This window comes from Athene noctua, chromosome 38 (assembly GCF_965140245.1).
Source record: "Athene noctua chromosome 38, bAthNoc1.hap1.1, whole genome shotgun sequence".
NCBI classification, from domain to species: domain Eukaryota; kingdom Metazoa; phylum Chordata; class Aves; order Strigiformes; family Strigidae; genus Athene; species Athene noctua.
Genome location: NC_134074.1, coordinates 157,919 through 227,625, shown reverse-complemented (window position 1 = coordinate 227,625; position 69,707 = coordinate 157,919). Strand labels below are relative to the sequence as shown.

At 53.5% G+C, this 69,707-nt stretch overlaps 4 protein-coding genes across 4 annotated transcripts; 1 reads left to right on the top strand and 3 right to left on the bottom strand.

Annotated features, from left to right (window-relative positions):
• Window positions 1–26,123: 26,123 nt before the first annotated feature.
• LOC141972969 (olfactory receptor 14J1-like) lies at window positions 26,124–27,059 on the bottom strand. Its single transcript, XM_074931037.1, has one exon. The coding sequence runs from the start codon at window positions 27,057–27,059 to the stop codon at window positions 26,124–26,126; it is 936 nt and encodes a 311-aa protein (XP_074787138.1).
• An 18,851-nt stretch (window positions 27,060–45,910) lies between these two features.
• On the bottom strand, window positions 45,911–46,846 carry LOC141972968 (olfactory receptor 14J1-like). Its single transcript, XM_074931035.1, has one exon. It carries the CDS (start codon window positions 46,844–46,846, stop codon window positions 45,911–45,913), a length of 936 nt encoding a protein of 311 aa, XP_074787136.1.
• A 10,071-nt stretch (window positions 46,847–56,917) lies between these two features.
• On the top strand, window positions 56,918–60,789 carry LOC141972967 (olfactory receptor 14J1-like). The gene is made up of 3 exons (XM_074931034.1): window positions 56,918–57,004; window positions 57,322–57,562; window positions 59,903–60,789. Exons 1-3 carry the CDS (start codon window positions 56,918–56,920, stop codon window positions 60,787–60,789), a joined length of 1,215 nt encoding a protein of 404 aa, XP_074787135.1.
• Window positions 60,790–66,621: 5,832 nt separating this feature from the next.
• LOC141972965 (olfactory receptor 14A16-like) lies at window positions 66,622–67,599 on the bottom strand. Its single transcript, XM_074931033.1, has one exon. It carries the CDS (start codon window positions 67,597–67,599, stop codon window positions 66,622–66,624), a length of 978 nt encoding a protein of 325 aa, XP_074787134.1.
• Window positions 67,600–69,707: the final 2,108 nt, after the last annotated feature.

Sequence of the window (69,707 nt, the reverse complement as noted above, 5' to 3'; positions counted from 1 at the left end):
ATACCCGCCTTGCCCAGCCCAGCAGATTAGTTACAATAGTTTTTATTACAACACCCACCCTGCTTAACTTAGCAAATTAGTTACAATAAATTATTACAATGCCGAGGCAGGACAGCGGCCGGATCCCCCCAGGCTCTGTGGAGGGTGGGGAGGAGGCAGCAAAGTGCTGTGCCTGTAGGAACTGGTGTCCTCTCAGGGTCCTCAGGGGAAGCGACAGCAGCCATAGTCGAGAGGACAAGGATTTCAGTTCTGTTGGGGGGTGCCAGCCTCAGCCAAGGGCCCATCCCCACCACAGGCTGTCCCACACTTTCCTCTGCCTCGGCCTGTTTCTCTGCAGATTTTCACCCCACCCCTGCTGCCCCACCTCACTCTGACCCCAGGCTGTCCCAGCACTTACTGATGACTCTCTGTCCTCACTGTCTTCAAACACAAACTGTCATTGTCTGTGCTCTGACAAGGGCTGTGAGATCCCCAGAACCTGTGCAGCAGGTGATGAACTGATCACACACCCCATCCCCTGCCCCCCTGCGCCGCTGCGAGGGAGGAGGGAGAGAAATCAGGAGCAAAGCTGAGCCTGGGAAGAAAGCAGGGGAGGGGGAAGGGGCTTTTACATGTGGTAAAACCTCTCAGTGTCCCAGTCTGGGGTTTAACTTTTGTTGTTAGTGTTTGAATTAAATGAAGGGTTTTTTGTTCCCCTAACCTGTCTGTCTTTTGCTCATGGCCATAAGGGGTGAATCATCCCTCCCTGTCCCGATCTTGATGTCTGAGCTCTTTGTTGTGTTTTTTCCTTCCCACTCCGGAGAGGGGAGGGGTCACTGAAAGGCCGAGCTGGCCAGGGCTGTGAAGACTGGCTGCCATGACCCTGAAATAGCAGGGCCCCAGTTCAGGAGGGGAGGGAGGAAGCAGATTGGAAGACACCAGACGCCAGAATTCAGAGGAGCAGCCTTTGGCCTGTTCTGGGCAGTTTCCGTGGGGATCTCATGGTCAGCAGCGCTGAAGGGAAGCCCAGCTCACTGCAACTGGTCTGCAAGAGCATCTTCCCAGCTTGGCAATGGTCTGTAGCAAAACTCAGTGGAAACTGGAAAGTGAGGTCAAGGGCATCAGAACAAAGGTGTTGTCTGCTTCAGGAAGAGTTAACAAAGTAGCAGAGAGCATGTGGGAGCTCTGCTCCATGTAGTAAGGGTCTGTGGAGAAAGGTCTGAGACACTCTGTCCTCTTCTCCTCAGCCTTCCCCAGCAAGGTCTGCCCGGCCTTTGTGCCTCGAGGCAGGACTCTGGAGCAGAACAGTCAGGGGGCGGTGAAAACTAGATCAGAGGCTACTTGATGAACCTCAACCCTTCCAGTCCACAAGCGCAGAGGGGCTGCATCCCAGGGTGCTGAGAGAGCAGGATGATGTCACAGAGTGGCCACTCCCCATCATCTCTGAAAGGTTTTGGAGACTGGGGAAATAACGGGAGTTTATTGGTATCACATGATCTGTAACCAGAACAGAAGGGAAATGGAAAAAGAATAAATGATTTCTTACTGTTCCTGAGAACTGAAACTTGTTCACGTTGACTGTGCTCCTGAAACCTCTGAGATGAAGCACCTAAGAAGAGAGGAGTTAAGGGAAGTGCTGCCCACTGCCTTGGCTTGTCAGGGCATTTTGTCTGTTCCTGAGCCCTCTAGTGCCAAATTCCTGAACTGCAGATCCTGAAAGAAGAAAGTGTGGGTGCGTATGCCAGGTCGCGAACTGTCAGCATCATTGACAATGTAACAGTGTCATCAGCATTCAAGTTAAATGATTAACGATATCTAAATTAATGACGCACTTGTGATAGGAGACTAACGGCGTCTAGATTAACGACGGCTAAAACCAAAAGTATTTGTGGTCATTAGGGAAGAAACAGATAAGAAAGGAATCTGTAGAATAACAAAGCAGAAATTTATCTACCGGTTGTGCACGCTTGGTAGCGCTTGTTGAAAGTGCTGAGAGGAACGAGTTTCTGAAATGAGCATGCGCCAGAGCAACACGCGGATTTGCTGTCACAGGAATATATAAGGACTTGTTTTTCTAATAAAGATCGGAGCTTGACTGTTAACCATATTGGTGTGTGTCTTGTCTCACAGCCTCGTCCTGCAAACAAGGGGGTTCCGGCTACAACTGGTGCCCCAACAGGGACCTCTTTTTTATTGCTTAAATGCAGAAACTCGCTTAAATGCGGAACCTCGCTTAAATGCGGAAGACTCCGAAGCATCACCGAAGGTGATACTGGGGGAAACAGCAGGGCACAGGACGAAACGCCAGAGCGTGGAGATCCTGCAGGTATGGAAAAAGACGCGGCCCTAAAACTGCTGTTAAGTATCCTTTCTATGAGAGGCGAAGAAAAAGCTATTAGAAATCTTAAACAGCTCACTGAGTGAGCGCATGGAGAACTTTTTTTGAGATAAGAAAAAGACAAATAATGAACGCGGTTAGACTGTTAACACAGAGAAGGAGAACACAGAGGGAGAGGATGCCTATTTTGAACCTCGGGAGCAAGATTGATATGCTGGTCTTTCGACTGCGATAATCTTTTAGACCCTGACGCTATAAATCCTGAAAAAGAATCTGGCCTGTGTCCTCGCTTAGCTGGGGATGATCCGTGGGTAAAAGTGAGGCGAGAAACCTTGGCGCAAGGGGATATGGACATGGCGAGAAATATTCTTACTCCTGTAAGCTATGAGCCGGGACATCAGGCACGTTGGGAAGGATGGCATTTTTCTGTTGTTAAAGATCTACAGAAAAGCATTAATGAAGACGGGTTGCAAAACTCATTTACAACAGCTGTACTGGAGGGAATCACTCAGGGATGTCGATTGGCCCCATAAAAATTGGCTAGCATTCTTAAGAAAAAACTGGCATTCACGCCGGCACAGTACTCTATCTGGAAAACCGAGCGTGTGGATCTCTGTGCTCAGTATTCTTGCCCTCCCCACCCCCCCCCCAAACCTGCACGCGTGGAGCTGGCAGCAGCTGCCCGGGGCCTCCCCGGGCCCCCCCCCGCGGAGCGGCCGCCTGGGGCTGAGCCCGGCACTGCGCTCTCGGCACCCCCCGGCAAAAGCGGCAGGTTTTTCACAGAGAAGGTGCTGACGCTGTCATGCAGCAATGGCTTTGTATGTTCTTAATGGTGTTTTTGTATTTGTAATATTTGTCATTTCATGTTGTGAGTAATAAGTGTACGGGGCTCCTCTGTGTGGGGTGTGATTGGTTTGCGTGTGGGAGACGCGGCCCAGCTGAAGCTGCGGAGTTCTGCGGCCGCCAGGGAAGCGGCCAGGGAGGAACGCAGGAACGACAGGGTCCTAGTGCCTGCCCGCTGTGTCGTCAGTGCTGCGGTTTGTTTGGGCTCAGGGTTTTAAGTCTCTCAAGTGAAATATCTCCTCTAGCAGGAGGCGGTAATTCTGTGTTAATTGTTGTCTTGAATTTAGGTGCATACACTGCGGGGAGAGTGCACCTCTGAACCATCTGCCTAATGAAAATATTGTTAAAAAATTATCTACAACCTTACATGGCTTGTTTGTTTTACCAGGGGTCGTAGATGCCGGTTATGAAGAGAAAAATCAAAATTATGGTCTGTACCCCTGTGTACAGTAACAAAAAAGTCAAAAATAGTTCAGCTTGTTAATCTTACTGCGGCTCCCCCTAACAGTATACCAAGAAGATTCAATGACTCAGGATTTGGATCAGCAGGTACCCCTTAAATATTTTTGGACTCAGTAACACAAGGTTGACTTCTGGTAAAATGTACTCTCGTTAAAGCTAAAAAATCTGTTGAGCTGACAGGCATCTTAGATACTGGTGCAGATGTGACCATAATATCTGTGAGCAGACTGGCTGTTGGCTCTGGTACCTCAAATGCTGTTCAGGGTTGGTGTCATGCTGTAACAATTCAAAGCGAGGATCTCATTCATGTAAGGGGATCAAAAAACTGGTAGCAAATATTCATCCATTTCTATTGGAAACCCCTATTGCATTTTGGGGTCATGACTGTATGACTCGATGGGGAACTCAAACTGGATCAAATTTGTCTTAATCACCACTGTAGCACAACCCCCCCTGAAACCCACCCTGACACTCACCTTGTGAACCGAATCACCTGTGTGACTCAGTCAGTGGCCCTTCCCAAGGAAAAAGTCGTGCCACCATAATGATTTACTTCAAGGACAATTAAGTTTATAATTTTAAAGAAAAGTGGTAAATAGTGACTTTTACATGATCTCCGACATATCAATGATACCATGGAGGATAAAAATATTTTGCAACCATGAATGCCCTCCCCAACAATGATTACCTGAAACTGGCATCTTGTAGTAATTGATCTAAAGGATTGATTTCTTTATCATTCCCTTGCATCCAAATGATGCACCTAAAACTACTTTTTCTATTCCCACTATTAATATTAGTGAACCTGCAAAACAATACCACTGCGTTATTTTACCATAAGACATAAAAACCCCACGAGGTCCCCCAAGCTGTTATGTATCACTATATGTATGACATCCTTATAGCGACAAAAACGCAGATCACGGAAAAGGCTCTTGCTTTAACCACTCACTCACTATCTTAAATGGGGTTGCAATACCACTTCAGAAGGTACACATATCATCACCAGGCACTGCCTGGGCTGAAGAATTTGTGACCAGATTATTGTCCTGCAACAACTTAAAACTGCTATTAAGACATTAAAAGATTTACAGAAACTGTTAGGAGCCATAAATGGCTTACAGACGTTGTGGGCCTAACTCATGATGATCTGCATAGCTTGTTTGATATTTTATGAAAAGATCCTTCACTGACATCACCCAAAGTACTTGCAGAGAAAGCAAAACAAGATCTTCACCGCATAGCTAACACCATCTCAGACAGACAAGCATCGCAATATACTGCATTCCCCCACGGGTCAAGCCATCGTAGAAAGAGCGCACCAGACCTTGAAAGCGCTTTTGCAAAAACAGAAGGCGGGAGAGGTCTTGGCTCCAGGTCAACCATATGCTCTGCATTTCCTACACTGGAATGCCAGGGCAATACAAAAACAATTTTCTTTACCAACTTGCCCTGAATACCAGAAAGACTCCATCTCTTCAAACCTTTTAAACAATTTCAACAGGGAAGAGGTGTCGACCCTTGGGGACTCACCTCCTCAGAATTATATCAATCTGTTGTCACTCAGCTGCATTTCAAATGTTAAAATATGTACATGTGTCTGTTAATACCTTTTCTGGAGCAGTGTTTGCATCCTGCCATACAGTGGGGAGTCAAGCATCTGACCGGCATTCCCCATTCACCGGCCACTCAGGCCACTGTGAAGCATTCATCTAGCAAGATAAAGCGTCTATTACAACAACAACAACAACAAAGGGGCAAGACGCAAAATATCAATCTACACCTCACCAAAGGCTAAATAAGGCGTTATATGTCATGAACTTTTAAACATTCCCGTCTCACAGGTGCCACCAATAGTGTGTCATTTCTCATCACAGATACCAGATCGACAAGAAGTCCAGAGCAAAGCTCAAGCGTTAACAAAACCCTAGACAGGGGTAACTGGGAAGGACGAGTTCCTTTAATAACCCGGGGAAGAGGTGATGCTGGTGTCTGCACAGGTCACAGTCCCTGGTGGTTACCGGCAGGGTGTGTGCAACCCCACCTGAGGGTGAGAGGCAGCCAGCACTCAGGATCCAGCTGTGGGTGCTGTGGGTGCCCCTGTGCCGACAGTTTGTGATCTCTTTGATCATTTCAGCAGAATGTCTGGGTAATGTTTGCTGCTGCAACAGGACAAACTACACTACAGTCGCCAATTCTTTTAAGAGAAAATGCTAACAGTAATTGTAACTCCTTAATGAGATATCTAGGCTTACTGGTCACTTGTGCAAAATGTAGTTTAGATAAAATATAGTTATTAATAAGGATAAGATGCTGTAGGAATGTGTGTATTCAACTTCCTTTGTTTAGGAATATTAAGAATTAAGAGCTCAAGTGTTTAACCTTATTTAGAAACTCCCTTGGTTTTCCCCCTGGAGTGCTGGCCAGGCTCCAGGTGGAACCCAACAGGAGGATGAAATCAGATGTTTCCGCTCAAAGAAAGTTGCCAGTTATTTTGGCCTGTTGATTTAGAGGCCGGACCTGCTTGCAGCGACGTTGGATGCCTCACCTACGGATGGACGCATCGCGTAGGATCTCCAGTTTGTGAGGAAGGGCGCTCTGAATTCTCGCTGCATCCAGGGTTCCCCAGCAATTGCGGATCTGAATGTTAGTACCGTATTTTCCTTACTGTTAATTTTTGTACTATTTAGTCATATCCCTTAAATATGGATAGTGAAATTAGTCTACTCTTTTTAATTAGAACTATTCTAAGTATGCTGTGTTTTGAAGTTTGTCTAACCCTTAACTGATACAGCTCTCAAGCTTCCTACCCCTACCATGTTGCCTGCCATAAACCGCGAAGCCCCAAGCCAAAGATATGAATGGACAGTGCTTCCTCAAGGAATGAAAAATTCACCAACTTTGTGTCAGTTACATGTAGCATGGGCGTTGACACCGTTGCGTCAACAGTTCCCTGAGATGCTTATATATCATTACATGGATGATATTCTTTTTGCACACCCACATGAGATTTCTGATGAACTTGTTCAAAGTATAATCCAATCATTGGCCACAGAGAAATTGATTGTAGCACCAGAAAAGATTCAACGCTCGGCACCATGGAAATATCTTGGATGGATCATCACAGATACGCAGATACGGCCACAAAAGATCCATCTGCGCACCACTATTAGAACCTTGAATGATGCTCAAAAATTACTAGGTGATATCCAATGGGTTCGAAATATTGTTGGAATCACTAACGATGATATTGCTCCACTTTTGTCATGGTTACAAGGTACCGATGCAGCAGAACCCCGTATATGTACAACAAAACAACAAGAGGCCTTGGATAACATAGCACAAAAAATTTCTTCTCATTGGAGCTCTCGCCGTCTGGAAGACACTGCAATTTCTGTTTATGTTGTCAATGTTGCAAACCAGCCTTTCAGTGTTTTATGTCGATGGATTAAAAAGAAAAAAGGGGAGTTGAGGGGGGAAGGTTTGCAAGATGGAGAGATGGTGATTTTAGAATGGGTTTTCTTACAGACGCAACCAAAAATCTCAGTATTGACACGGTCAGAAGCTCTTGGGCTTTTCAAAATTGGCCACAGGAACCTTTAAATGTTGTATCTGATTCTCTTTATGTTGTAGGAATTGTGCAGAGAATAGCTGATGCGCTTTTAAAAAGAACGAAAAATGTCAGGTTAAACCAACTATTTCAGAGCTGCGACACATTCTGAATCAGAGAAATCAGCCTTACTGTATCATTCATATCCGTAGCCGTTTATGGGATGTAGGTTTAGGAGAAGAGCCGCCCGTTGTTATCCATCATGCTACTATAAAATCTGGGAGACCACAATCTTTTCCTCAGTTTTTTGTAAATTATAAACATCCTCGAACAGGACAATGGGAAGGACCATCCCCTGTTTTATTTCATGGCAGAGGTTACATGTGTGTTTCCACAGGGGAAGGACCTCTCTGGGTGCCGAGTCGGTTCACTCGCCCTGCACATCATCAGGAGGCGAACGAATCACCCGTAAACGAACAGAAGGAGGCAGACGAGGAAAATCAAGACCCAGGTGTCACCTGAAATACGGGTGGTAAAACAGACAGCAGTGACCTTTTGAGGATTCCAACAAATGGACTTGTGCAGTGAGATATAAATGAACTCAATAACTTGCTGTGTTTGCCAAACGTGCAAACCGTGGGCTTTGGTATATTGTAAATCTGTGACGAAAAATTTTGGGTAAGATCTGGGTTTTGTAATCAAGGATGTCAAAGCTGTAGGTCTGCAGCACCTCGCACTGCACAAGATCTTTTGTATATATTGTCCATTACTCATGAAAATAGAGTAGAAAAATTAGCTACAGCTTGTTTGGACTTGATTGATCAGCTTCAACAGCAGGCGTCAGATGTCGAATTAATCAGCACTGAATGTGCTAGAGACTTGTTAGTGCCTTATATTTGGACAGTTTCTGATTCAGAATGGGAAAAAACTAAAGCAAATTGTGCAAAAAAGATTTGCATGGAAGCGTAAAACTAAAAGGAGAAAACGCCGTTAGGCTGTCATGATGTGGTTAACATTAATGTGGATTTTAGTAAATGTGTCAACATTGGTAATATCAGATTTGACAAAAATTGATGTCAGAACAAATATGTGGGTTACATGGGCGAATCAAACTGGCCAAGATTCATTTTGTTTGAGCCTTGCTTCTGCTACTGACCCTTTTAGGACATGTTGAATTGGATATCCCTATTTTGACCTTAAGGATTTTGATGGTACGATTCTCAACTTTGCTCAGGCTCAGAATGTTTTTCATGATGTCATAGGGAATTGCATGACCCTCTATAACCGTACACAAACATGTCATGGTCTGTCTTGGCCTTTATTTCAAGGACGAATAATCAATAGTCTCAACATCAATGCCCTGAATCCAATACAGGAATTAGAATTAAAAGGATCCCTTATGGCTCATGAAAGTGAAAACACAGGAGGAATGCCATGGGGATGTTTTTACTTTGCAACATTTGATACTCATTTACGCTCCTTAAACATCAGTCCGGACAGACTTCAGCCAGGCTCGACATACAGTCGTTTACCCTGCGCTACTGGTGTTTCTTCTCCCTGGCCTGGTTTACATCTCTTCGGTAATTATTGTGGAAGCATGGAGGCTTCTGTATTTTTAGGTTCACGATTACCAGAAAAAGGGATATGGAATAACGGTAGTGCTAAAATGTTGCCCAAGGGGTATTTTTTGATTTGTGGAGATCGAGCCTGGGGAGGCATCCCAGGATAGGCCTTTGGAGGACCTTGTTACACAGGGAAACTTACATTGTTTGCACCCAGTCAGCATGATCTCACACAAGGTAGAAGGAAAGCACGATCTCTAGGAATCCTGACTGAACACTGCAAGGACAGTGTGGAGCTAATGAGCAGAACTCAGTTATTTTTTGCCTCTTTGTTAGCGCCAGGTATTGCTTCCACAAAGGCTTTAGTTAGCTTAGAAAAATTGGCTTGTTGGAGTGTAAAGCAATTTAATCTAACCTCAGAGATCATTTCAGCTTTACTAACCGATGTAGATAGTGTCAGGCATGCCGTGCTACAAAATAGAGCAGCAGTTGATTTCTTACTGTTGGCACAAGGACATGGTTGTGAAGATTTTGATGGAATGTGTTGTATGAATCTGTCTGATAATTCCGAATCCATTCACAAGGCACTTGGCCTGATGAAACAGAAGATACAGCACATCCAGCAGCATCGCTCCGGATTGGATAGTTGGCTTCAGACTCTTTTCGGAAAAGGGAATCTTCCCCTTTGGTTAGGTACCTTGTTGCAGGATTTGATTCGATTTTGCCTTTATATTGTGATTGCAATGTTTATAATAGGTATTAGCATCTCGTGTATCAAGCGATTCATCACTAAGGTGACAAGCCAAGTCCTGATTGTTCAAAAAGAAAAAGGGGGAGTTGTGGAGATGTTTTTGGAAGATAACGGCCACCTGGTCCTTGATACCGACATGAGTAACTCTCTGCTAGCTGCCCCTGTGTAAAGAACTCACTGTTCCATGTTCCTCTCTGGCTGCCACTGCACAGAGAGCTATTGTTTAGCAAATTCCTTACCTAGAGATATGGAGTGAAGTTGAAACATTGAGTAGGAGTCCATAGGCTCGTGCTTCTTGCGTGTGCTTCTCGCGTTGTACCAATGAAATATGAGTTATATTGTGTGGACAGTAGCTTAGAACCAATCACAGCTTGTTTAGCTGTATGCGATCACGCCCTAATAGTATATAAGATGCTCTGTGCTTAATAAAATTGGATCAAGCTGGCAAACCATATTGGTGTTATTCTGGATACCCGGGCTGTTTCCGTCGACATGACCCTGTCGGGGTAGGCAGCGGGTCTGCTGAACGCCTGGCAGAGCAGAAGGAATTTGACCTCGGCCAGATCATCCCGTACCCGTGAGAAGTCTGCATGCGGGGGAGCATACCACAGATAAGGAGCAAGGATAGTGAACATCTGCAACAAGAAACGTGAAACTGTTGAACATAGATAAGGAACTGCGTGAATCATGTTCAGAAGTAAAAACTTTAAGAAAGCTATCTAATAATGTACCGTTGCTATGGGCTTAGCCAATTATGTTAGAGCTTGCAGTAGTTGTAGAAGATATAAAAAAGGATGTAAAAGAGCAATAAACGATTCCACTTCTTTTGCTTCTTAATTAATTGTCAATTGTCGCATGACCGTCTCGACCGCGACAGCCTGTCCCTCTGCAGCGCAGCAGGAAAGCCCTGCTCGGGAGCACGGCCTCCTCCTCCAGACACCAGGGACATTCCTGGGGCTGTGCCGGCCTCACCACATCCCTCCGCACCTGCAGCTGCCCTGCCCCGCACCCACAGACTGACGGTGTCACAGGCTGGGAAGATTTCTCCTGCAGTGAGCTCTCAGCACCCTGCCAGTGCCGTCTGCCTCTGCCCTCTCTGTGCCCGGCTCCTCTGCCCTCGGTGCCTGCAGGCAGTGCCCTCAGCCCTGCTGCGCTTTGCAGAGGAGCTGCTCCTGGGCAGAGCTGGCTCTCTGCAGCGCTGACCACTTGCCCTCAGCTCCCTCCAGCCCAGCAGCCCGGCCCAGCATCACAGCAGAATGCAAGCCCAAGGCATTTTAATGACTCCTTGAGGAGGGTTGGTCTGAGTCCATGGACCTCAGACAGTGATTGGATGATGAAGGTGCCAGTCAGGAAGTCAAAGCCAGAGGCCAACTGCAAAGTTTCTTGGAGTGTTAATGGCTCCCAGTGAGGACCGTTACTGACAAACCTCCTGCGGGGCTGGTTACAGCAGAAAACTCCCGGCAGAGATGACAGGGAAACAAAGGCCCTGTCAGTGTGGAACAGATTCTGAGCAAACCTGGGTGTGTCACATGGAGCAAAGGGCCACGCCCTGACCCCCAGCCCCTGGGAAGTCAGATGCTGTTCCTCAGGGCTCTTCCTGGGGCAGGGTGATGTGGGGATGGGCAATGCCAAGGGCAGGACTATGGTCCAACCCCTGCCAGGCTCTCGGCTGGGGAAGGGGAGGCCATGAGACCCAGTGCTGGAAGGGGAAGGGGCTTCCTCATGGCCACCAGTGGCAGAGACACCAGCCAGAGCCAAGGGCAGAGAGAGCTCAGCTCTGCTGGGGGATGCTCAGACTTTGCTCACGCCTCTGTCGTCTCCACCACAGGCTGTCCCACCATGTCCCACACCTGCACCTCTTTCTCTGCCGGCTGGAGACGTCCACCCAGCTCCCACACCCTGCTCTCCCCTGAGCATCTCCCTTCCTTTCCTGAGATCTCTGCGTCCTCCCTGCCTGCTCCTTGACACACAAAGCCTGGGGCTGCTCCAGTCTCCCTCGGGGTGACCTGTTCCACCACAGCACTGCCCTTCCAGGGACATTGCTCTCTGCCCAGCCTGGGCCTCCTCAGCTGCACTTGGTGGCGTTAGTCCTTTCTCACGCTGTATCTTACTACAAAGGAAAATTCTTGTCCTGATGCCCCCACCTCCACCCCTTTTATCCCTCCCTATCCCATTGGTTTGCTCCCTTCAGACATCTCATCCCTGGCATCTCTTTCATGTCCTCTCTGGGGTCCCCAAATCCCCTCCCTTGAATCCCTCCCGAGGCCTTTCCTTCCCTCTCTCCCCTCACTCCTTCACTGTCCATCCTGTCCCCTGCAGGAGTGTCCCCGGATCCCCTGCCTTGATCCCCCACTCCCAAACACTCTCCAATCCCATTGGGTTTGTCCTCTGCACTCCTCTTCCTTCTGTCCCCAACAGCCACTCTGCTTGCACTCTCCGTGTCCCTCCACTTGAATTCCTTTCATCCTCACTTGCACTCGACACAGTCCTGTCCCGGCAACCCCTCCAGCCCCGTACCCTGATGTCCACTAATTCCCCCCAGTGCCCTGTCTTTGGGTCTCCCCCACCTCCACCCCTCCCCTTTGGAGGACATGAATTCCTCACTCTCTCCGTGTCTCCGTCCCCACCCCTGGCCCTTGCATGGACAGGTATCCCCGGGGACACTTGGAGGAATGGGGCTGGGCAGGGCAGAAGGGATTTTCCTGCTCAGACCAGGGGGAAGCCATGGGCCTGTGGGGACTGGGGAAAGCTGTGCCCACCCCCAGCCCACCAAGATCCAGTCCAGAGCACCCCTTTGCTCTTCTTCCCGAGGCATTCCTCAAAGCGAGAGCAGGTTATGGCGTGGTGTTAATTAGTGGGGTGGACTTGGAGGGCCTCCAGTCTGGGGAACTGGAGGGCACTTTGGTTCTCCCATCCTTTGCTGGTACTGGGGACATCCCAGCAACCATTGAGGTCTTTTGCCATCAGACCCTCCCCTCCCATGGCCATGACACTCCAGGGCATCCCAGTGTGCCCCAGTAACAGCCTGGGTTTTACCACCTAAGCCTCGGAAGCCCTTGTTCCCACACTCTGACCCCGTCCCCCTGAGTCCCTATCCTAACCCTGACTTGGTCTGTCTGGCCCTTGGGGGCAGCACAGGCACTGCAGGGTTCTAGAGCAGCCGTAAGGCCTTGGAAGCGGAACGTGAGGTGACCTGTATCTGATCCCCTCGTGGGCCACGAGGAGGAGCTGGTGTGGAGCGCTGGGATGAGCTCAGCTGTGCCTCAGGATCTCGTGGGCCAGCAGCAGGTGCATGGCTGTGAAGGCAGCTGTGAGGTCACACCTGCCGCAATCCCTGGCAGGCCAGCAGCAGGCTTGGGTGCTGGTTTGCACAAGGACATGGTTTTGATCCCGGTGCGGGAAGCTGTGCAGATCCCACCCCTGGAACTGTTCTCTCATCGTGCCCCTGCGAGCTCTTTCCGTGTTACCAGTTACAGTGCTGCTCTCACAAGGGTTTTCTTGCTCCTGCTGCCCCCAACAGAGGATGTTCCCACGGGCGTGTGCTGCTGCTTTTGTATAAAGGTCAGGACATGCCGATGGTGGGATGGCCAGGGGCAGGTGGGACCTTCCTGCACTCTTCTCTCTTACAATCAAGTTGAACTGACGCCCAAGGGATACACTCAGCCCAACAGGGCCTGAAGGCCCAGCTGTACATGGAGCACAGCCCGGCACAGCCCAGGCCTGGCTCTGCTCAGGTTTGCTGTGCTGAGCATCACGGACTCTTCAGGGCACAGGGGTCTTCTGCTCAGGATCAGCCAACCTCCTGATGAAGGACAGCAGGAGGATGAAGTCTCCTCTGGACAGCTGGAGGAAGGACACAGGTTTAGGCCCTGGTACTCCGCGGGGACTTGGAAGTCCATGGACCTCTGCTAGCCAGCCTGGGTTGAAGGGAAGGTGGACAGTGATCCCTGACTGCACCTGGGGGAATGCTCTCCTCTACCTGCACATTCCCAGCTGGCCCTGGAGCCAGCTGCATTGCTGGGGGACCCTGAAACTCTCTGGGCTTCAGTCAGTAGAAACCTCCTGAAGCTTTACAAGGGCAAGTGGCCAGTCCTGCATTTGGGGACAGAACAACCCCAGAGCTGGGGGCACGCTGGGACCTGACCGGCGGAGCAGTGACCCCGAGGAGAAGGGCCTGGGCATCCCTCGGGATGCCATCCAAGGCAGAGGGGCGTGTCCCCGTGAGGAAGGCCAGCTGCCCATCGGGCTGCGTTAGGGGCATGTGGCCAGCTCAGACAAGGCAATTCCCATCAGCACTGTGGTGGCCACATCATGACTGGGGTGTCTGGGGTGGGGCTCCCTGTGCTGAAGGAATGGGGAGGAACTGGAGAGGCTCCAGAGCAGAGCTGCCAGGACGGGGTGTGGGGACTTGGTGGAGAGGCTGAGAAACCTGGGCTGCTTGAGCCTGGTGAGGTGCAGCCTCAGGGCACTGTACAAAAGGCCTGCAGCTGCTTGAAGGGGGGTTTCCGAGTGATGGAGCATTTCTCGGTAGTCGGAAGAGAAGGAAATCTCAACAAAGTGCATCTTGGAAGGCTCAGACTGCATTTGAAGGAGAGGCAATGTCACTCAGATGGTAGCAGTGTGGTGCAAGAGATCCCGCCGAGGGAGTCAGGATCAGCCCATGGTTTGTGTCTCAAGGAACAGCCGGTGAGGGTGGAGAGACATCAGTGAAGGTGTGGAAATACTGAGGCAGGAGCTAGGTGGGAAAGCAAGATGGGTGTCTGCAGCCTGGAGGGAAAGAGGTGCCGGCACGGGCCAGTGTAGGACAGCCGGCAGGCGAGATGGCCAAGGGCTCTGGCACGGCGAAAAGGCCCAACAGGACCAAGGTCTTTCTCCCCTGGGCTATGGCAGTTGCCTCTGCCACTGAGGCCTCACAGGAGAAACTTGATTGGGAGGCTCTGCACTTCATTTCTTCTTCGCCATTGCTTGGGGAAGGCGGGAGGGGTTGTGCAGTTTCCTACACTTGGCATTGCTCCCCCTCACAGCCCCTGCCCCCAGGAAGAGCCCTGAGCCACACACGAGGGGCAGCATCTCCTTCCCAGGGCCTGAGGGTCAGGGCTTGGCCTTTGTGCTCCATCACCAACCCAAGGGTTTCACAGCAGGACAGCCCTGCACGGGGCCTTTGCCTGCCTGCAATCACAGCCTCCAATTCTCTGCTCTAACGAGTCCCTGCAGAGGCTTTGTCAGTCCTGGCCCTCCGTGGGGCCAATCAGGGCTTCAGGGCACGGGGAGCTTTGCTGCTGACTTGGACTTGTTGAGTCCTTTGCTCAGTCTCCTCTCAGGGCCTGAGCATCATGGACATGGGGCCAAATACACCACGGGGCTCATTAAAATGCACAAAGCCCTAACGAGCTCGTTCTCTTCCTTTAGATTTCTTCAAGTCTTCAGGACTTGTGCAGCTAATTGGAGTCATTTCCTGGTGTAGTTAAGGAGGAAGATTTCAAAGTGCCCCTAATACAAATCCATCTGTATTTTAAAGAGCACATTATTTAATTTACACTTTAGAGAAGAGGCGATAGCAGCACTCTCTGACTGACATCGATGCAGAGCATCTCCTCGGGAGAGCACCTGGACAGTCCCTTGGGGTCCAACACAGTCCGGACAACCTTTGTCCTCACCCCCAGTCCCAGCATTTCTCTCCTCAGCCGCCTGGGACTCGCAGCATCTCTCCTTACATCAGATTTCTCCTCTGATCTCTGCAGCGGGAGGTTACAGCTCCTTTGCACAATCTCCCCCCTGCTGTCCTTGGAGAACCGCCTGCACACGGGCGCAGAAGGAGTTCTGCTGTTTGCAGGCAAGGAAAAGTCAAACATCATCAAGGTTCATCCAAAATAAAATACATTTCTCTCCTATAAGTTAAGTATAATCTCCAATGAGTTTGCCTTTCTACAAGGGGTAATTTTATGAGAAATATTTTCGGTTGGTGGAAAGAAAAAGGTAGAGATAAACATACTGGAGGAGTTGGCCAAGGAGACAATTAGTCTGCTGAGAGAGAGGCAGGATTTTAACCACCTGAATTTCAAAGCTGCAGCTCGCGAGCTGAGAGGAATCCGAACGAACCGAAAGGATGAGAAAGCATACAACAGAATTTTGGGGAAAGTCCTTTTATTTTATTTTTTTTTGTCTTTATTTCATTCGCATTGGAAAAACGTGTCTTCGGGAATGTTTCGTTCTATTGGGACAGGTGAAAAGAAATGAAAACTTAATTTGAGACAGCGTTGTCCAATAGTGACAATGAAGTTACTGGGAAAGAGTAATTTATTTTTTTTTAATATTCTCTTTTAAAAATCACGGGGTTGGGGAGGTCTCTGGTGGGTGAGTACAAGCCAATGTCGCACCCACATTTGAAAGAGGCCAGAATTGCCCCCCCAGCACCCACTGGGTGCACGAGGTGAGGAGTGGCCCTTCCAATGAGCCCTCTCGGGTGACATTCCCGGGCACCCAGAAGAACAGACAGTGCCCAAACAGACCCCCCAAGGGGACATCATGGCTCCCCAACCTGATTGCCTTCATGGGGAAGTGGCCGCCTTGGTAGGTGGGAGGAGAACGGTGGGGGTCACCTGACTCCAAGTCAACCAGACCATTGGACACGGTCTCCCTCAATATTCTCGTACCTAAATTAGGCCGTTACAGCCGGGCTGGGGTGGCAACGAGATGGGTAAAACACCCGTTGGAGGCTGAGAGAGCTGTGGTGGAGGGAATACCTGGAGGTCACTGGGACATACTGGGGCGTTGTGGCAGCACAGGGGACCCTTCTGGGTGCACCCATGACCCAGAGGGGGCAGCTGTGGCCGTGCTTGTCACTGACACTAGAGACGACAGTTCCTGAGCCCTGGGGGCGCCGTTCAGATGAACCCTGCCAGGCAACGGGACCGTCCTGTGAGGAACCTCATGAGACAGAAGAAGGACAAAGGTGACGTCTTGCACCTGGGACAGACGGACACCCTGCTGTGGCGGGAGAAGGGCGCTGCCTGGCTGGGGAGCAGCTCTGGGGACAAGGCCTTGGCCGTGCCGGGGGACGCTAAGAAAACATGATCCAGTAATGGGCCACGTGATCCAGCACGGATTTGTTGGACTTCGTTGGCCACTGCTGGTCTTTCTTGGCTTTTGTTGAATTTTGTTGGCCATCGTTGGTCATTGCTGGCATTTGTTGGCCTTTGTTTTCTTTTGTTGGCCATTGTTGGCCATTGTTGGCATCATTGGTCTTTTTTTGCCTTTGTTGGCAATTGTTGGCCTTTGTTGGCCATCCTTGGACATTGCTGGCCTTTGTTGGCATTGTTGGTCTTTGTTGAGCTTTGTTGGACATTGTTGGCCATTGCTTGCCTCTCTTAGCCTTCGTTGGCCATCGTTAGACTTTGTTGGCAATCATTTGCCTTTGTTGGCCGTTCCTGACCTTTGTTAGACTTTGTTGGCAATCATTAGCCATTGCTGCCCTTTGTTGGCCATCACTGGTCGTTATTGGACATCTTTGGCCTTTATTGGCCATTGTTGGGGTTTTTTGGCCATCCTTGTCCTTTGTTGGCCATCGTTGGCCATCGTTGGCCTTTGTTGGCCATTGTTGCCCTTTGCTGCTGACCCCAACTGACCAAAGGGATATTCTAGACCACGTGACATCTGCTCAGTATAAAGCTGGGAGAAAGGAGGAAGGGGGTGGGGTCACCCTTCCTCCCCTGAGGCAACCCCTCCACATGTGGTAGCCCTGCTCCCTGAGAAGTCACGACAGCGCCTCTCCGTGGCAAGTAGAGAATAAATCTGTTTTCTGTGTTGTTTGGGTGTTTGGTTTTTTTTTTTCTTCCACGTGTGGACTTTTGCTTTGCTTCGTTTCAAACTCCTTTTTTTTTACCCCCAAGGGTTGGTTTATCTTATTTTCTTTCCCGTTTTTGCCCTGTTGAGAAAAACAAGGGGGAAAGGGCGGGGGGGGGGTGTGTGGAACAAGTGATAAAGCACCTTTGTGGCTACCTGTCATTTAGCCATGGGGTCACAAGCAGGGATGCGCTGCCCCTTTAAGAGCCCAACGGGGACAAAGTCTGATGGAGAGTCGGGATTGACAGTGGATGATGGTGGCCTGGAGTGTCAAGGTGGACGTTGTCGTGGTTTAATAAATTATCAGCGACTACAGACAGGAGACACGGGATTTTTGGGGGTGATGTGGGTTTCCGGAAGCCTGCACGTTCCAAATTCCAATCAGGTATCGTTCCCTCGGTCTCTGCTCCGCCCTTCCACAATGTTTGCTGAGGTCATTTAGTCCGTAACTTCGGGTTCCATCTGCCCGTAACCTGAGGAATGAGGCGGAGTCGGCTCAGTCGGTGCGAGCAGGAGGCTTTGGCTGTGGCCCGGGGATGCTGCAAGGCACTGTGGGCAATACCAGGGGTATGTGACACTGCGGTTCTTTGGCTGTTCTCACCTAAAACCAGCTCCCATCGAGGCACACATCGGCCCTCTCCATCCTTCTGGCTCCCCCACCAAGTGCACCCAGGGCCTTGGGCAAAAGTAAGCCCACGCACGGGTTTAACTTTACCCCATGGAGGAGTAACCCTGACGGTCTTCCCCAACATAATCCCAGGGAGCACTACGGGGGCTTTGTCGTGCCGAGTTTGTGGGAGTGGGATATAATCCACCTGCCAGGCCTCCCCATATTTATATTTTAACCATCATCCTCTGTACCAAAGGGGCTTTAACCGATTGGTTGCTTGATCGTAGCACATTCATGGTGTCCACCCCTCAGTCACGAGCCCGTCTCGATGTTCCATCTCAGCCCTGCTGACCTGAGGAGTCAAGGGCCCAGCGAGCCAGAAATTCACCTTTATGCTGCCAGTCCAGATCCACTCGATCCAGTTTAACAACTTTATTGATGCTCTGGACGAGGGGATCGAGTGCCCCCTCAGTCAGTTTGCAGATGACACCCAGTTGGGTGGGGGTGTTGATCGCTCGAGGGTGGGGAGGCTCTGCAGAGAGACCTGGCCAGGCTGGAGCCATGGGCTGAGCCCAACTCGGGGAGTTTCACTGAGTGGTGAGGCCGCCCCTTGATTCTTGGGTTCCATTTTTCGCCCCTCACCCCAAAAGCCATTGAGTGACTCGAGCGTGGCCAGAGAAGGGTAACGGAGCTGGGGCAGGGTCTGGAGCACAGGTCTGCTGGGGAGCGGCTGGGGGAACTGGGGGGTTTCAGTCTGTAGAAGAGGAGGCTGAGGGATAGACCTCCTGGCCCTCTACAGCAACCTGAAAGGAGGGTGCAGAGACCTGGGTTTGAGCCTCTTTAACCTGGTAGTAAGCGACAGGACAAGAGGAAATGGCCTCAAGTTGCGCCAGGGAAGGGTTAGACACGATATTAGTAAGGATTTCTTTGCAGAAGGGGCTGTTGGGCGTTGGAATGGGCTGCCCAGGGCAGGGGGGAGTCCCCATCCCTGGAGGGGTTGCAGAGTCTCGTTGACATAACTCTTAGGTATATGGTGCAGCGGGGAACTGTCAGCGTGAGGTTAATGGTTGTCTAGACCATCTTCAATGTCTTTCCCAACCTCGATGATTCCGTGATTCTCAGTAGTTCCTTTGCCCACATCCATCAGCTGTTGCTCTCTGACATGCCCTGGGGGAGCTGAAGTACCCACAGGGTGCTTGGAAGGGTGACCCAGGACCTATGGGAGCCCTTCTGGAGCATTCCCTGGCCACCAGGAAAAGGATCTCCAGACACCTCAGTGGAGACAACTCCTTTGTCTCCTTTGGCTAAGAAGGGAAGCCCAGACAACTTGATTTGACACGGACATCGGCCCGGAGGTGTCTGATGTTGGGGAGAACAGTCTCCTCCCTTTCTTCACCTAAAAAGCACTCCCTCTTCATTCACCCCGAAGGCACTAAAAAGGGAGTGTTCCTGGATGATGCAGAGACCCCTTTGAGCAGACACCGTCACACAGATGTGTTGAGACAAGTGCAAATCTGGCCACCCCAACCCAGGGGGTTTCGCTGCAGGTGCTCACCCAGCTTCCCCGTAGCAGGGGAGAGAGCTGCCGCCTCAGTGGGGACTCTCTTGGGGCAAGGGGTGAGGGGTGGCAAGGGTGCTGCTGGGTGGGGAGGGCTTTAGTGTGCTGGGACCTCTGCAAGGCATGGAAATATCTGTCTCTGTGCTGCAGGCCTCAGTATCATAGAAATGCTTAGAAATTATCAATAAATAATGAAATTAAGATGAGAAAAGACGTAAATCAAATATTTTTTGTAATATATTTGTAAGCTCACTATCAAATTTTTTGCATTAATATTCTTTTAGTTTAGCTTTGCTTTGTTTTGATGTACAAGTCTTTGCGGTATTTCGTGAACGTATTATTTGTTTTTAGTTATGATTTTGAAAGACACAAATATTTCAGGACCAGACTGGGATGTAGCTACAGCCCTTCCCTGTGACTTTAGGGCAGGAGATGCGGGGCTCTGAGGGAAGCCAGCGGGAGCTGGTGCAGAGGAGCTGTAACCTCCAGCTGCAGCGGGGCTGGAGAAGTCTGATGTCAGGAGAAGCTCCCGGTGCCTTGAGGCTGAGGTGTGTCCGGGGGGGCCTCAGCTGCAGAGGCAGCAACCACAGGCAGAGGGGAAAAGTCCTTGGCCCTGCTGGGGGCTCTCCGCCATGCCAGAGCCTCCAACCGCCTTTCCCACAGGCTGTGCTCAGTGTCCCACACCCGCAGCTCTTTCCCTGCAGGCTCTCAGCATCGTCCTTGCTTCCCCACCTCGCGCTCACCTCAGCGTGTCCCTGCCCTTCCTGATACGGGAGAGGAACGAATCGAGGAGACTGTTGCAGCTGGAAGGGACCTACAGTGCTCATCGACTCGCCCACCTGACCAGGTGAGGGCTGACCAAGTTCAAGCTGTTGTTAAGGGCATTGTCCAAATGCCCCTCAAACACTGACCGGCCTGGGACACCGACCCCCTCTCTAGGAAGCCTCTGCCAGGTTTTCTCCTCCATCTCGGTAAAACAAATCCTTCCCCATGTCCAGTCTAAACCTCCCCTGCCACAGCTTTGAGCCGTTCCTACACCTCCTGTCACTGATCCCGGGGAGAAGAGAGCAGCACCTCCCACTCCATGTCCCCTCCTCAGGAAGCTGCAGAGAGCAATGGGGTCACCCCTCAGCCTCCTCTTCTCAAGACCAGACAAACCCCGACACCTCAGCTCGGCCCCAGGTGACATTCCCTCCAGCCCTGTCACCAGCTCTCTCACCCTCCTCTGGGCGCATTCCAGGACCTTCCCATCCTTCTCCAGTTGGGGGCCCAGCACCGCACACAGGACTCAGGGCGAGGCCGCACCAGCACTGAATATCTCTCCATCCTCCCTGGCTCTTCCTTGAAACACAAAGCTATGGGCTGGCCCAGAATCCCTCTCGGTGTCTGGGTGCTGCACAACACTGCCCTTGGGGTGACACTTCTGTAACTTCATGCCCGTTCTGAACCTCTCCAGCTTCCCTTGGGTCACTTATGTCTTTCTCATGCTGTTTCCCACCACACAGAAATGCTCCATCGCCTCTGAACACCCTTCAAGCACTCTCAGGCTCATCCTTTACTGCCCGGAACCTCCCTGCCATTGGCCCCAAGATGCCCACGTCCCTCCGCCTCTGCACACAGGCCATGTGTTGAGACCCCGAACCCCATCTTTGCAGACCTCCCCTCAGCACTCTCCACCTCCTCCCAACCCCTACAAGACAGGAGCTGCACAGCGGGACACACCTGTGTGTGTGGAGCCACACCAGTGCTGAGTTGAAGGAGAAGCTAACTCGGGGTTTGTGGGTGCCACCTCCTTCCTGATGCAGCCTCCCAGGCAGCTGGCCTTGTTCCTGGGGAGCGTGCCCCCCCGGCTCGTGTGCCGTCCCTCCCAGTGCCCAGGCCCTTCCCTCAGGGTCCGTGCTCACCTGGGCAAGGCCTCGCGGGCCCTGATGCACGGGGTTATTCTTCCTCCCAGTGCGGGACTGGCCGCGTCTCCTTGGAAACATCCAGAGGGTTTTTATTGGTCAAACCCCTGAGTTTCTCAAGGTCCGCCGGGACTAGAAGCGCCACTTGGTCCGCTGTTAATGTCTGGGTGCCGATGGCTCACCCTGCCTGAGGTGTGTCTCACACAGTAACAACAGGAGGACTCTCAGCATGCTGCAGGAGATAAAAGGAGGTGCTAGTTCAGTTTCTGGCCCAGAGAACAATGACTGTGACAAGCACCCCTAAAGCACCAGAGGAGGGTTCAAAGGAAGCAAACCAAGAGCAGTATAGGAAGGGCAACAAAGAGCTGATGTGCTGGGCCGGGTTAGTGGCCGATATGTATATGTATATAGAATTTCAGACAATACGTATCTCTCCAGGACTTGGGCTGAGACTCTCCGTTTACCCCGGAGCTGGCCCACATTGTCCCGCCCTCTCCTGGCTCAGGCACTAAAGGAAGCATAAGGAAGGGGGAAATAAGGTGGATAACCTGGGAGAAATAACCAACCACTGTCCAAGCCTGCAGGGATGAGGGGAGGAAAGCTAAAGCCCAAAGGGAATGGAATCTGACCATGGATGTCAAAGCCAACTGAAGGGCTTCCTGAAATAAATGCGTGACAAAGGGAAAACGATGGAAAACGTGGGCCCGTGGCTCAGTGGGACTGGGGACCTTCTTACACACACGCGGGACAGGCTGAGGTACCGAATGGCTCCTTTGCCTCGGGCTTTACCAGCAGGATGGGCCTTCAGGAATCCCAGGGCCCCGAGAACAGGGGGAAAGTTGGAGCAAGGAAGATGCCCCTGGATGGAAGAGTATCAGGTCAGGGAACACGGACCTGATGGTGAAGCAGGCAGAGTGGCCATGGACTGGTGATGCAGAAGTCCTTGGGCCGTGACGGGATGCAGCAATGAGTGCTGAGGGAGCTGGCAGATGGCATTTCAAGGCCACCCTCAATGATCTCTGATTACGCATTGTGACTGGGAGAAGAGCCTGGAGAGTGGAAGAAATCCAATGTCACTCCTGTCCTCAAGAAGGGCCACAAGTAGGCACCAGGGAATAAAAGGCCGGTCAGCCTCACCTTGATCGCTCAGAAGGTGACGGAGCAGCTAATCCTGGAAACCATTTCCAGGCATTTGGAGGAGAAGAGAATAATCAGGAGATGTCAGCACGACGACAGGTGATCCAAGGTGATGAACTTCTCCGACGCAGTGTCTGGCCTGGCAGCTGGAGGCAGAGCAGTGGATCTTGTCTGCCTGGACTGCGGGAAGGCTTTCAACACTCTCTGCCACAGGAACCTCACCGAGAAGCTGTCGATGTGTGGGCAGGATGAGCAGGCTGGGTGCTGGGTGGAAAAGGGGCGGAGGGCAGGACCCAGAGGGTGGTGAGCAGCAGGGCCAAGCCGAGCTGGAGCCAGCTAGTGTTGTTTAAATGTTGGTCATTTCCCACCATCGCCTCAGTTCATAATTAAATCTCTGTTTTAACTGACAGTAAATGGAGTCACTTTCCCCCAAGTCAGGTCTTGCCTGCAATGGGAACTGGGAACTGATCTCCCTGTCCTTGTCCCCACCCAGCAGCTTTCTCACCCCCATTCTTCCTATTTTCTCCCCCATCCCGCTGGGGTGGGAGAGGCCGTGAGCGAGCAGCTGGGTGGCAGTTGGGTGATCAGCCACGGGTAACCCACCACAGCAAGAAGATGCCTCGGCTGGTGGGTGAGGGGAGAGCAGGGAAGGGGTTTCACCTCCGCAGTAACAATTCTTGTCACGCTGCATCCCGTCACAGCCCGATAGGCGTGAGGGAGGGGGGCTGGAAACAGGGTGAATGGCCGGATCCAGAAGGCCGTGGCCAAGAGCACAAAGTGCCCGTGGGAGCAGGGCACCAGTGGTGACCCCCAGGGGCCAGTCCTGAGTCCAGTCCTGTTTAACTGGTGGGTTTGCCGATGGCAATGGGAAGGGATGGGATGCAGATGGGAAGCTCGAGGGAGCTCGTGACTTCAGGCTGTGACTCTGGGAGTGACTATGGACAGAGTCTGGGGCAGGGGGGGCTGTGGGGGTTCTTGGGGTCTCTGCTTGACAAAAAATGTCTCTTCCTTTGACCTAAGACCATCTACACAGTGGAAAGTGTACATCAGAAGTGGTAAAATGGACTTAATAGGCAGCAGAGGAGTGTATTTTATTTTTGATTGAAGCATGCCTTCTGCTGATTTAGCTTTCTGGCAATTAAACATCCTTCTGTGTCTGCGTGCAGCTGTGTGCAAGTACCAAGTACAGCAGGTGGGAGTTGGTGGGAAAGGTCTGAAAGATGCAGCTTCAGACTGTCATGGAGAAAGCTCAGGTGTGAACAGAGGTGCTGGAAGTCCCCGGGGGCTGATGAGAGAAATGTGGGGTTGGAGGCAGGGACAAAGATTGCCCCCAGAGTGTCTGACATGGAGGGTCTTGGCTTCCCTCCATGTTCAGCCTCTATCAGCAGATGCTCAGGACCAATATCCAGTGGAGTTTGCTGATGTCACTTCATGGGTGAGCAGAAATACAAGGAGCAGTGGAAAGAGAAGAAATTGTTTCTTATTGCCATGTAGGACTGAAAGCTTTTCCCTTTGCCTGCACGGCTGAAACCTCTCACATTCCCCCGTCAGAAGGGAGGAATGAAGTTCTGCCCGAGACTTGGCTTGTCAGGGGGATTTGCGTGTTCATGAGCCCTCTGGTGCCAAGTTCCTGAACTGCAGGTGCAGCAGAGGGGTTGGAGTGGCCTCTAGAGAAGGGCAAGTCAGCAGCAAAGCTCCAAGGCTGTGAGGGTGTCAGTGATGCCCAGCGAGGGCCATCACTGGAGAGGCCGGGCAGGGAATGAGGAGACAAGGTTCCTGTCCCTGGGGCTGGGGAAGCAGGAAGGCAGAGGCTCTGCTCACAGGCTGCCAATCCAATGTTGAGGGGCCCTGAAAGGCCTTGATGGGTTTCATCCCCAGGAGGGTCCAGCCCTGAGCCCATCCCCTGGGAACGGGGATCCTTTCCCTCCTGGGATGCTCAGGGCTCTTCCTGGGGCAGGGAGAGGCAGGGGGTGATGCCGAGGCAGGACAGCGGTCGGATCCCCCCAGGCTCTGTGGAGGGTGGGCAGGAGGCAGCAAAGTGCTGTGCCTGTAGGAACTGGTGTCCTCTCAGGGTCCTCAGGGGAAGCGACAGCAGCCATAGTCGAGAGGACAAGGATTTCAGTTCTGTTGGGGGGTGCCAGCCTCAGCCAAGGGCCCATCCCCACCACAGGCTGTCCCACACTTTCCTCTGCCTCGGCCTGTTTCTCTGCAGATTTTCACCACACCCCTGCTGCCCCACCTCACTCTGACCCCAGGCTGTCCCAGCACTTACTGATGACTCTCTGTCCTCACTGTCTTCAAACACAAAGCTGTCATTGTCTGTGCTCTGACAAGGGCTGTGAGATCCCCAGAACCTGTGCAGCTCCTTCCATAGGCCTGATAATGCTCCTCAGGAGCCTAAAGATGTCCCAGCCCCCAGCCTCCCTTGGATCCTCTATTTATCCCCATGTCCCAGCACTGAATTGCACAGCCTCCTGCTTCTGCTGCCTCCAGATCAAAACTCAACCTATTTCACCCCAACGTGAGGCACTCCCACCCCCTGCTAATTCCCATCTTCTTCCTATCTTTTACACACACACACCTCTCTCTCACTGCACTCTCACGTGACCCACAAACACTTCCACCCCTCCAGTGATGGGACATCATCTCAGAGCCTTGTGCATCCTCCAGGCTCATGGATGTTTCCTGAGTTCTGTTCAAGTGTGGGAGTGAAGGAAGAAATGAGAGGTGTCTCAGCCTCCTCATCAGCCCCAGGGAGATGAAGGCCAGTGTCTCCCTGTGTCCCTGCTCCTGTCTCCAAGGCATCCTTATTGTCACTCCCAGCAAGCCCCTCTGTGCCAGCCCCTCCCAGGAAAAGGTCCTGTCCCAGAGACTCCATAGGCCTCTCCAGTTTCCCCAGCAATCAAGAAACTTATCCTGAGCTGTTGTATTCAGTATCAGGTTTCTCTTAGACATTTCTTCCCCTCGATAAGAACCGATTTGACTGTTTGCTCTTCTTGGGGGATGTCTCTACCCCCAGGGAGCCTTTCTCCAGTAAAATGTTTCCATGCTGACTTGACCTGTCACTCCTAACCTCTTCTAGTTCTCTCCACAGGTCCCTGAGCTGGTGGTGCTGCTCTGCCAAGCGAGTGGGCAGTGGGGCCTGAAAGAAATGGGGAGACAGTCCCAGGCAGATCCCTGGGATCATTCTCCATATCCAGGGTGTCTCTGCACCCATAGGGGAAGGCTCAGCCTAGGCCCATTCCCTAACTTATCACTGAATGCCCCCCTCCCATGGAGAACCAAGCACAGCAATACGGCCTTGTGGGGGCAAGTTCTTCAGCCTGCCCTCAGCTTTGGAAGAAGAGTTAAACCTGCAGACATTGAGGAAATCCCCTTTTATTACAGAGGTGCCACATGGGAGCCCAGCTGTACCATCGTGCCAGACACACGGGAACAGAGCTCTGGGTCAGACAGGCTGGGTCATGCCTCTGGGGAAGTGGAGTGGGTGCAGACATGGACAAACATGGTTATCACAGATAAGATGACCAAAGCACAGGAGGTTGCGGTAATGAATGTGAAATCGCTTCTGAAGAGACACGGGCAGGTTAATGGTGCTGAGAAACAGCTGATTGAATCAGCTTCTTCAGTGTCTGTTTAAGCTCCTGGTTCCTCATGCTGTAGATGAGGGGGTTCACTGCTGGAGGCACCACCGAGTACAGAAATGACACCACCAGGTCCAGGGATGGGGAAGAGAGGGACGGGGACTTCAGGTAGGCTACCATGGCAGAGCTGACAAACAGTGAGACCACGGCCAGGTGAGGGAGGCACGTGGAAAAGGCTTTGTGCCGTCCCTGCTCAGAGGGGATCCTCAGCACGGCCCTGAAGATCTGCACATAGGACACCACAATGAACACAAAACACCCAAAAGCCAAACAGGCACTGACCATGATAAGCCCAACTTCCCTGAGGTAGGAGTGTGAGCAGGAGAGCTTGAGGATGTGGGGGATTTCACAGAAGAACTGGTCCAGGGTGTTGCCATGGCAGAGAGGCAGTGAAAATGTGTTGGCCGTGTGCAGGAGAGAATTGAGGAACCCAGTGCCCCAGGCAGCTGCTGCCATGTGGACACAAGCTCTGCTGCCCAGGAGGGTCCCGTAGTGCAGGGGTTTGCAGATGGCAACGTAGCGGTCGTAGGACATGACAGTGAGAAGACAAATCTCTGTTGAGATTAAAAAAACAAAGAAAAAGACTTGTGCAGCACACCCCAAGTAGGAGATGTGCCTGTTGTCCCAGAGGGAGTTGGCCATGGCTTTGGGGAGAGTGGTGGAGATGGAGCCCAGGTCGAGGAGGGAGAGGTTGAGGAGGAAGAAGTACATGGGGGTGTGCAGGCGGTGGTCACAGGCGATGGCGGTGATGATGAGGCCGTTGCCCAGGAGGGCAGCCAGGGAGATGCCCAGGAAGAGCCAGAAGTGCAGGAGCTGCAGCTCCCGTCTGTCTGCGAATGCCAGGAGGAGGAACTCGGTGATGGAGCTGCCGTTGGACATTTGCTCCCTCACGGCACGAGGGCCTGTTCACAGAGGAAAAAGCATCAATCAGTCGGGACAGATTTCTCATTTCTCTCCATCCAGTTCCTCACGGGGCTGCTGGAGAACACAGAGCTGCCCGGGGAGAGCTGTGCCCTTCTGGAGGACAGGCTGCAGCCCAGCAGGACCCCACTGGGAAAGAGTCCAGTGCCCTAAAGATGGGGTGTCCTGAGGGGGGAACTGGCTCCTTTGTGTCCCCCGGAGCCTGCAGATGGCGAGGGCACTCGGACATTTCACTCCCAGGGAAACATCTGCATGGCAGTGCCCACAGGTCTTGCTCCCAGCTGAACCCCCGCCCATCCCCGAACGTCCGGTGATCCCAACGCGGGGAGCAGAGGCCCACGGGGAAATGTGGGGAAATGCCCCAGTGCTGCTGGGAGGAGGCAGCACAGGGACAGCGGGTGGGGCTCTGCTGGCTGGGAGAGGAGACCAGGGGGCTCCTCTGGAGTGGGTGTCTGCACTGCAGGGGATGGCAGGGGGTGCCTGAATTCCTGCCCCCAAGGTGTTTCCAGCAGCAGCTCCCTCTGACTCCCTGCCCATGTCTCTGGTGCCTGGAGCTGTCCCAGCCAGGAGCTGCTTCTCTGTCCCCACGTCTCCTCCCTGTCAGTGCTCACAGCCCCCATCCCACCCGCTGGGTGCTCAGCTCTGCCCTGCAGACCCCTCCTGGCAGCAGGGCCCTGCCCAGGGGCAGCTCTGCCTCTGCAGGGGCTCAGGAGACAATTAAAGATGTGCTAATGAAACAGCTGCCTTAGCACTTTCTCTAGAAAGGAGGAATAAAATGCCACCTCCCCCTGCCCACCCAGCAAAACAAGAGTTCACTTACCATGTTACCTGCTGGGAAGATTTCTCCTGCAGTGAGCTCTCAGCACCCTGCCAGTGCCGTCTGCCTCTGCCCTCTCTGTGCCCGGCTCCTCTGCCCTCGGTGCCTGCAGGCAGTGCCCTCAGCCCTGCTGCGCTTTGCAGAGGAGCTGCTCCTGGGCAGAGCTGGCTCTCTGCAGCGCTGACCACTTGCCCTCAGCTCCCTCCAGCCCAGCAGCCCGGCCCAGCATCACAGCAGAATGCAAGCCCAAGGCATTTTAATGACTCCTTGAGGAGGGTTGGTCTGAGTCCATGGACCTCAGACAGTGATTGGATGATGAAGGTGCCAGTCAGGAAGTCAAAGCCAGAGGCCAACTGCAAAGTTTCTTGGAGTGTTAATGGCTCCCAGTGAGGACCGTTCCTGACAAACCTCCTGCGGGGCTGGTGACAGCAGAAAACTCCCGGCAGAGATGACAGGGAAACAAAGGCCCTGTCAGTGTGGAACAGATTCTGAGCAAACCTGGGTGTGTTACATGGAGCAAAGGGCCACGCCCTGACCCCCAGCCCCTGGGAAGTCAGATGCTGTTCCTCAGGGCTCTTCCTGGGGCAGGGTGATGTGGGGATGGGCAATGCCAAGGGCAGGACTATGGTCCAACCCCTGCCAGGCTCTCGGCTGGGCAAGGGGAGGCCATGAGACCCAGTGCTGGAAGGGGAAGGGGCTTCCTCATGGCCACCAGTGGCAGAGACACCAGCCAGAGCCAAGGGCAGAGAGAGCTCAGCTCTGCTGGGGGATGCTCAGACTTTGCTCACCCCTCTGTCGTCTCCACCACAGGCTGTCCCACCGTGTCCCACACCTGCACCTCTTTCTCTGCCGGCTGGAGACGTCCACCCAGCTCCCACACCCTGCTCTCCCCTGAGCATCTCCCTTCCTTTCCTGAGATCTCTGCGTCCTCCCTGCCTGCTCCTTGACACACAAAGCCTGGGGCTGCTCCAGTCTCCCTCGGGGTGACCTGTTCCACCACAGCACTGCCCTTCCAGGGACATTGCTCTCTGCCCAGTCTGTTCCTCCCCAGCTGCACTTGGTGGCATTAGTCCTTTCTCACGCTGTATCTTACTACAAAGGAAAATTCTTGTCCCGATGCCCCCACCTCCACCCCTTTTATCCCTCCCTATCCCATTGGTTTGCTCCCTTCAGACATCTCATCCCTGGCATCTCTTTCATGTCCTCTCTGGGGTCCCCAAATCCCCTCCCTTGAATCCCTCCCGAGGCCTTTCCTTCCCTCTCTCCCCTCACTCCTTCACTGTCCATCCTGTCCCCTGCAGGAGTGTCCCCGGATCCCCTGCCTTGATCCCCCACTCCCAAACACTCTCCAATCCCATTGGGTTTGTCCTCTGCACTCCTCTTCCTTCTGTCCCCAACAGCCACTCTGCTTGCAGTCTCCGTGTCCCTCCACTTGAATTCCTTTCATCCTCACTTGCACTCGACACAGTCCTGTCCCGGCAACCCCTCCAGCCCCGTACCCTGGTGTCCACTAATTCCCCCCAGTGCCCTGTCTTTGGGTCTCCCCCACCTCCACCCCTCCCCTTTGGAGGACATGAATTCCTCACTCTCTCCGTGTCTCCGTCCCCACCCCTGGCCCTTGCATGGACAGGTATCCCCGGGGACACTTGGAGGAATGGGGCTGGGCAGGGCAGAAGGGATTTTCCTGCTCAGACCAGGGGAAGCCATGGGCCTGTGGGGACTGGGGAAAGCTGTGCCCACCCCCAGCCCACCAAGATCCAGTCCAGAGCACCCCTTTGCTCTTCTTCCCGAGGCATTCCTCAAAGCAAGAGCAGCTATGGCGTGGTGGTAATTAGTGGGGTGGACTTGGAGGGCCTCCAGTCTGGGGAACTGGAGGGCACTTTGGTTCTCCCATCCTTTGCTGGTACTGGGGACATCCCAGCAACCATGGAGGTCTTTTGCCATGAGACCCTCCCCTCTCATGGCCATGACACTCCAGGGCATCCCAGTGTGCCCCAGTAACAGCCTGGGTTTTACCACCTAACCCTCGGAAGCCCTTGTTCCCACACTCTGACCCCGTCCCCCTGAGTCCCTATCCTAACCCTGACTTGGTCTGTCTGGCCCTTGGGGGCAGCACAGGCCCTGCAGGGTTCTAGAGCAGCCGTAAGGCCTTGGAAGCGGAACGTGAGGTGACCTGTATCTGATCCCCTCGTGGGCCACGAGGAGGAGCTGGTGTGGAGCGCTGGGATGAGCTCAGCTGTGCCTCAGGATCTCGTGGGCCAGCAGCAGGTGCATGGCTGTGAAGGCAGCTGTGAGGTCACACCTGCCGCAATCCCTGGCAGGCCAGCAGCAGGCTTGGGTGCTGGTTTGCACAAGGACATGGTTTTGATCCTGGTGCAGGGAGCTGTGCAGATCCCACCCCTGGAACTGTTCTCTCATTGTGCCCCTGTGAGCTCTTTCCGTGTTACCAGTTACAGTGCTGCTCTCACAAGGGTTTTCTTGCTCCTGCTGCCCCCAACAGAGGATGTTCCCACGGGCGTGTGCTGCTGCTTTTGTATAAAGGTCAGGACATGCCGATGGCGGGATGGCCAGGGGCAGGTGGGACCTTCCTGCACTCTTCTCTCTTACAATCAAGTTGAACTGACGCCCAAGGGATACACTCAGCCCAACAGGGCCTGAAGGCCCAGCTGTACATGGAGCACAGCCCGGCACAGCCCAGGCCTGGCTCTGCTCAGGTTTGCTGTGCTGAGCATCACGGACTCTTCAGGGCACAGGGGTCTTCTGCTCAGGATCAGCCAACCTCCTGATGAAGGACAGCAGGAGGATGAAGTCTCCTCTGGACAGCTGGAGGAAGGACACAGGTTTAGGCCCTGGTACTCCGCGGGGACTTGGAAGTCCATGGACCTCTGCTAGCCAGCCTGGGTTGAAGGGAAGGTGGACAGTGATCCCTGACTGCGCCTGGGGGAATGCTCTCCTCTACCTGCACATTCCCAGCTGGCCCTGGAGCCAGCTGCATTGCTGGGGGACCCTGAAACTCTCTGGGCTTCAGTCAGTAGAAACCTCCTGAAGCTTTACGAGGGCAAGTGGCCAGTCCTGCATTTGGGGACAGAACAACCCCAGAGCTGGGGGCACGCTGGGACCTGACCGGCGGAGGAGTGACCCCGAGGAGAAGGGCCTGGGCATCCCTCGGGATGCCATCCAAGGCAGAGGGGCGTGTCCCCGTGAGGAAGGCCAGCTGCCCATGGGGCTGCGTTAGGGGCATGTGGCCAGCTCAGACAAGGCAGTTCCCATCAGCACTGTGGTGGCCACATCATGACTGGGGTGTCTGGGGTGGGGCTCCCTGTGCTGAAGGAATGGGGAGGAACTGGAGAGGCTCCAGAGCAGAGCTGCCAGGACGGGGTGTGGGGACTTGGTGGAGAGGCTGAGAAACCTGGGCTGCTTGAGCCTGGTGAGGTGCAGCCTCAGGGCACTGTACAAACAGCCTGCAGCTGCTTGAAGGGGGTTTCCGAGTGATGGAGCATTTCTCGGTAGTCGGAAGAGAAGGAAATCTCAACAAAGTGCATCTTGGAAGGTTCAGACTGCATTTGAAGGATAAGAAATGTCACTCAGATGGTAGCAGTGTGGTGCAAGAGATCCCACCGAGGGAGTCAGGATCAGGCCGTGGTTTGTGTCTCAAGGAACAGCCAGTGAGGGTGGAGAGACATCAGTGAAGGTGTGGAAATGCTGAGGCAGGAGCTAGGTGGGAAAGCAAGATGGGTGTCTGCAGCCTGGAGGGAAAGAGGTGCCGGCACGGGCCAGTGTAGGACAGCCGGCAGGCGAGATGGCCAAGGGCTCTGGCACGGCGAAAAGGCCCAACAGGACCAAGGTCTTTCTCCCCTGGGCTATGGCAGTTGCCTCTGCCACTGAGGCCTCACAGGAGAAACTTGACTGGGAGGCTCTGCACTTCATGTCTTCTTCGCCATTGCTTGGGGAAGGCGGGAGGGGTTGTGCAGTTTCCTACACTTGGCATTGCTCCCCCTCACAGCCCCTGCCCCCAGGAAGAGCCCTGAGCCACACACGAGGGGCAGCATCTCCTTCCCAGGGCCTGAGGGTCAGGGCTTGGCCTTTGTGCTCCATCACCGACCCAAGGGTTTCACAGCAGGACAGCCCTGCACGGGGCCTTTGCCTGCCTGCAATCCCAGCCTCCAATTCTCTGCTCTAACGAGTCCCTGCAGAGGCTTTGTCAGTCCTGGCCCTCCGTGGGGCCAATCAGGGCTTCAGGGCACGGGGAGCTTTGCTGCTGACTTGGACTTGTTGAGTCCTTTGCTCAGTCTCCTCTCAGGGCCTGAGCATCATGGACATGGGGCCAAATACACCACGGGGCTCATTAAAATACACAAAGCCCTAACGAGCTCGTTCTCTTCCTTTAGATTTCTTCAAGTCTTCAGGACTTGTGCAGCTAATTGGAGTCATTTCCTGGTGTAGTTAAGGAGGAAGATTTCAAAGTGCCCCTAATACAAATCAATCTGTATTTTAAAGAGCACATTATTTAATTTACACTTTAGAGAAGAGGCGATAGCAGCACTCTCTGACTGACATCGATGCAGAGCATCTCCTCGGGAGATCTCCTGGACAGTCCCTTGGGGTCCAACACAGTCCGGACAACCTTTGTCCTCACCCCCAGTCCCAGCATTTCTCTCCTCAGCCGCCTGGGACTCGCATCATCTCTCCTTACATCAGATTTCTGCTCTGATCTCTGCAGCGGGAGGTTACAGCTCCTTTGCACAATCTCCCCCCTGCTGTCCTTGGAGAACCGCCTGCACACGGGCGCAGAAGGATTTCTGCTGTTTGCAGGCAAGGAAAAGTCAAACATCATCAAGGTTCATCCAAAATAAAATACATTTCTCTCCTATAAGTTAAGTATAATCTCCAATGAGGTTGCCTTTCTACAAGGGGTAATTTTATGAGAAATATTTTCGGTTGGCAGATAGAAAACGGTAGAGATAAACATACTGGAGGAGTTGTCCAAGGAGACAATTATTCTGCTGAAAGAGAGGCAAGATTTTAACCACCTGAAGTTGAAAGCAGCAGCTCGCGAGCTGAGAGGAATCTGAACGTACCGAAAGGATGAGAAAGAATACAAAAGAATAGTGGGAAAAGCCTTTTTTTTTTTTTTTTTTTTTTTTCTACTGCGTTCGCATTGGAAAAATATGTCTTCATGAATGGTTCGTTCTATTGCGACAGGTGAAAAGAAATGAAAACTTAATTTGACACAGCATTGCCCAGAAGTAACAATGAAGTTACAGGGGAAGAGCAATTTATTTTATTTTTTTTTAATATTCCCTTTTAAAGATCACGGGGTTAGGGGAGGTCTCTGGTGGGTGAGGACAAGCCAATGTCGCACCCACATTTGAAAGAGGCCAGAATTGCCCCCCCAGCACCCACTGGGTGCACGAGGTGAGGAGTGGCCCTTCCAATGAGCCCTCTCGGGTGACATTCCCGGGCACCCAGAAGAACAGACAGTGCCCAAACAGACCCCCCAAGGGGACATCATGGCTCCCCAACCTGATTGCCTTCATGGGGAAGTGGCCGCCTTGGTAGGTGGGAGGAGAACGGTGGGGGTCACCTGACTCCAAGTCAACAAGACCATTGGACACCGTCTCCCTCAATATTCTCGTACCTAAATTAGGCCGTTACAGCCGGGCTGGGGTGGCAACGAGATGGGTAAAACACCCGTTGGAGGCTGAGAGAGCTGTGGTGGAGGGAACACCTGGAGGTCACTGGGACATACTGGGGCGTTGTGGCAGCACAGGGGACCCTTCTGGGTGCACCCATGACCCAGAGGGGGCAGCTGTGGCCGTGCTTGTCACTGACACTAGAGACGACAATTCCTGAGCCCTGGGGGCGCCGTTCAGATGAACCCTGCCAGGCAACGGGACCGTCCTGTGAGGAACCTCATGAGACAGAAGAAGGACAAAGGTGACGTCTTGCACCTGGGACAGATGGACACCCTGCTGTGGCGGGAGAAGGGTGCTGCCTGGCTGGGGAGCAGCTCTGGGGACAAGGCCTTGGCCGTGCCTGGGGACGGTAAGAAAACATGATCCAGTAATGGGCCACGTGATCCAGCGCAGACTTTGTTGGCCTTTGTTGGACATTGCTTGTCTTTGTTGGCTTTTGTTGTCCTTTGTTGGCCATCATTAGTCATTGCTGGCCTTTGTTGGCCATTGTTGACCTTTGTTGGCCATTGTTGGCCATTGCTGGCCTTTCTTGGCCTTTATTGGCAATCCTTGGACTTTGTTGGCCATCGTTGGCCATTGCTGTCCTTTGTTGGCCTTTGTTGGCTTTTGTTGGCCTTTGCTGTCCTTTATTGGCCATTGTTTGCCATCATTGGTCTTTTTTGACCTTTTTTGGCAATTGTTGGCCTTCGTTGGCCATCCTTAGCCATTGCTGGCCTCTGTTGGCCTTCCTTGGTGTTTTGCGGAGATAAGACTTTACAACCGTGAAGTTATAATTAGGTATGTTTATTCAGCGCCGGGCGCATGGGGATCTCTCCACCAAAAGCATGTTCACCATTCGTAGGTCCAGTCCGGCTTATATGTTACAAAGTAGTGCATATTCATAGAACGCCTGTACATATACATAGCCTACCCCGCCTCCCCTCGCTCCTCATGGTAATCAGGTCTCCTCCCCTTGTGCCTGCATGATAAGTTCTTCAAGTTCCGGTCAGGGGTCACAAATTTCTGAGCAAGGGTCGTAAAGATGAAGTACCTCTTCTTCCTCGCTGATGAACTTCTCACCCTGTCGCTCTGCGCAGTCTCAGTTGTTCTCTGAGCCCCGGCCAAACCGCCAGGCCGGTTTGTGCTAGAATCCAGGATGATTTGTTGCTGAACACACAACTTCAAGGACCATGAGAAACTCCTCTTTGCGCTAGGAGATTGCAGCCTAGCAACTTTATCAGCTCCTGGTATGTGGCTCTCCCCCCTTTTCTTTGTCCGTGCACAGGCCTCTGTCTTGTGACAGGCCTCTGTCTTGTGCCATCTGACCGAAGTTACTCAAATCCCCTATCTCATTCCCCCCTTTTCTTTCTACTTAGTAAATTCTTTTACTAGTCAGACTATTTTACAACTAGCTCCTATAACTAATTCTATGTTAGTAGAATTATCTCAACCCTTTAAAATGTGGATTATGGTATAAAGCTTCATACATAACTTGTAAGCGTCTTGTAAGTCTCCAGTTCCATACGTATATAGCTATAGTGGGGATCAGCAAAACTGTTACAGATATTAATAAAGCAACCACTGGGTGGAGGCCGTGTTTAAGATTCCAGTAGTTGTGGGCGACCATCCGAGGATGGTCTACCACCAATGATGCTCTCCTACCTTTCGTACTTTCGTCAAAACCTCGTGAATTTGCTCCTTATCATGTCTTACTACTATTAGCATCTCCTTCCCTTTTTCTTTCACTTCCTCTAGAATGGAAAGTAAGTCTTTGTGCTGTAGCATCTCCTTCACCCTTTCCAAATCATTCCTATGAGGGTAGAGCCTATTCTTTGAAACAAGGTGTATTCCGTTTCTATCACTTGGGAGCTCAGTACGGGGATAACATAGTTAAAGTCGCACCCTTCAATTTTAGTGAAATTACATATACAATGATTAGAGGAGTTTCCTTTCTCCTTTTCGTGACCAGCAACCACCAAGCTCCTACAGGAAGTGTGTAGACATATGCATCCTTCTCCTATGTATATTAGAACTGGGTGGTTGTTGGGGAAAGTTGGACTTCAAAGTTGCACTCTTTCTGGTGGGTGTCCAAACACATATCTTGGGCCTCTAGAGTGTTTCCTTCACAGACATATCCCTGGTGCCCCGTGCTAGTACACAGACCTGCATCGATGGTTTGCCACTTATCCCCTTGCTGCCACACCCATCCCTTGTGTCCTACTGGATTGATTATTGCTCCTTCATGATATAGTCCTATAGCAGCGATAGGGTAAATTTTACATTGGACAGCCCTTGATATGCTCAGGACGAAGGCAATTATTTTATCATTCACACTATCATAAGTAAAGTTCACCATTTTCTACCAGGATTGTAGTTCTCTCTCTTGGCCAAGTGCTTTATCCCAAATTACCTTTCGAATCTCTCTGGGGAGGATCCCCTCCTCCCCTTCCCTTAGAATATTAGAAATAATTGATGTATCCCTATCTGCGCCTGTATGCAGCTGAGAGCCAGGGAGGTGTCCTTCTGTAGAGCCTCAGTCCCCTCTACCGCCACTGAATGGTCCTCGAGATTAACTCTCTCCCAATCTGGGAGCAGTTTTGATGGTAGCCATTGCTGAGTCCCTAGTGCTAGTAAAGATGACTTTAGAGGCCGTTTGAATTGATCCAATTCTTGAGTTGGCCAATTTGTTCATTATTACCTCTGAATCTATGCTATTCAATACTCCTAGTCCTGTCCCTAAAGTTCCTGTCAGATCCCTCTCTTGTCTTTGAACAGCTCGAGCCTTTAGGCAGGCGGTCCATCCTTTTTGGGTTGTTTCTACATATGGAAGGCACTTTGGCTGTAGGTCTGCCGGATTCACCTGCAAATGCACCTCCACTTGTTTTAATGACCGTTGGGGATTAAACAATACAACTTGCTGACCAGTTTCCGGATTACATGTGGACCTATTTTAAAGATTCTCGGTTCTGACTCTTGCCCAGCAATTGCTCTCATATCCTTTGCAGATGTGATAGGTGGTGGGGTAGTAGTAGGCTGTATGGGGTCAATTCTAACTCTGTAAAACAACGCCTGTCCTCCCGATCCTTGTCCTAAGCATGTTACAATAGCTGTCTCGGTTAAGGTAAAGTTAAACCAACATATTAATTTTATGATTCTCCAAATTTATATGAGGACCCTATCATTCTCACACCTATCATGGTGTCTTCTAAAACTGGAACTAGACCATCCTCATAGTATATTTGACAACCCACTGTTATTTCATCCCCCATCTTCCCTTCTAACTGGCTGACTTCGCCCTTATTGTCCCTTCTCCACTGATCCTCTTGGTACACCTTATTATTGTTAACAACCATCATGGCTAATCTTGTTCTTGAATCCACATCCTTCACCATCATGGCATGATTTTTCTGGGCGTGATTCCAAGGCCAGTTTTTAGGTTCCTGGGCATAGGCAAGTAGGATAATTCTAAAACATATTCACAGTTCCAACTCACGGTTGATCATTTTGAGGTCTCAATCCAAAAGTTTTTGTTTGAATCTGAGTTTTAATGGTCCATTTTCAGTCACCTCCCAGCGCTGTTTAGGAGCTTTCTTGACTCTAGTATGATGTATCCACGATGTCTGCTCTCTAACCTTGATCGCTGTAAATGTTGTCAGTAGCACTTGAAACGGTCCCTCCCACTGCGGTTCCAAGACTTTTCTGCAAGAGACATAACATACACATAGTCTCCAGGCTGAATGTTATGTACAGGCCCATCTAACCCTCTGCCCCGAGTCCCAAATACTTGTTTTCCAATTTTATTAAGCTGTTTACTTAAAGCTATCACGTAGGAAATCACGGTTTCCTCTCCGACCTGCAGTGACGTCCCTTTCTGTACCACATAAGGTCTGCCATATAACATTTCAAAAGGACTTAATCCTTCCTTGTCCCTCGGTTTCGCTCGTATAGGCAGAAGAGCCAGAGGGAGGGCCTGAGGCCAGGTCAGGTTTGACTCCTGACCAAGTTTCACTATTTGCTGCTTAATCAAATGATTCATTTTCTCTTCCTGACCACTAGATTGGGGACGGTATGGAGTGTGAAGTTGTCAGTCTATGCCCAGAAAGCAACTAACTTGCTGGACTACTTTTGAGATAAATTGCGAACCCCTATCTGAGGATATGGCCGCTGGAACCCCGAATCGTGGAATTATTTCCTGTATTAATACTTTAGTTACTTCTCTGGCTTTAACCGTTCTGGTGGGGAATGCCTCTGGCCAACCGGAAAAGGTGTCTGTTAATACTAATAGGTATTGATACTCCATTTTTCTTGCAGTTCTGAGAAATCAATTTGCCATTGTTGTCCCGGTCCATTTCCTTTTCCAATCTGGCCTACTTCTAGAGCGGGGGTATTCTTAGGATTAGTCTGCAGGCAAAGGTCACACTGTTGCGTCACCTGTCTTACTATGGTATACAGATTTCTAGCTCTAATACTCTTGACCAAATATCGGTGCAGGGCCTCCGCTCCCCAGTGCCCTTTCCTGTGTTCCTCTCGCACCAGGTGTCTAGCTAAACAAGAGGGAATTACTGCCTTCCCTTGGGGAGTGACGGCCCAACTTTCTTCATTATATGATCCTTCCAGGTCTGTAATTAACTTTTGATCCTCTTTAGTATAATTAGGCTTACCTTCTGGGATGATTTGCCTATCAGGAACTAAAACTCCCTCTATTTTTACCTCTCTTTTGGCTGCTTGTTTTGCCTCTCTCTCTCTGCCAGTTGATTTCCTTTTTCCAAATCCGAGTTCACCTTTTGGTGGGCCTTAACATGCATGATTGCCACTTTTCTTGGAAGTTGGACAGCTTCTAGCAGTTCCAGAATTTCCTTCCCATGTTTGATGTGTTTCCCTTGTGAGTTCAACAGTCCTCTTTCCTTCCAGATTGCTCCATGAGCATGAACTACCCCAAAGGCACACTTTGAATCTGTGTAAATATTCACTGTCTTGCCTTGGGCTAGTCCTAAAGCACGGGTCAGAGCGATTATCTCTGCCTTTTGTGCAGATGTACTCACAGGCAGCGGTCCTGATTCCAGTATTTCTTGGGTGGTAGCGACAGCATACCCAGCATGCCTCTTGCTGCTCAGGACATAGCTGCTCCCATCTGTAAACCAGTTCTCAGCATCTTCCAGAGGGGCATCCTTCAGGTCTGTGCGGCTTGAGTATGTTGCCTCGATGGTCTCCAGGCAGTCATGTTGCACTGGGTCTCCTGTGTTTCCACTCAGGAAAGAAGCTGGGTTAATAATGTTAGTTACTGCAATCTCCACAGCATCTTGTTCTACTAATTCCGCCTGATATTTTAAGAACCTTCGGGGCAAAAGCCAATGTCCCCCTTTAATTTCCAATGCTGCAGACACTGTGTGAGATACAATTACACTCATTTTCTGGCCTAAGGTGAATTTTCGTGCCTCCTGTATGTTTAAGATCACTGCTGCAACCGCTCGTAGGCATCCGGGCCAACCTTTAGCGGTTGTATCCAGTTGCTTGGAGAAATAGGCGACTGCCCGACGGTACGGGCCTAAGTCTTGTGCCAGTATTCCCAATGCAATTCCCTGTTTCTCGTGTGAAAAGAGAAAGAATGGCTTACTTACATCTGGGAGTCCCAAGGCCGGGGCTGACATCAGAGCCTTCTTCAGCAAGTCAAAGGCTCGTATGGCCTCCTTATTGCATTGGAGATTTTCCTGTTGAGTGGCGTTTAGTGCATATAAAGGTTTAACAAGCAATCCATAATTATAAATCCATGGTCTGCACCACCCAGTCATTCCCAGGAACGTTCGCAGTTCTTTCACTGTTTGTGGCCTCGGAGTCTGACAAATTGCTTCTTTCCGGGCTCGTCCTAAAGTTCATTTTCCAGCACTGATTTCATAGTCCAGATAAATAACTTCAAGTTGCATCACCTGGGCCTTCTTTTTAGATACCCAGTAGCCCTGAAGTCCCAGAAAATTTAAAAGGCTTACCATCTAGGTCACGCAGGCCTCTTTTGTCTTGGTGGCAATTAGGATGTCGTCTACATGCTGCAGCAGCTTTCCCTCTTCAGGTGGAGCTGGGGTTTCCCATAGTTCAAAGTCTTTGCCCAATTAGTTACCAAATATAATGGGGCTGTTTCTAAATCCTTGTGGCAGCACCGTCCAGGTCAGCTGGGTTTTACGTCCACTCTTAGGATTTTCCCATTCAAATGCAAATGTTTTCTGACTGGCTCCGAGGAGAGAGAGGCAAAAGAAGGCATCCTTGAGGTCTAAAACAGTAAACCAGATTAGCTCAGGAGTTAATTTTGTCAACAAAGTGTATGGGTGTGCCATCACTGGGTGGAGATCTGTTTATTACTCTCAGATCCTGAACTACCCTATATGACCCACCGGGTTTCCGGACAGGTAATATGGGAGTATTACAATTAGATTCACACTCCTTTAATAATCCTATTTGTAAAAATATTCTGTAACTAGCTGTTTCCCTTCCCGATCCTCCTTTTTTAAAGGGTACTGGTTAATTCTTACCGGTTGTTGTCCTTCTTTGAGGTTTACCTCTACGGGCAGAGCGTTCTTCGCCCTTCCAGCCGTGTCAGTGGCCCACACCCCGGGATACCCTTGATTGACAATTTCCTCACTGATTCCTCCTCCTGCGGGGATACTAGTTAGGGACAAACTCATGATTTGTACAAGTTCTTGGTTGTTTACCTCCAGAGTAATCTCTCCATTGTTAAAGGTAATGGTTGCTCCTAATTGTTCTAGTAAGTGTCTCCCTAGGAGCGCTTTTGGGGAGTCAGGCATATACAGAAATGTGTGTATGCCTAACTGCTTTCCCAGTTTATATTTCAAAGGTCTGCAAAAATAAGCCTTTCCACTTTGGCCAGTAGCTCCCTTATAATGTTTTTCCAGGGCAAGCACTAAAGGTTCTTGTGGTGGAACTAGTCCACAGTCCCTCTGCCACCCCGGTGATTTCGGAGGGTAAAGAACATGTCTGCGTTATAAGACACCTCATCCTACTTCCCTTCCCTCTGTAAAAATAACATTAATTGCAAAAGCGTGTTATAGTCTAAGGTCCCATTTAGTGGCCATTTAGCTGCTTCTTCTAGTTTGTAAAGTGGCCACCACTGATTACAATATTTAATCAGGATTTTCTTGCTTTCCGTGCTTCCTCTCCCTCTATGCCTTTCCAGTGCGTGAGTATGCAATCCAATGGGCTTTTCTTTACAATTTTTCCCTGCTTATTTCCCATTATTATCCCTTCTTCCCAAAATTCTTTCTCTCCACTTATATCAGTCTCTACACCGGCTTTTAACCTTCTCCCACTCTGCCTCCTTCACTTCCCAAAGTTCCGGTATCTTATGGCTTCTTCCACACAATAATTATCGACTCCCGTCTTTCGACAGAGAGGTCTAACGACACCGCTTCTTCCCAGCACTCTGCACACCTCGACCTCCTCTTATCAGACACATAATACCACTTACATCGACAATCTACGCACTCTGCTAATACCCAGGCTTGATGAAAATTACTAAAGGTAGGAGCATAGGAGCACAGAGAAAGCAGGGGATTCTCCCACGAACCCAGTCTGGTACTACCAGTTGCCCAGAAGGAGCTGTGTACAATCCTTCTAGCAGGTATAAATCATAAACCGTTAACAATTAGCAGTCAGTTCAAAGCCAGTATATCCACAATTAGTGCACTACACAAAGACCTGAAGCAAGATCCTGCAGGTGACGAGAATTACCAGGACCCTGCCCAAAATGTAAACTGCCTCTTATATACCAGTCATCGGTAGTTTGCCCCAAAAGATCTTACTCCTTTCCCGCGGATTCCCAAAGCCAAAACCAAATGGGTGTACCCCCTCCTCGGGACTGTGCCGTGCGCCAGACGTCTCTGCGCGTCTTACCAGCAGCCCGTCACCCTTAAACATACCTCTGTCCGCGAACCAGATGGTCCTTGTCTGCTCCCGCAGTGGACAGCTGGGAGCGGAGTTCCTCCGAGAAGAGCTCGGGGTGCACCTAGGATGTCCACCCTCCAGCAGTGTCCCGGCAGCCGAGCAGAGATGGTCCCATCTGGGGTGCCAAGATGTTTTGCGGAGAAATCATTCTATAACTTTGGAGCTATAAAGTGGGTATGTTTATTCAGCGCCGGGCGCATGGGGGATCGCTCCACCACAAGCATGCGCATGGTTTGCAGCTCCCGTCCGGCTGATACGTTACAGAACAGTGCATATTCATAGAACGCCTGTACATATACATAGCCTACCCCCGCCTCCCCTCGCTTCTCATGGCAATCAGGTCTCCTCCCCTTGCACCTGCGCGATGAGCTCTTCAAGTTCCCGGCAGGGGCATATAGATGAAGCACCTCTTCTTCCTCGCTGATGAACTTTTCACCCTGTCGCTCTGCGCAGCCTCAGTTGTTTCCCTGGGCCCTGGACAAACCGCCAGGCCAGTTTGTGCTGGTGTTTGGGGTAATCTGTTGCTGACACCCACAACTTCAAGGACCAGAGGAGGCTTCTCTTTGGTCTAGGAGATAGTCGCCTAGCAACGTTATCAGCACCTGGTATGTCTTTGCACACAGCCCCTTACGCCTCCTTTTGTCTTGGTGAAAGTTCCCCGGTCTTGCACCATCAATCTAAGGTTGTTTAGACTCCCCATCTCACCACATGCTGAATCTCTACAGAGCCCACATTTACAAAAGCCAGACCTGACTGGAGCCCAGTCCCAGGGAGGAAAGAGGGCCTTCCCCAACAGGGAACTCGGCACATTGCACCCGCAGAGAAAGACACTGCCCCTGCCTGCAAAGGGTCCCAGCTTTTATCCCTAAGGGGGACACCTGACATTTGTTTAATTAATGCAGGAACCCTGGGGCTCATTTACCCCATGGCTCTGTCTGCCAGGCCGGCCCCACCCTGGAGGGAATCCTAAAGGCAAACTTACCCCCCCTTTGGGAAGGGCTGTGGGAATCACCCCTATGTCAACCTTAATTTGGGGCTTGGGGTTGAAAACCCAGCATTTCAACCCTGCCCCAGCTCCGTTGCCCTTCTCTGGCCACGCTCGAGTCATTCAATGGCATTTTGGGGTGAGGGGCCCAAAACTGAACCCACTCATCACCTCAGTTCATAATTAAATCTCTGTTTTAACTGACAACAAATGGAGTCACTTTCCCCCAAGTCAAGTCTTGCCCACATTGGGAACTGGGAACTGATCTCCCCGTCCTTGTCCCCACCCAGCAGCTTTCTCACCCCCATTCTTCCTATTTTCTCCCCCATCCCGCTGGGGTGGGAGAGGCTGTGAGCGAGCAGCTGGGTGGCAGTTGGGTGATCAGCCACGGGTAACCCACCACAGCAAGAAGATGCCTCGGCTGGTGGGTGAGGGGAGAGCAGGGAAGGGGTTTCACCTCCGCAGTAACAATTCTTGTCACGCTGCATCCCGTCACAGCCCGATAGGCGTGAGGGAGGGGGGCTGGAAACAGGGTGAATGGCCGGATCCAGAAGGCCGTGGCCAAGAGCACAAAGTGCCCGTGGGAGCAGGGCACCAGTGGTGACCCCCAGGGGCCAGTCCTGAGTCCAGTCCTGTTTAACAGGTGGGTTTGCCGATGGCAATGGGAAGGGATGGGATGCAGATGGGAAGCTCGAGGGAGCTCGTGACTTCAGGCTGTGACTCTGGGAGTGAATATGGACAGAGTCTGGGGCAGGGGGGCTGTGGGGGTTCTTGGGGTCTCTGCTTGACAAAAAATGTGTTTTCTTTGGGTCTAAGGACATCTCCACTGTGGAAATTGGAATCAGACAAGGTAAATTAGATAAATATAAAGCAGAGAAGTGTATTTTATTTTTGATTGAACCATGCCTTCTGCTGATTTAGCTTTCTGGCAGTTAAACATCCTTCTGTGTCTGCGTGCAGCTGTGTGCAAGTACCAAGTACAGCAGGTGGGAGTTGGTGGGAAAGGTCTGAAAGATGCAGCTTCAGACTGTCATCGAGAAAGCTCAGGTTTGAACAGAGGTGCTGTAATTCCCAGGGGGCTGATGAGAGAAATGTGGGGTTGGAGGCAGGGACAAAGATTGCCCCCAGAGTGTCTGACATGGAGGGTCTTGGCTTCCCTCCATGTTCAGCCTCTATCAGCAGATGCTCAGGACCAATATCCAGTGGAGTTTGCTGATGTCACTTCATGGGTGAGCACAAATACAAGGAGCAGTGGAAAGAGAAGAAATTATTCCTTATTGCCATGTAGGACTGAAAGCTTTTCCCTTTGCCTGCACGGCTGAAACCTCTCACATTCCCCCCGTCAGAAGGGAGGAATGAAGTTCTGCCAGAGACTTGGCTTGTCAGGGGGATTTGCGTGTTCATGAGCCCTCTGGTGCCAAGTTCCTGAACTGCAGGTGCAGCAGAGGGGTTGGAGTGGCCTCTAGAGAAGGGCAAGTCAGCAGCAAAGCTCCAAGGCTGTGAGGGTGTCAGTGATGCCCAGCGAGGGCCATCACTGGAGAGGCCGGGCAGGGAATGAGGAGACAAGGTTCCTGTCCCTGGGGCTGGGGAAGCAGGAAGGCAGAGGCTCTGCTCACAGGCTGCCAATCCAATGTTGAGGGGCCCTGAAAGGCCTTGATGGGTTTCATCCCCAGGAGGGTCCAGCCCTGAGCCCATCCCCTGGGAACGGGGATCCTTTCCCTCCTGGGATGCTCAGGGCTCTTCCTGGGGCAGGGAGAGGCAGGGGGTGATGCCGAGGCAGGACAGCGGTCGGATCCCCCCAGGCTCTGTGGAGGGTGGGGAGGAGGCAGCAAAGTGCTGTGCCTGTAGGAACTGGTGTCCTCTCAGGGTCCTCAGGGGAAGCGACAGCAGCCATAGTCGAGAGGACAAGGATTTCAGTTCTGTTGGGGGGTGCCAGCCTCAGCCAAGGGCCCATCCCCACCACAGGCTGTCCCACACTTTCCTCTGCCTCTGCCTGTTTCTCTGCAGATTTTCACCCCACCCCTGCTGCCCCACCTCACTCTGACCCCAGGCTGTCCCAGCATTTCTTGATGACTCTCTGTCCTCACTGTCTTCAAACACAAAACTGTCATTGTCTGTGCTCTGACAAGGGCTGTGAGATCCCCAGAACCTGTGCAGCTCCTTCCATAGGCCTGATAATGCTCCTCAGGAGCCTAAAGATGTCCCAGCCCCCAGCCTCCCTTGGATCCTCTATTTATCCCCATGTCCCAGCACTGAACTGCACAGCCTCCTGCTTCTGCTGCCTCCAGATCAAATCTCAACCTATTTTACCTCAATGTGATGCACTCCCACACCCTGATAATTCCCATCTTCTTCCTGTCTTTTACACACACACACCTCTCTCTCTCCCAGGACTCTCAGTGTCCCACAAACCCTTCTGCTTCCCCTGCAGCACTGTGACCTTCATGCAGGAGGTTTCTCCAACCTCCAGGCTCATGGCTGTTGCCTGAGTTCTGTTCAGGTGTGGGAGTGAAGGAAGAAATGAGAGGTGTCTCAGCCTCCCCATCAGCCCCAGGGCTGAGGCCAGCCATGGCATGAGGAGATGGAGGCCAGTGTCTCCCTGTGTCCCTGCTCCTGTCTCAAGGCATCCTTATTGTCCACTCCCAGCAAGCCCCTCTGTGCCAGCCCCTCCCAGTAAAAGGCTCCTCAGGCTTCTCCAGCTGCCTCAGGAATAGAGAAACTTCCCCGAGCTTCTCCATTAGAAATACTTTTCTTGTGGTCATTTTTTTCCCCCTGGCAGCACAGTGCTGATACTTTGATTTTCTTAAGGGATGTTCCAGCCGCCAGAAATCTGTTCAGCAGTGAAATGTTTCCATGCTGACCTGACCTGTCACTACTACCCTGTATCAAACTCTCCACAGTGCGCAGAGCCTGTGGTGCTGCTCTGCAGAGCGAGTGGGCTGTGGGGCCTGAAAGACATGGGGTGACAGTCCCAGGCACATCCCTGGGATCATTCTCCATCTCCGGGGGAACTCAGCACCCACGGGGGAAGGCTCAGCCCAGGATCATTCCCTAACACATCACGCCATGCCCTCCTTCCATGGACAACCCAAGCCCCTTGTGGGGACAATTTATTCAGCCTGACCTCAGCTTTGGAAGAAGAGCCCAACCTGCAGACATTGAGGAAATCCCCTTTTATTACAGAGGTGCCACATGGGAGCCCAGCTGTACCATCGTGCCGGACACACAGGAACAGAGCTCTGGGTCAGACAGGCTGGGTCATGCCTCTGGGGAAGTGGAGTGGGTGCAGACAGGGACAAACATGGTTATCACAGATAAAATGCCCGAATGCAGGAGGTTCCCTGAATGAAAGTGAAATAACTTCTGAAGAGACACGGGCAGGTTAATGGTGCTGAGAAACAGCTGATTGAATCAGCTTCTTCAGTGTCTGTTTAAGCTCCTGGTTCCTGATGCTGTAGATGAGGGGGTTCACTGCTGGAGGCACCACCGAGTACAGAAATGACACCACCAGGTCCAGGGATGGGGAGGAGATGGAGGGCGGCTTCAGGTTGGCAAACATGGCAGTGCTGATAAAGAGGGAGACCACGGCCAGGTGAGGGAGGCACGTGGAAAAGGCTTTGTGCCGTCCCTGCTCAGAGGGGATCCTCAGCACGGCCCTGAAGATCTGCACATAGGACACCACAATGAACACAAAACACCCAAAAGCCAAACAGGCACTGACCATGATAAGCCCAACTTCCCTGAGGTAGGAGTGTGAGCAGGAGAGCTTGAGGATCTGGGGGATTTCACAGAAGAATTGGTCCAAAGCATTGCCCTGGCACAGTGGTAGTGAAAATGTGTTGGCCGTTTGCAGGAGAGAATTGAGGAACCCAGTGCCCCAGGCAGCTGCTGCCATGTGGACACAAGCTCTGCTGCCCAGGAGGGCCCCGTAGTGCAGGGGTTTGCAGATGGCAACGTAGCGGTCGTAGGACATGATGGTGAGGAGAGAAAACTCTGCTGAGACGAAGAACACAAACATAAAAACCTGTGCAGCACACCCCAAGTAGGAGATGTGCCTGTTGTGCCAGAGGGAGTTGGCCATGGCTTTGGGGAGAGTGGTGGAGATGGAGCCCAGGTCGAGGAGGGAGAGGTTGAGGAGGAAGAAGTACATGGGGGTGTGCAGGCGGTGGTCACAGGCGATGGCGGTGATGATGAGGCCGTTGCCCAGGAGGGCAGCCAGGGAGATGCCCAGGAAGAGCCAGAAGTGCAGGAGCTGCAGCTCCCGTCTGTCTGCGAATGCCAGGAGGAGGAACTCGGTGATGGAGCTGCCGTTGGACATTTGCTCCCTCACGGCACGAGGGCCTGTTCACAGAGGAAAAAGCATCAATCAGTCGGGACAGATTTCTCATTTCTCTCCATCCAGTTCCTCACGGGGCTGCTGGAGAACACAGAGCTGCCCGGGGAGAGCTGTGCCCTTCTGGAGGACAGGCTGCAGCCCAGCAGGACCCCACTGGGAAAGAGTCCAGTGCCCTAAAGATGGGGTGTCCTGAGGGGGGAACTGGCTCCTTTGTGTCCCCCGGAGCCTGCAGATGGCGAGGGCACTCGGACATTTCACTCCCAGGGAAACATCTGCATGGCAGTGCCCACAGGTCTTGCTCCCAGCTGAACCCCCGCCCATCCCCGAACGTCCGGTGATCCCAACGCGGGGAGCAGAGGCCCACGGGGAAATGTGGGGAAATGCCCCAGTGCTGCTGGGAGGAGGCAGCACAGGGACAGCGGGTGGGGCTCTGCTGGCTGGGAGAGGAGACCAGGGGGCTCCTCTGGAGTGGGTGTCTGCACTGCAGGGGATGGCAGGGGGTGCCTGAATTCCTGCCCCCAAGGTGTTTCCAGCAGCAGCTCCCTCTGACTCCCTGCCCATGTCTCTGGTGCCTGGAGCTGTCCCAGCCAGGAGCTGCTTCTCTGTCCCCACGTCTCCTCCCTGTCAGTGCTCACAGCCCCCATCCCACCCGCTGGGTGCTCAGCTCTGCCCTGCAGACCCCTCCTGGCAGCAGGGCCCTGCCCAGGGGCAGCTCTGCCTCTGCAGGGGCTCAGGAGACAATTAAAGATGTGCTAATGAAACAGCTGCCTTAGCACTTTCTCTAGAAAGGAGGAATAAAATGCCACCTCCCCCTGCCCACCCAGCAAAACAAGAGTTCACTTACCATGTTACCTGCTGGGAAGATTTCTCCTGCAGTGAGCTCTCAGCACCCTGCCAGTGCCGTCTGCCTCTGCCCTCTCTGTGCCCGGCTCCTCTGCCCTCGGTGCCTGCAGGCAGTGCCCTCAGCCCTGCTGCGCTTTGCAGAGGAGCTGCTCCTGGGCAGAGCTGGCTCTCTGCAGCGCTGACCACTTGCCCTCAGCTCCCTCCAGCCCAGCAGCCCGGCCCAGCATCACAGCAGAATGCAAGCCCAAGGCATTTTAATGACTCCTTGAGGAGGGTTGGTCTGAGTCCATGGACCTCAGACAGTGATTGGATGATGAAGGTGCCAGTCCAGAACTCAAAGCCAGAGGCCAACTGCAAAGTTTCTTGGAGTGTTAATGGCTCCCAGTGAGGACCGTTACTGCCAAAGCCTCCCCATTGTCTAATTAGACAAGAAAACTTGAGGCAGAGAATATCGTTGAACAACTCACCCCCATAACCGGGGAAGTCAGTTCCTGTCCCTCACCCATTGCTCAGGGCTCTTCCCGGGGCAGGGTGATGTGGGGATGGGCAATGCCAAGGGCATGACTATGGTCCAACCCCTGCCAGGCTCTCGGCTGGGGAAGGGGAGGCCATGAGACCCAGTGCTGGGAGGGGAAGGGGCTTCCTCATGGCCACCAGTGGCAGAGACACCAGCCAGAGCCAAGGGCAGAGAGAGCTCAGCTCTGCTGGGGGATGCTCAGACTTTGCTCACCCCTCTGTCGTCTCCACCACAGGCTGTCCCACCGTGTCCCACACCTGCACCTCTTTCTCTGCCGGCTGGAGACGTCCACCCAGCTACCACACCCTGCTCTCCCCTGAGCATCTCCCTTCCTTTCCTGAGATCTCTGCGTCCTCCCTGCCTGCTCCTTGACACACAAAGCCTGGGGCTGCTCCAGTCTCCCTCGGGGTGACCTGTTCCACCACAGCACTGCCCTTCCAGGGACATTGCTCTCTGCCCAGTCTGTTCCTCCCCAGCTCCACTTGATGCATTAGTTCTTTCTCATGGTGTATCTTTCAACAAAGACAATCTCCATTATCTCTGAAGTCACCCCTCAGCCACTCTCAGGCTACTCCTATGGTGCCTGGAGCCTTCACACCACTGGGCCAAAAACTCCACGTCTCTCCCCCACCTCACACAGGTTATGTGTACAATGTCCTGAGCCCCACCTTGTCAGACCTTCACTCAACACTATTCAGGTCGCCCTTACTTCTCCAAAATGGGGAGACTGCACTGGGTCTGGCTGAGCTGGAATTGGTTTCCCCTACAGCAGCCCTCACGGTGCTGTGGTTTATGCTGGGAGCTGCAGGGTGTTGGCAGCACCCTGGTGTGGTGGCTGCTGCTGAGCAGGGCTTACACAGCACCAAGGCTCTTTCTGACATTTCCCCCAGTGGGACGGGGTGGGCAAGATCTTGGGAGGGGACACAGCCAGGACAGCTGACCCGAACCGACCAAAGGGACATTCCAGACCCTGTGACGTCTGCTCAGTGTAAAGCTGGGAGAAAGGAGGAAGGGGGTGGGGTCACCCTTGGTCCTCCGAGGCAACCACTACGCGTATGGGAGCCCTGCTTCCTGAGAAGGCCCGACATAGCCTGTCCAAAGGAAGTAGAGAATAAATCTTTTTGCTTTTCCTTCCACGGGCAGAACTTTGCTTTGTTTTGCTTAGATTAAAACTGCTTTTTTTCTTTTTATCCACAATTATTGGTTTATATTATTTCCTTTCCCCTCTTTGCCCTGTTGGGAAAACAAGGGGAAAAGGGGGGGAAGTGATAGAGTGACTTGGTGGATACCGGGCGTTTAGCCAAAGTCAAACCATCACAGTCTATTTGGGCGCCCAACGTGGGGGAGACACAACCTGTAACACACCCATCTGTGTGGGGCCACAGCAGTGCTGAGTCACTAACACAAGTGACAACAAAGGCAATGCACTGCCTGCAGCCTGGGAACTCAGGGTAAGTCTTGGGCAAGACCCATAGGTTCTACTGGGAAGGCCCCGGTTCCTGTGGGGGCACCACGGGTCATGTTACCAGTTCCAGCAGATTCCTGGGGATGACCCACAGCTGAAGAGGCCATTGGGAACCTGAGAACCTTGGCCCAGCTATTAGCAGGCACAGGAGCATCCGTGAGCACTCCTGGGTCATCTGGGGTAAACTCAGGCTGAAGAACTCCAGGAGAAGTGTCTCCAAGTGGCCGTGACAGAGCCCATCACCTTGACCCACTCTGGGAAAATGTCACCTTCCAGGAAGGGAAATTCCAGGCAGTCATGTGACCAGGCCCATCAGTCAATCTGCAATGTAAGGGAAAGGAATATTTCTGATGCTGTGGATGCAGACGGCAACAAGCATTGGATTGTGCCTCAGAATATTCCTGGGAATCTCATCAAGCTGGTCCCTGCGCTGAGGCAAACACTGTGAGCAGAGGGAAGGGCAGGGAGCGCTGGCCTAACCCCCAGCAGGATGTAGATCTCTGGGTAGGAGCTGTCTGCCTTGTGCCGTGACCAGTGCAGGTGACACTGGAGTCAAAGCCCCAGCCCAGCCCCACAGAGGGGAGGCCACGGCCACAACTGCAGATCGGTTTGGGGCAGCTCTGCAGTGACAGCTGGAAACACCAAGTGCATCTTGGCAGCAGCAGATCCTTTCAGTGCACGGACAGAAGCCCCCTGGCCAGACCAAGGTGGCGGCCACCACTGCACATCTCCTGCTGGACGCTGCTCTGTCTTGCTGGGGTCTGCTCCACAGCGCCGAGTCTGATCCCAGCACCGACTTTGTGGCAGTAATTCTGCATGAGCACTGCAAAGCCTGAAGGCGACACGTCCCCCCCGGCTCTGCCCAGGCGCGGGGCAGGGAGAGGGAAAGGCCAGCGAAGGGCTGGTTGTGGCTGTTGAACGTGGGGTCCAGCAGCCATGAGGGGTCAAGGGAGTGCATGGGGAGAGACGGGCAAAGGCGCCACAAATTGTGATGCTGATTGTGACTCCATGACAGCCACAGGGTCCTGATTGGCCAGCAGCTGGCCCCAGCAATCTGGGCACAAGGAGTTCATCACAAACCGCCCATCGCAGCAGAGACGGGACAGGGACAGAGAGGAAGGGCAGAGGCAGGCCAAGGGGAGCTGGCTGCAATGGGGATGGTTAGGAGGTCGCTTCTGCTGCAGCAGCCTGCCTGGCCCTCAGGAGCCCTGCTGGCCAGCAGCATGGTGAGGTCATCCAGCGCATCAGGGAACCCACCCAATAGAAATTACATCCTCTGGGAGGGGAGGGGCTGAGGCAGGTGGAAGAGGCTCACCTGCGTTCTGAATCTGGAGGAACCTCTGTTATTCACAGAATCACAGAATCACTGAGGTTGGAAAAGCCCCTTGGGATCATCGAGTCCAACCATCAGCCCGACTCTACAAGTTCTCCCCTACACCATATCCCTCAACGTCTCATCTAATCCACCCTTAATCTCATCCACGGATGGGGACTCCACCCCCTCCCTGGGTAGCCTATTCCACCCTCTGACCTCTCTTTCTGTAAAAAATTTTCTACTCCTGCCCAGCCTGACCCTCCCCTGTGGCAGTTTCCAGCCATTCCCTCTTGTCCTGTCCCTGATCCCCTGGGAGCAGAGCCCAGTCCCAGCCTCTCTGCAATGTCCTGTCAGGAGCTGCAGAGAGGGATGAGGGCTCCCCTCAGCCTCCTCCTCCTCACACTGAACACTCCCAGCTCCTTCCCTGGCTCCTCACAGGATTGATTCTCCAGCCCTTCCCCAGCCTCGTTGCCCTCCTCTGCCCTCGCTCCAGCCCCTCGAGATCTCTCTGGGATTGAGGTGCCCAAACCTGGACACAACCCTCCAGGTGTGGCCTCCCCAGGGCAGAGCACAGGGGGACTGTCACCTCCCTGCTCCTGCTGGTCACACCAGTGCTGACACAAGCCAGGATGCCGTTGGCTTTCTTGGCCCCCCGGGCACACTGCTGGCTCCTGTTCAGCTGCTTGTCAGTGAGAACCCCCAGAGCCTTCTCTTAGGCTGCAAACCAAACCAGGGCGTTATCATGCCCTTGACTCAGCGCTGGGGAGGCCACCTCTAGACTGGTGTGACTGGGGGAGAGGCTCCCTGTCCTGGAGGAATGGAGAGGAAAGGGAGAAGCTCCAAAGGAGATGTGCCAGGGTGGGCTTTGGGGCCTTTGTGGAGAGGCTGAAGGACCGGGGCTGCTTGAGCCTGGTGAGGTGGAGGCTCAGGGCACTACAGCAGTCGCCTGCACCTGCTGGGAGGAGAGTTTCTGAGATAACGGAGCTTTTCTTGGTAGTGGGAAGAGAAGGAAACCTCAACAAAGTGCAGCTTGGGAGGTTCAGACGGGAGTTGAGGGAAAAGAAATCTCAATCAGGAGGTGGTATTGTGGTGTAAGAGGTCGCCCAGAGGGAGTGTGGGTCAGCCTGTGGCTCTGTGTTTCAAGGAACAGGCAGTGAGTGTGGAGAGACATCAGTGAAGGGGTGGGAATGCCGGGAGGAGAGCGAGGGAGGAAAGGGAGATGGATGTCACCAGCCTGGAGGGAAAAAGGCGCCTGAAGGGCCCAGCAGAAGCAAACCTGCAGCAGAGATGGCTGAGGGCTCTGCCAGGGCTGAAAGGCCACACGAGACAGAGCTCTTGGCCCCCTTGGTCATGGCAGTTGCCCTGCCATGGGGGGCTACCGGGATAAACCTGATGTTGAGGCTCTGGACTGTGTTTTCCTCCTCGCCCCTTCCTGGAGAGGCCAGGAGGGGTTGTGCAGTTTCCTACACTTGGCATTGCTCCCCCTCACAGCCCCTGCCCCCAGGAAGAGCCCTGAGCCACACACGAGGGGCAGCATCTCCTTCCCAAGGCCTGAGGGTCAGGGCTTGGCCTTTGTGCTCCATCACCAACCCAAGGGTTTCACAGCAGGACAGCCCTGCACGGGGCCTTTGCCTGCCTGCAATCACAGCCTCCAATTCTCTGCTCTAACGAGTCCCTGCAGAGGCTTTGTCAGTCCTGGCCCTCCGTGGGGACAATCAGGGCTTCAGGGCACGGGGAGCTTTGCTGCTGACTTGGACTTGTTGAGGCCTTTGCTCAGTCTCCTCTCAGGGCCTGAGCATCATGGACATGGGGCCAAATACACCACGGGGCTCATTAAAATACACAAAGCCCTAACGAGCTCGTTCTCTTCCTTTAGATTTCTTCAAGTCTTCAGGACTTGTGCAGCTAATTGGAGTCATTTCCTGGTGTAGTTAAGGAGGAAGATTTCAAAGTGCCCCTAATACAAATCAATCTGTATTTAAAGAGCACATTATTTAATTTACACTTTAGAGAAGAGGCGATAGCAGCACTCTCTGACTGACATCGGTGCAGAGCATCTCCTCGGGAGATCTGGACAGTCCCTTGGGGTCCAACACAGTCCGGACAACCTTTGTCCTCACCCCCAGTCCCAGCATTTCTCTCCTCAGCCGCCTGGGACTCGCATCATCTCTCCTTACATCAGATTTCTCCTCTGATCTCTGCAGCGGGAGGTTACAGCTCCTTTGCACAATCTCCCCCCTGTTGTCCTTGGAGAACCGCCTGCACACGGGCGCAGAAGGATTTCTGCTGTTTGCAGGCAAGGAAAAGTCAAACATCATCATGGTTCATTCTCACATAAATCAAGGACAAGTTGTCACCAATGAGGTTGCCTTTCTACAAGGGTAATCCTATGAGAAATATTTTAGGTTGGCAGATAGACAAAGGTAGAGATAAACATACTGGGTGAGTTGGCCAAGGAGACAATTAGTCTGCTGAAAGAGAGGCAAGATTTTAACCACCTGAAGTTGAAAGCAGCAGCTCGAGAGCTGAGAGGAATGTGAATGAACAAAAGTCAGGGGAGGAGAAAACTAAAGAATAATGGAAAAGGCCCTTTTTCTACAGAGTTTGCATCAGGAAATTTGGCTTCAGAAATGGTCATTCTATTGGAGAGGTGAAAATACACGAAAGATTAAAGAGATTTGATACACCATGTAACAGCAGAGAGGTGCAATGAAGTTACAGGAGAAGATCAATATTTCTGTGGAATATCCCTCTGAAAAGGTCCCAGTACTGGGAGACATCTCTTGTGGGTGAGGACAAGCCAATGTTGCCCCCACCTTTGAAGGAGGCCAGAAGTGCCCCCCAGCACCCACTGGCTGCACAAGGTCACTGTGGTGAGGAGTGACCCTTGCAATGAGTCCTCTGGGGTGACATTCCCGGGCACCCAAAAGAGCAGATTGTGTCCAAACGCCGTCGGCATGGACCTCCCAAGGGGACATCATGGCTCCCCAGCCGGATTGCCTTCATGGGGAAGTGGCTGCGTTGGGACGTGAGGGGAGACAGTGGGTGTCATGTACCTCCAACTCAGCAAGACATTGGACACGGTCTCCCTCAATATTCTCGTACCCAAGTCAGGCCGTTACAGCCGGGCTGGGTCGGCAGCGAGATGGGTAAAACACCCGTTGGAGGATCAGGCTCAGAGAGCTGTGGGGAAGGGGTCACCCCTACCTGGAGGTCAGTGGGAGATACCGGGGCGTTGTGGGGCAGCACAGGGGACACCTCTGGGACCTGGAGAGTTTAACAACTGTGCCCATGACCCAGAGGAGGCAACTCTTCTCTCAGGAAGACGATAAAGATGTCGTGAAGCTGTGCAGGGAGAACACGAGGAGAGGCAAAGCACAGCTAGAGCTCAACTTGGCCGCAGCTGTTAAGGATAACAAAAATGTTTCTATAAATTCGTTAACAGCAAAAGGAGGATGAGGGAAAATCTCCCTCCTTTGCTGGATGCAGAGGGAAACCTGGTAACTAAGGCTGAGGGAAAGGCTGAGGTGCTCAAGGCCTACTTGGCCTCAGCGTGTAGCAGTGGAAGTGGCTGTTCCCTGGACCCCCAGCCCCAGGAGCCGGGAGATGGGCAGGGGAAGCAGGCTGAGGGCAGCGCAGGGGAAGAGGAGGTGGTCAGAGACCTGCTGCACCCCTTGGATGCACACAAGGCTGTGGGAGCGGGTGGGTTACGCCCAAGGGTGCTGAGGGAGCTGGCAGATGTGCTCGCCAAGGCGCTGTCCGTGCTTTACCTGGAGTCATGGCTGACTGGGGAGGGCCCATTGGACTGGAGGGTGGCACATGGGACACCCATCTACAGGAGAGGCAGGAAGGAGGATCCAGGGAACTACAGACCTGTCCGTGTGACCTGGGTGCCAGGGAAGGTGATGGAGCAGGTCACCTCGGGTGCCATTACAAGTCATCTAATGGGCAGGCAGGGGATCAGGCCCAGTCAGCGGGGTTATGAAAGGCAGGTCCTGCCTGACAGACCTGATCTCCTTCTACGACAGGGCGACCTGCTGATTGGATGAGGGAAAGGCTGTGGGTGCTGTTTACCTTGACTTTAGCAAGGCCTCTGACACCGTTTCCCACAGCATTCTCCTGGTGACACTGGCTGCTCGAGGCTGGGATGGGCACACGCTTCGCTGGGTAAAAAACTGTCTGGATGGCCGGGCCCAGAGAGTTGTGGTGAAGGGAGTTAAATCCGGTTGGCTGATGGTCACGAGTGGTGTCCCCCAGGGCTGGGTGCTGGGGCCACTCCTGTTTAACATCTTTATTGATGCTCTGGACGAGGGGATCGAGGGCCCCCTCAGTCAGTTTGCAGATGACACCCAGTTGGGTGGGGGTGTTGATCTCTCGAGGGTGCGGAGGCTGCAGAGAGACCTGGCCAGGCTGGAGCCATGGGCTGAGCCCAACTGGGGGAGTTTCACTGAGGGCAAATGCCGGGGGCTGCCCTTGGGCCACAACAACCCCCAGCAGGGCTACAGGCCTGGGGAGGAGTGGCTGGAGAGCTGCCGGTCAGAGAGGGACCTGGGGGGGGATTGATAATGATCCAGCAGAGTGCCCAGGGGGCCAAGGAGGGCAATGGCATCCTGGCTTGTGTCAGCACTGGCGTGGCTAGCAGGGACAGGGAAGGGATCTGAGCCCTGGGCTCGGCACTGTTGAGCCTGCCCCTCGATTCCTGGGTTCAGTTCTGGGCCCCTCACCCCAAAAAGGCCATTGAATGACTTGAGCGTGGCTAGAGAAGGGCAACGGAGCTGGGGCAGGGTCTGGAGCACAGGTCTGCTGGGGAGCGGCTGGGGGAACTGGGGGGGTTCAGTCTGGAGAAGAGGAGGCTGAGGGGAGACCTCCTGGCCCTCTGCAACTCCCTGCCAGGAGGGGGCAGAGAGGGGGGATGAGTCTCTGGAGCCAAGGCCCCAGCGCCAGGCCCCGAGGGAATGGCCTCAAGCTGCCCAGGGCAGGGTCAGGCTGGCTCTGAGGAAGGATTTCTGTGCAGAAGGGGCTGTTGGGCGTTGGAATGGGCTGCCCAGGGCAGGGGGGAGTCCCCAGGATCCCTGGGGGGGTTGAAGAGTCGGGCTGAGCCAGCGCTGAGGGATCTGGGGGAGTTGGGAACGGTCAGGGGGAGGGTCATGGTTGGGCTGGAGGAGCTGCAAGATCTTTTCCAACCCAGATGATTCTGGGATTCAGTGATTCTGTGAGGTCTGGAGCAGACACCCACCCACCACAGCATTGCCCATGTTGTTCTTCCCTCTCATGCTGACCCCCAGCTCTCAGCTGACCCCTCATCCATCCCCCGACACAGCTCCATCCATTCCTGATGCTCTCTTCCATAAAGGACGATTTCTTCTCTGGATCAAGACCTATGGCCTCAACAGTACCAGATGCCCAAGAGCCCGCAGTTTCTGCAGAAGGTGCTTTGGACCGCCTCACTCCTCCAGCAAGGAACTGTACTTTCGCAGACACTCTGGATTCTCTCTTATCCAATCCAGAATTAGGCTCTCAGAAATACCAGGCTTCCAGGCCTCTTCTACTCGCTGGTTGCTCTGCTTTGATATTCATCGCTGGTTACACCCACCAACATACACACTAACGTGACAGGCACACACGCTGCTCTCACCAGTTGCCGGCCCCCCAAAGCACAGTTGGAAGAGCAACCGACACCATCTACCTGGACTTGTGCAAAGCAGTAGGCACTGATCGAGACGACATTCTTGTCTCTAAATTGGAGAGCCATGGATTTGATGGATGGAGCACTCAGTGGGTAAGGACCTGGCGGGATGGTGACACTTCAAGGGTTGTGGTCAGTGGCTTGATATCCAAGGGGTGATCAGTGGCAAGTGGCATCCTCAGGGGCTGGGGTTGGGACGGGCACTGTTAAACAGCTTTGTTGGCGACATGGCCAGTGGGATCGAGTGCACCTTCAACAAGTGCGCCAACGACACCGAGCTGTGCGGGGCGGCTGACGCCCTGGACGGAAGGGATGTGCCATCCAGAGGCCCCTGGACAGGCTGCAAAGCTGGGCCTGTGCAAACCTCCTGGAGTTTAACAAGGCCAAGTGCAAGGTCCTGCACATGAGTCGGGGTAATGTGGGCAAAGAGCGGTTTGAGAACCCTGTGGAGAAGGACTTGAGAGTGTGGGTCAATGGAAAAGTGACTGTGAGCCAGCTACATGAGCTTGCAGCCCAGAACTCCAGGTGTGCCCAGGGCTTCCTCAGGAGAAGCGTGGCCAGCAGGTTGAGGGAGGGGATTCTGCCAGTCTGCTTCACTCTCCTGAGACTCCAACTCGTGCTCTCTGTCCAGCTCTGGGGCGCCGACCGTCAGAGGGACATGACGTTCTCCAACAGGTCCAGAAGAGGCCACAAGGGTCATCAGGTGCCTGAGCACCTCTCTTCTGAGGACAGGCTGAGACGTCTGGGGATGTTCATGCCAGAGAAGAGAAAGTTCACGGGAGGCTTTCTAGAGGCCTTCCAGTGCTTCAAGGCGGCCGACAGGAAAGATGTGGAGGGACTCTTTATCGGGGAGTGGAGGGATGGGAAGAGAGGTAACTGCTTTCAATGCAAAGAGGGTAGATGTACATTAGATATAAGGAAGAAATTCTTGTCTGTGAGGGTGGTGAAACTCTGGAATAGGTTGCCCACTGAAGCTGTGGATGCAACTCCCTGGAAGTTCTCCAGGCAACCTGTTCCTATGTCTCCACATCCTCATCACACAACATTGATTCCTTATAAGAAATCTAAATCAACCATCTTTCAGCAGAAATCTGTTGCCCCTTGTCCTGCCATCAAGGCACTGGTAAAAAGTCTCACTTTGTCTTTCCTGGCCTACGATCACCGTGTTTTCATCTGCAACAACCTTGGAGAGTGCCCAGACATCTCCCAAGATGGCGTTTGGAGGCCCCAAGCACATCACCGGTGTAGAGAGGCCGAACGCTCTGTGCTCACTTCTGTGGAGACTCTGGACAGAACAGGAGGAGCCTGAGAGTGCTTGAAGAGAGGTTTCAGAGATGCTGGAGTTTTTCTTCGTAGTGGAAAACGGCGTGAGAAGGAAATAATGCCAGAAAGGGCAGCGGGGGAAGTCCAGGCTGTGCACAGGGAGAAAAAGTATTCCCTGCAAGGCGAGTGCTGGTGTAACAGATCACCCAGAAGGAGTCTGGGTCAGTGTAAGGATTCTGGGTGGGGGACTACAGCCTGCATGGAAAGAGGTTCTACCTCAGCCTGCAACTCCATAGGACTGTCACCTGTGGTGGAGGTGATAGGGAACCCCCCGAAGAGGCACAGTCCCCTGCAGCACTGGGGCCTCACTGCCCCCGTGTCCCTACTCAGGAGGCTGGCAGGGGCACATCTCCATGGCCCACTGCCCCAGGAAGGGCCCTGAGCAAGGGGGGGGACAGGTTCTCCCTGCCCAGGGGCTGGGGCTCACGGCTCGGCCCTTTGGTTAATGGGCTCAGGGCTTGGCCCTTTGGCCTCATCACACCCATGCAGGTGTCCTCAGCATCAGAGGCACCTTTCCTTTGCTTTTCCCTACCGGCCATCACTGCCTCCACATTTCTGCTCTAACTGGAGCCTGGGGAGGCTTTGTCACCAGTGTCCCTCAGTGGGACCCATTAAAGCCACAAGAAACTTTGCAGTTTGAATCTAACTTCGACTTCATCGGAGCAGCTTCTCAGTGTCTCTGGTCCATGGACTCAGCACCAAACCCACCAGGGAGGTTGTTAAAATGCCTCGGGCTGGTCCTGTGCTGCGGAGCTGGGCCGGGCTGCTGGGCTGGAGGGAGCTGAGGGCAAGTGGTCAGCGCTGCAGAGAGCCAGCTCTGCCCAGGAGCAGCTCCTCTGCAAAGCGCAGCAGGGCTGAGGGCACTGCCTGCAGGCACCGAGGGCAGAGGAGCCGGGCACAGAGAGGGCAGAGGCAGACGGCACTGGCAGGGTGCTGAGAGCTCACTGCAGGAGAAATCTTCCCAGCAGGTAACATGGTAAGTGAACTCTTGTTTTGCTGGGTGGGCAGGGGGAGGTGGCATTTTATTCCTCCTTTCTAGAAAAAAAGTGCTAAGGCAGCTGTTTCATTAGCACATCTTTAATTGTCTCCTGAGCCCCTGCAGAGGCAGAGCTGCCCCTGGGCAGGGCCCTGCTGCCAGGAGGGGTCTGCAGGGCAGAGCTGAGCACCCAGCGGGTGGGATGGGGGCTGTGAGCACTGACAGGGAGGAGACGTGGGGACAGAGAAGCAGCTCCTGGCTGGGACAGCTCCAGGCACCAGAGACATGGGCAGGGAGTCAGAGGGAGCTGCTGCTGGAAACACCTTGGGGGCAGGAATTCAGGCACCCCCTGCCATCCCCTGCAGTGCAGACACCCACTCCAGAGGAGCCCCCTGGTCTCCTCTCCCAGCCAGCAGAGCCCCACCCGCTGTCCCTGTGCTGCCTCCTCCCAGCAGCACTGGGGCATTTCCCCACATTTCCCCGTGGGCCTCTGCTCCCCGCGTTGGGATCACCGGACGTTCGGGGATGGGCGGGGGTTCAGCTGGGAGCAAGACCTGTGGGCACTGCCATGCAGATGTTTCCCTGGGAGTGAAATGTCCGAGTGCCCTCGCCATCTGCAGGCTCCGGGGGACACAAAGGAGCCAGTTCCCCCCTCAGGACACCCCATCTTTAGGGCACTGGACTCTTTCCCAGTGGGGTCCTGCTGGGCTGCAGCCTGTCCTCCAGAAGGGCACAGCTCTCCCCGGGCAGCTCTGTGTTCTCCAGCAGCCCCGTGAGGAACTGGATGGAGAGAAATGAGAAATCTGTCCCGACTGATTGATGCTTTTTCCTCTGTGAACAGGCCCTCGTGCCGTGAGGGAGCAAATGTCCAACGGCAGCTCCATCACCGAGTTCCTCCTCCTGGCATTCGCAGACAGACGGGAGCTGCAGCTCCTGCACTTCTGGCTCTTCCTGGGCATCTCCCTGGCTGCCCTCCTGGGCAACGGCCTCATCATCACCGCCATCGCCTGTGACCACCGCCTGCACACCCCCATGTACTTCTTCCTCCTCAACCTCTCCCTCCTCGACCTGGGCTCCCTCTCCACCACTCTCCCCAAAGCCATGGCCAACTCCCTCTGGCACAACAGGCACATCTCCTACTTGGGATGTGCTGCACAGGTGTTTTTCTTTCTCTTCTTCATCTCAGCAGAATTTTATGTACTCACCATCATGTCCTACGACCGCTACGTTGCCATCTGCAAACCCCTGCACTACGGGGCCCTCCTGGGCAGCAGAGCTTGTGTCCACATGGCAGCAGCTGCCTGGGGCACTGGGTTCCTCAATTCTCTCCTGCACACGGCCAACACATTTTCACTGCCTCTCTGCCATGGCAACAGCCTGGACCAGTTCTTCTGTGAAATCCCCCAGATCCTCAAGCTCTCCTGCTCACACTCCTACCTCAGGGAAGTTGGGCTTCTTGTAATTAGTATCTCTTTGGCTTTTGGGTGTTTTGTGTTCATTGTGGTGTCCTATGTGCAGATCTTCAGGGCCGTGCTGAGGATCCCCTCTGAGCAGGGACGGCACAAAGCCTTTTCCACGTGCCTCCCTCACCTGGCCGTGGTCTCCCTCTTTATCACCACTGGCACATTTGCCAACCTGAAGCCGCCCTCCCTCTCTTCCCCATCCCTGGACCTGGCGGTGTCATTTCTGTACTCGGTGGTGCCTCCAGCAGTGAACCCCCTCATCTACAGCATGAGGAACCAGGAGTTTAAACAGACACTGAAGAAGCTGATTCAATCAGCTGTTTCTCAGCACCATTAACCTGCCCGTGTCTCTTCAGAAGTGATTTCACATTCATTCAGGGAACCTCCTGCATTCGGGCATTTTATCTGTGATAACCATGTTTGTGCCTGTCTGCACCCACTCCACTTCCCCAGAGGCATGACCCAGCCTGTCTGACCCAGAGCTCTGTTCCCGTGTGTCTGGCACGATGGTACAGCTGGGCTCCCATGTGGCACCTCTCTAATAAAAGGGGATTTCCTCAATGTCTGCAGGTTGGGCTCTTCTTCCAAAGCTGAGGTCAGGCTGAAGAAATTGCCCCCACAAGGGGTTTCGGTTGTCCATGGGAGGAGGGCATGGGGCGATGTGTTAGGGAATGATCCTGGGCTGAGCCTTCCCCCGTGGGTGCTGAGTTCCCCCGAAGATGAAGAATGATCCCAGGGATGTGCCTGGGACTGTCACCCCATGGCTTTCAGGCCCCACAGCCCACTCGGTCTGCAGAGCAGCACCACGAGGCCTGTGAGAGCAAGGGGACAGGGTGTAGGAGTGACAGGTCAGGTCAGCATGGAAACATTGCTGAAAAGATTTCTAGGGGCTGGAACATTCCCCAAGAAAAGCAGAGGATCAACACTGTGCTGCCAGGGGAAATAAATCACCACCATAAACTTATTTCTAATGCAGCAGCTCGGGGAAGTTTCTCTACGGCAGGGGAAGCTGGTGAAGCCTGAGGAGCCTTTTTCTGGGAGGGGCCTGGCACAGAGGGGCTTGCTGGGAGTGGACAATAAGGATGCCTTGGAGACAGGAGCAGGGACACAGGGAGACACTGGCCTCCATCTCCTCATGCCATGGCTGGCCTCAGCCCTGGGGCTGATGGGGAGGCTGAGACACCTCTCATTTCTTCCTTCAGTCCCACACCTGAACAGAACTCAGGCAACAGCCATGAGCCTGGAGGATGCAGAAAAATCCACCTCAGAGGTCCCATGGCTGCAGGGGAAGCAGAAGGGTTTGTGGGACAAGTGAGAGTGCAGGGAGAGAGAGGTGGGGGTGTGACAGTGTGTGTGTAACAGGCAGGAAGGACATGGAGGTTCAGAGTGTTTGCTGCTGTAGTGAAATAGGTTGAGTTTTGATCTGGAGGCAGCAGAAGCAGGAGGCTGTGCAGTTCAGTGCTGGGACATGGGGATAAATAGAGGATCCAAGGGAGGCTGGGGGCTGGGACATCTTTAGGCTCCTGAGGAGCATTATCAGGCCTATGGAAGGAGCTGCACAGGTTCTGGGGATCTCACAGCCCTTGTCAGAGCACAGACAATGACAGTTTTGTGTTTGAAGACAGTGAGGACAGAGAGTCATCAGTAAGTGTTGGGACAGCCTGGGGTCAGAGTGAGGTGGGGCAGCAGGGGTGGGGTGAAAATCTGCAGAGAAACAGGCAGAGGCAGAGGAAAGTGTGGGACAGCCTGTGGTGGGGATGGGCCCTTGGCTGAGGCTGGCACCCCCCAACAGAACTGAAATCCTTGTCCTCTCGACCATGGCTGCCGTCGCTTCCCCTGAGGACCCTGAGAGGACACCAGTTCCTACAGGCACAGCACTTTGCTGCCTCCTCGCCACCCTCCACAGAGCCTGGGGGGATCCGACCGCTGTCCTGCCTCGGCATCACCCCCTGCCTCTCCCTGCCCCAGGAAGAGCCCTGAGCATCCCAGGAGGGAAAGGATCCCCGTTCCCAGGGGATGGGCTCAGGGCTGGACCCTCCTGGGGATGAAACCCATCAAGGCCTTTCAGGGCCCCTCAACATTGGATTGGCAGCCTGTGAGCAGAGCCTCAGCCTTCCTGCTTCCCCAGCCCCAGGGACAGGAACCTTGTCTCCTCATTCCCTGCCCGGCCTCTCCAGTGATGGCCCTCGCTGGGCATCACTGACACCCTCACAGCCTTGGAGCTTTGCTGCTGACTTGCCCTTCTCTAGAGGCCACTCCAACCCCTCTGCTGCACCTGCAGTTCAGGAACTTGGCACCAGAGGGCTCATGAACACGCAAATCCCCCTGACAAGCCAAGTCTCGGGCAGAACTTCATTCCTCCCTTCTGACGGGGTGAGTGTGAGAGGTTTCAGCCGTGCAGGCAAAGGGAAAAGCTTTCAGTCCTACATGGCAATAACAAGCAATTTCTTCTCTTTCCACTGCTCCTTGTATTTCTGCTCACCCATGAAGTGACATCAGCAAACTCCACTGGATATTGGTCCTGAGCATCTGCTGATAGAGGCTGAACATGGAGGGAAGCCAAGACCCTCCATGTCAGACACTCTGGGGGCAATCTTTGTCCCTGCCTCCAACCCCACATTTCTCTCATCAGCCCCCTGGGAATTACAGCACCTCTGTTCAAATCTGAGCTTTCTCGATGACAGTCTGAAGCTGCATCTTTCAGACCTTTCCCACCAACTCCCACCTGCTGTACTTGGTACTTGCACACAGCTGCACGCAGACACAGAAGGATGTTTAATTGCCAGAAAGCTAAATCAGCAGAAGGCATGGTTCAATCAAAAATAAAATACACTCAGCTACTTTATATTAATCTAATTTACCTCCTCTGATTTCCACTTTCCTCAGTTGAGATGGGATTAGATAAAAGGAAAACACATTTACTGTCAAGCAGAGACCCCAAGAACCCCCACAGCCCCCCCTGCCCCAGACTCTGTCCATATTCACTCCCAGAGTCACAGCCTGAAGTCACGAGCTCCCTCGAGCTTCCCATCTGCATCCCATCCCTTCCCATTGCCATCGGCAAACCCACCAGTTAAACAGGACTGGACTCAGGACTGGCCCCTGGGCGTCACCACTGGTGCCCTGCTCCCACGGGCACTTTGTGCTCTTGGCCACGGCCTTCTGGATCCAGCCATTCACCCTGTTTCCAGCCCCCCTCCCTCATTAACACATAACAACTCCCTTATTCCAGGTAAGATCAATTGTTCGATATGTACTGAAAAGAACGGAAGTAGCAGGACCCAGGTACCACAGACTGACTCTGTCCCCTCACTATCAGCCCCTCTCTCCATGCCAGCACAAAAGTCCTGGCCAGGTGAAAGCAGAGCTTGCCCTGGATTGGTGCCTGTGGGCAGACGTTTCTCTTTTTCATGGATTCCTCCCTGCAGGCACAGAGATGCTCCCATGCTCTTCTCCAGTGACATCCCTGCTCCCCAGAGATCCTGTCCCCAGGTGAGAGTGTCCGCGCTGGCCTGAGCAGCCTTTCCTGGCTTCCTGCCCATACTCCGTGCAGCCCCCAAGCTGGCAGAGCTGCTCTGCAGAGCAAGGGGACTGTGGTGCTCTCAGGACACGGGGGGACCCTGCACTGGCCACGCTGTTGGGGGTGGGCAGCAGAGCCAGGCAGACGGGCTTCACTGCTGCTGAGGCCATTTCCATCTTCCCTGGATGGCTCAAGGGCCGAGGACGGGACTGGGCAGGACCATGGGGTGTCTCCGATGGCACAAAGGGCAAGGGAGGGCTGCTCCCAATCCAGCCCGTGGGCTTTCCAAGAGGCTGTCCTGAACACCTCTCCAGTCATGTGTCTCTTGTCCTGCTGACTCCTCACAGCCTCTCCTGGCACTGCAAGGCCTTTGTTCGCCCATGGTGTGCTCAGGGTCACCTCTTCCTCCAGGACAATCCAACTTGGGTAGTCACCCAATTGATGAGGTGCCACTCACTGCCCACCCGACTCACACACTGTTCTGGAGATCCCCTGAGCTCTCCCGGCAGCTCCCGATTCCTCTCCAGGGTGGCTTCTGCCACCAGCCCCACTGCAGGTGGGACAGGGCCAGGCAGGTAAATCCAAGAGCAGTCGCTGCCTGTATGGACATGCGTAAGGAGAATGGGAGGTCTTGGTCCCTAACAGATCCACCTGGGACATGGTGGTGCTGGCCTAGAGACCAGCTCTGACACCACAGCACTCATGGCCTGCTCCTGCCTGCAGCCATAGGGGTACCACTGTGGACACGATGAGACTGTTCAGAGCTACACAAGAACTTGAAAGTGACACAGATGCAAGGGCACAGCGGGACAGTGTGGAAGTGAGGAGAGCCCAGCCCCGAAAAGGCCACGTCCTGCTGCTGTCCTTGGCCGGGGCTCCAGGGCAGCAGCAGCCCCAGCTCACAGGCAGCCTTGAGGAACGCTGGGGCTGCTCCTCCATGGGGCAGCTGGGCCCTCGGCTCCTGAATCCCTTCTGCCTGCTGGGGCTGTGCCCCCAGCTCCAAAGGAGACCTAAGAGATGGGAGTAGAGGCTAATGATTACTTTCTGACCTTCCCATTCTTCCAGACGGTCCGGGTCTCTCTGTGAAGGAGCTCTGCCTTCTGACATGTCCACCTCACCCCTCCATGTGGTTTTGTCAGAAAACATTGTGAGGGTGATTTCACGCCTGTCACCCAGATAATTTAAGAAGATGTTGAACAGCGTCCGGCCCAGTATCATTTCCTGGAGGATCCAACACGTTACAGGCTTCAGGCTGAGTAGAAAGCACTGGTCAGCACCCTCTGAGTGCAGCCTGGTAGCCACTTTCCTACCCACCTCACAGAGCAGCCCTCCCCTCTGTATCGTGTCCATTTGCCCAGGAGAAGGCTGTAGGAAGCAGTGTTGAATGCTCTGCTGAAGTGCAGGTGAACAACATCCACTGCTCTCCTCATGTTGACAGAAGATGTTCCTCAGTGGAAGGTGATCGGGTTACATTGGCATGATTCGTCCTTGGTAAATCTGTGCTGGATTGTCTCAGTCACCTCCTGCATTTGATTTGTGATAGCTGAAAGGTTCCCCAGCTCAGTCTCCCAGACACCTTCACTGCCCCTTCTCCCCACGGCCACGCTGCACTGGAAGCTCCCCCAGCACCCGACTCCTGCCCAGACCCAGCCGTGTCCCATGCTGGGCTTTGCAGACACCCTTGTTCCAGGGTCTGCCGGGGTCTGGGCCAGCAGAGAGGCCGGGCAGGGCTGGCCATTCCCCCATCCAGGCCCTGAGAGCAGCCGGAGGATGGAGACGGTCTCACAGAAAGTCTCCCCATAGCCCTGGGATGAGCAGCCAGTGCTGGAAATGGCCCATGAGGGAGGCGGGGGGGTGATGAAGGCCCTGGGCCACCTTCCTGGTCTGTCCGTGCCACGAAGGGCACAGAGCGGACCCTTCCCTCCTGCACCTCCATGTCTTCGATCCCTTCCACAAGCCCTGGCTCTGCACCACAAATGTCCTGGTGTGAGTCCTCACCCTGCGAGGTCACACCGTGCCAGTTATATGCTCCTGGTTTTATATCCCCAGTAATTTCCAGCCCAGCCCAGCTCCCGCCAAGCTCTCCCACCTCCCCTGCTCACTCTCCAACTCTCTCCCCGGCACAGCCCAGTCTGAGTTAGTCCCAAGGCAGTGCCCACTGCAGGGTGCTCTGGGCACTCACCCCACAGCCGCAGCCCCTCTGAAGGGCACAGCAGCTCCTCGGGGGCAGGGAGGGGTCAGCCCCAGAGATGGGAGGCACCCATGGCACAAGGAGAAGGAGGTCAGGGGCAACTTGCGTCTCCTGCTCTCCTCTCCAGCAGTTCCTGAGGGGTCTGCAGCCCCTCTGTGCCATCCCCTCTCTCCAGCCCAGCACAAGAGCCCTGAGCTGGTGCAGCCAGAAAGGCGTTCTCATTCCCTATTTCTTCCTGCCCGGGTAAAGATGGGTGTAAGAAAGAAATCCTGGGTGCATTTATTTTGCTTAAGTTCAGAGTAGGTGGCTCCTGCTTTAAAAAGTGATGAGCAGTAACACAAGATGGGTGGATACCGATGTAGGAGGGGAGGAATAATGGAACTTCTTTGTAGGCCAGATGTTCACAAATGGAAAAAAGAATAAATAATATATAAAGAAGGAAAACTGTGCTTGGCCTGTCATGACATGCACTGTGAGTCATTTGAATAGAAAGGTGGACAGTCTACAGCTGCTGAAAGACGTCCAACCAGTTTCCTCAGGGCATCCTTGATCTCCCTGTTCCTCAAGCTGTAGATGAGGGGGTTCAAAGTTGGAGAAACCACTGAGTACAGAAATGACACCACCAGGTCCAGGGTTGGGGAGGAGAGGGAGGGCGGCTTCAGGTAGGCAAACATGACAGTGCTGATAAAGAGGGAGACCACGGCCAGGTGAGGGAGGCACGTGGAAAAGGCTTTGTACCGTCCCTGCTCAGAGGGGATCCTCAGCACGGCCCTGAAGATCTGCACATAGGACACCACAATGAACACAAAACATACAAGGTCAAAACAGATACTAATAATGATTAGCCCAGCTTCCCTGAAGTAGTCTGATTCTGAGCAGGAGAGCTTGAGGATCTGGGGAACTTCACAAAAGGACTGGTTCACAGCATTGCCTTGGCACAATGGCACTGAAAATGTGTTGGCCATGTGCAGGAGAGAATTGAGGAACCCAGTGCTCCAGGCAGCTGCTGCCATGTGGACACAAGCTCTGCTGCCCAGGAGGGTCCCGTAGTGCAGGGGTTTGCAGATGGCAACGTAGCGGTCGTAGGACATGATGGTGAGAAGGAAATACTCTCCCACCATCAGGAATAGAACAAAAAAGAGCTGTGCAGCACACCCCAAGTAGGAGATGTGCCTGTTGTCCCAGAGGGAGTTGGCCATGGCTTTGGGGAGAGTGGTGGAGAGGGAGCCCAGGTCGAGGAGGGAGAGGTTGAGGAGGAAGAAGTACATGGGGGTGTGCAGGCGGTGGTCACAGGCGATGGCGGTGATGATGAGGCCGTTGCCCAGGAGGGCAGCCAGGGAGATGCCCAGGAAGAGCCAGAAGTGCAGGAGCTGCAGCTCCCGTCTGTCTGCGAATGCCAGGAGGAGGAACTCGGTGATGGAGCTGCCGTTGGACATTTGCTGCCGCTGGACATGGAGGACTGTCAAAGGAGGAAACAACAGTGACAATTTAGGGGTAACTCTTCTGATCAGTGTTGTTTCCCAATGCCCCTCTCCCTACTGCACCCATACTCCCATTTTTCATTATGTAGGGAAGTTTCTTCAGTTCTGGGGCTGACCCTGCGCTTGGTGCACATACACATAATGCGCTGTGAGCAGCAGGACCTCTGCCCACAGGCTGCCCAGGAGTTAGAGCTGCTCTGCGGCAGCGGGTTCATGTAAGTGCTGGGGGCAGGAGCCAGAGCTGGTGTGCGATGTGGTTATATGTGACTGTCTGTAATGCAACACGGCCTGTCAGCATCTGCAGTGATAAGGAACGAGGATGGCAGAAGGCAGTCAGAGAGCTTTGGGTTTTTTGAGGCTCCCCCTATTTCACCTGGGGAGTGTCCTTGGAATTCAGAATCCCTCAGGACTTCTGCTGCACCCAGGGAGAACAGAGAAAAGCCTCTGCCTGTAGAGGATGATCTGCAGGTTAATGGAGAGTAAAGGAGCTTCTCTGTCCCTCCGACTTGTTCTGAGCTGCCGTGCTCAAGCATGAGAACTCCTACTCCATTGCTCCACCCAAATTCCACAAAAGCAGGAAAGAGAAATCACAAAATTCAGAAAGCATCTTATATATTGAGTCAGCCCTGCCTTGATATTCCACCTATAAAATACCCTTGGAACTGTCCTGGGGGTGATGTGGGGCTGTGAGCAGCCCTGCCCCAGGCAGCACCCTCTCCACAGCAGCAGGACCCTGCCCTGCCGGGGTCTCTCCTGCCCCCCACAGCTGCTCCCCCCGGCGCCGTGGGCAGCTCCCCGGGCAGGCTGAGTGCTGACCCTGGCCGGCGGCAGAGTCCCTGCTCCAGCACACAGCCCCGGGGGTGCAGGGACCCTGCTCGGAAGGACAGCCCTGGGCACCCCCGGCCGCACCCGCGCCTGCACCCCCTGCAGCCGTCCCCGGGAGAAGGCAGAGCCATGGCCTGTCCCTCTGGCAGCGCAGCAGGGAAGCCCTGCTCGGGAGCACGGCCTCCTCCTCCAGACACCAGGGAGATTCCTGGGGCTGTGCCGGCCTCACCACATCCCTCCGCCACCTGCAGCTGCCCTGCCCCGCACCCACAGACTGACGGTGTCACGGGCTGGGAAGATTTCTCCTGCAGTGAGCTCTCAGCACCCTGCCAGTGCCGTCTGCCTCTGCCCTCTCTGTGCCCGGCTCCTCTGCCCTCGGTGCCTGCAGGCAGTGCCCTCAGCCCTGCTGCGCTTTGCAGAGGAGCTGCTCCTGGGCAGAGCTGGCTCTCTGCAGCGCTGACCACTTGCCCTCAGCTCCCTCCAGCCCAGCAGCCCGGCCCAGCATCACAGCAGAATGCAAGCCCAAGGCATTTTAATGACTCCTTGAGGAGGGTTGGTCTGAGTCCATGGACCTCAGACAGTGATTGGATGATGAAGGTGCCAGTCAGGAAGTCAAAGCCAGAGGCCAACTGCAAAGTTTCTTGGAGTGTTAATGGCTCCCAGTGAGGACCATTCCTGACAAACCTCCTGCGGGGATGGTTACAGCAGAAAACTCCCGGCAGAGATGACAGGGAAACAAAGGCCCTGTCAGTGTGGAACAGATTCTGAGCAAACCTGGGTGTGTTACATGGAGCAAAGGGCCACGCCCTGACCCCCAGCCCCTGGGAAGTCAGATGCTGTTCCTCAGGGCTCTTCCCGGGGCAGGGTGATGTGGGGATGGGCAATGCCAAGGGCAGGACTATGGTCCAACCCCTGCCAGGCTCTCGGCTGGGGAAGGGGAGGCCATGAGACCCAGTGCTGGAAGGGGAAGGGGCTTCCTCATGGCCACCAGTGGCAGAGACACCAGCCAGAGCCAAGGGCAGAGAGAGCTCAGCTCTGCTGGGGGATGCTCAGACTTTGCTCACCCCTCTGTCGTCTCCACCACAGGCTGTCCCACCGTGTCCCACACCTGCACCTCTTTCTCTGCCGGCTGGAGACGTCCACCCAGCTCCCACACCCTGCTCTCCCCTGAGCATCTCCCTTCCTTTCCTGAGATCTCTGCGTCCTCCCTGCCTGCTCCTTGACACACAAAGCCTGGG

Excerpts from the sequence above, each read along its gene's own strand:
- LOC141972969 (XM_074931037.1), bottom strand. The coding sequence starts at position 27,059 with ATGTCCAACGGCAGCTCCATCACCGAGTTCCTCCTCCTGGCATTCGCA.
- LOC141972967 (XM_074931034.1), top strand. The coding sequence starts at position 56,918 with ATGGCCAGTGGGATCGAGTGCACCTTCAACAAGTGCGCCAACGACACC. Across the intron at positions 57,005-57,321 it reads ACGCCCTGGACGGAAGGGAT|CTCTGGGGCGCCGACCGTCA; the intron begins GTGCCATCCAGA and ends CTCTCTGTCCAG. Across the intron at positions 57,563-59,902 it reads GTGGAGGGATGGGAAGAGAG|ACAGACGGGAGCTGCAGCTC; the intron begins GTAACTGCTTTC and ends TGGCATTCGCAG.
- LOC141972968 (XM_074931035.1), bottom strand. The coding sequence starts at position 46,846 with ATGTCCAACGGCAGCTCCATCACCGAGTTCCTCCTCCTGGCATTCGCA.
- LOC141972965 (XM_074931033.1), bottom strand. The coding sequence starts at position 67,599 with ATGTCCAACGGCAGCTCCATCACCGAGTTCCTCCTCCTGGCATTCGCA.